At 30.8% G+C, this 72,089-nt stretch overlaps 4 protein-coding genes and 3 pseudogenes across 8 annotated transcripts in view; 3 read left to right on the top strand and 4 right to left on the bottom strand.

Moving 5' to 3' along the window:
- LOC129318874 (uncharacterized) overlaps nt 1-1,417 on the bottom strand; it is a 2,538-nt gene extending 1,121 nt beyond the window's left edge. Inside the window, exon 1 of the mRNA XM_054963852.1 lies at nt 1,260-1,417. The gene's annotated coding sequence lies outside the window, so the exon portion shown is untranslated. The remainder of the gene's footprint in view (nt 1-1,259) is intronic.
- On the bottom strand, nt 173-7,362 carry LOC129317359 (alpha-L-arabinofuranosidase 1-like; annotated as a pseudogene).
- Nucleotides 7,363-14,828: 7,466 nt separating this feature from the next.
- LOC129319023 (beta-galactosidase 15-like) lies at nt 14,829-19,400 on the bottom strand (annotated as a pseudogene).
- Nucleotides 19,401-24,017: 4,617 nt separating this feature from the next.
- LOC129318607 (uncharacterized) lies at nt 24,018-26,476 on the bottom strand. Of its 5 annotated transcripts, none has more exons than XM_054963462.1 (3): nt 26,317-26,476; nt 25,955-26,071; nt 24,018-24,815 (listed from the first exon to the last, which is right to left on the bottom strand). In XM_054963462.1, exon 3 carries the CDS (start codon nt 24,682-24,684, stop codon nt 24,220-24,222), a length of 465 nt encoding a protein of 154 aa, XP_054819437.1. In that variant the 5' UTR covers nt 24,685-24,815; nt 25,955-26,071; nt 26,317-26,476; the 3' UTR covers nt 24,018-24,219. The 5 variants fall into 5 exon arrangements, with proteins under 5 accessions (XP_054819437.1, XP_054819438.1, XP_054819440.1 ...); XM_054963463.1 differs by having other exon boundaries at nt 26,007-26,071; XM_054963465.1 differs by lacking the exon at nt 25,955-26,071 and having other exon boundaries at nt 24,018-24,450; nt 24,564-24,815.
- Nucleotides 26,477-41,056: 14,580 nt separating this feature from the next.
- Nucleotides 41,057-42,557, top strand: LOC129318022 (isoflavone 7-O-methyltransferase-like). The gene is made up of 2 exons (XM_054962519.1): nt 41,057-41,770; nt 42,327-42,557. Exons 1-2 carry the CDS (start codon nt 41,057-41,059, stop codon nt 42,555-42,557), a joined length of 945 nt encoding a protein of 314 aa, XP_054818494.1.
- An 8,107-nt stretch (nt 42,558-50,664) lies between these two features.
- On the top strand, nt 50,665-51,702 carry LOC129318978 (uncharacterized). Its single transcript, XM_054964006.1, has 2 exons — nt 50,665-50,905; nt 51,074-51,702. Exons 1-2 carry the CDS (start codon nt 50,702-50,704, stop codon nt 51,629-51,631), a joined length of 762 nt encoding a protein of 253 aa, XP_054819981.1. The 5' UTR covers nt 50,665-50,701; the 3' UTR covers nt 51,632-51,702.
- Nucleotides 51,703-65,638: 13,936 nt separating this feature from the next.
- LOC129317358 (alpha-L-arabinofuranosidase 1-like) lies at nt 65,639-69,864 on the top strand (annotated as a pseudogene).
- The last annotated feature ends 2,225 nt before the right edge of the window (nt 69,865-72,089 follow it).

The raw sequence follows: 72,089 nt of genomic DNA, 5'->3' as shown, positions 1-72,089 counted from the left end.
ACTAATAGGTTCGAAAGAGAAGCAGAGTCGTCCATCCAGTCACCTTCAACTATATGCATTGCTGGGTGGGGGTTTATGGAAAAAAATGAAAATTGTTACGCAGAAAACTCGTTCTCTGGGAGTCAACTCTCTGTACTCAACAAGAACGTGTGTTGCTTAACTCTATGAATATCTACTTGCTTGGACTGATCATTAGACCCCAAAGGCAAGCAGAACCCAGTAATATGGGCAAACTTGTAGGCAGATTTTCAGGGCAAGAATGATTCCTCCCCTGCTGAACATCAGTTCCCTGGGCATTCTATCGTGCAATCAAACAATTTCTAAGCGTTTTCCATACTTTCAATATTTTAAACTTCTCTCTTCTGACCCCATCTATTTGCTGTGTTTGCACTTTGCATCTTGTAAGTGTTTGGGTGTAGCAGCAACTGCCTTCCTAGGCTCCACCATCATAGAGGTATTTATAACGTTGCTCTCCCTTGTATATCCCTTTAATTGTGTACCTTTTTTCGGTTTCTTCAACTTAAAAGCCTAATACTTAAGTAATTCAACCCAGTCACCTATTCACAAAACCAAAAACAAAAACAAAGAAAGAAAAACAAAAACAAGAAAATAGGGTAAACTGATAGTGCGTATAACGACTTTCCTTGAATCCCCAAAAATGGACCATGAATTCTGCAAAAATTTACCACCCACAAATCAAAATTGTATGACGAGCATTATACATGAAGCCTTAATTAGATTTCACCATTGACGACATGAAATAGAAGCGAACAGCATAAAAATCCAGCGGACATACCCAACCCATGTACGAATCGATCAACATCAATACAATAATCAGATCTGTGTCTAAAAAAAAAAGAGAGATCCGTGTGTTGCGATTACACCTGGTTTCAATCCGAGGAAATGTCGTCATTAAAAATAGACCATAACCCTCTCCCGCATTTTTCACACGCATTCTCAGTGCATTTTATTGGGCTAGAAGAATCGACATCATTCAATAGCCCTGAAGCGAACAGAGGAAAGAACCCGAAATAAACACACTGGAAATTTGAATGCTTCAGCGAACATCAAAGAAAAACAACAAAAAAAAAAAAATTCAGAACCAGCAGCAGCGACCACCAGACATCAACGATCAATTTTTTTTTTTAAGAAAACAAATTTCAGCCACCTACAACAGAATCAGCAAGCATCTTCGACGAAGGGAAAGAACGGAAAATTTCATAACATCAATCACAGATCACAACTATAGCATCGTTTACCTCACACTTTAGGCGAAGGGGAAGTCAATCTGAAGCAGAAAGGAAGAGCTCGGCGGCGGCGTGTCCGACGTCGCGTGAGATGTGAGCAAAAGGGAGGTAAAGGGTGTTGGGGGCAACAGGGGGCAGCATGGGAAAATTGTCTTTAGAAAAAAAAAATTAAAATAAAAGGGAAAAAATCACTGCAACCCAGCTTATAAAAATTAACATGTCAATATAAATTCATGTTTAATTGTTAACCAACCATGTTAATATTTAGGATGTGCTTGGTTTGAGTAGAGAGAAGAGAAATTTTAATGGAAGAGAGAGAAAGGGAAAAGAGTTTTAATGAAAGGGAGGGATGATATTTTATTTAATTCAGAAGGAGAGAAGAGAAAAAATAAATATATATAAATAATTTTACCCTTACATAAGTAAGATTGTTTTTCCTAATAAAATACAGCTATAAATATTTTTAATATATAATTATAAGTAGATAATTATCCATAGTACATATATATATTGCCAATAATATATTTAATAATAATTTATTCAAAGTTTTTAAATCAAAGGTATGAGCAAGCATTAAGTTTATCATATAAAATAAAAGAATAACAAAACATGAAGAAAAAAATAGAAGAACAGCAAAAATTAAATAAAAGGAGGGGAACAAAAATGATAGTGTAAGTTAGGAGAAGGAATGCAATTTGAATACAGGAACACATAATAACAAAAGAGAAAAAATACTTTTGAATTATCATATTATAAAAAAGATATATTAGTCCAATATAATATAATTACACCCCTCCCCTCCTCATCCCCCCTATTTTGGAAGGGAGGGGAAGGCCTTCCATTTTTACAAATTAACCAAATAAAGAGAGGGGAGCAAAATCTCTCTCCTCCTCTCCCTACAAACCAAACATACCTTAAAGAAAAATATAGTATTGATCATTAGAGAGGAATATAAGTTTAATAATTGTCTCTATTGTATACAAGTTCTATTAAAGCCTTCCAAACCTAGCATGATTAATCTCCAATAAAACAAATAGTTAACCATTAATAACACACACAAAACATATATACAAACTTTAGTGTTGCACTACATATTCACCTAAAAAATGCACCAAAAAGATGTTTAGGAATAGGCCTTTCAGAATTATTCAACATCAATGCTTCCATTTCCTTCGATGAGTGCTCACAAATTTATATAACATTGGCTTGGACCAAAATAGACTTGTTATTGTTGACGAGCATGTTATTGGAGCTATCATATGTGTAAAAGGTATGATCTTTCGTGTCCCCCAACTATTTTCAACACATATATCCAACAATCATGTGGGCTTTGACAGTTTAGGCAATGGGGTTCCTAAGTGTAATAGTAGTATTGACAACAAATTTAAAGCAAAAAAAAAAAAAAACTTTGGTTGCCAAACTTGGAATATCCAAATTTCAATAAGTTCTCCAATAACTACAAAAAAGAATTATGGAAGTGAATGTGAACTATATTATTTCAAACTGGTTTTTGATAGAATTCATATGGAATATAAATGACTTCGGAATAATGACAGAGCTTAAATCTATCTTAAGAAACTTCACTGGCTTCTCTTGGACATCTAGAAGTACATTATGTCTCATGATCTTAAAATTTGCAAACATCGTGAGCCTTTTTATTTTTGAGTTCCTATTTTTCTTCAGGGAAGCAAAATTAATTATTCGCATGCTTCATGTTTTAACTTTATTTTTTTTTTGTTAAGCGATTTATTGTACTTTCTTTAAAATCAATTCAGTAATATATGTTTACCATTATTTTCCTCTTTCTTATTTAAAACTATTTGTATAATCACAACATGTTTCACTATGACTCAATCATAGTATGAACATAAAATAGTAAACTAATGTATGAAACAATTGGATAATGAGTTCACTTTTTAATACAACTGTTATTCCTTATCACTTTTCTTCCAATTCTGCTTGGCTTTATAGAATCTGAACACAAACCCGAAGATGGAAAATGCCAATAAGACTACACATGACACGTGTGTAGAATTTTTAAAAGGAAAAAATAACAAGAAAGAAAATTCATCCACCCCTTCCAACAACAACGTTTAGCAAGCCTAAATTGTCTTAATTTGAATTTGGGAAATTGAGTTTTTCAGATTTTAAAATTGTGAACAACCTCAAGAGCATTTACTCTTCTCTAGATTTTTATTTTATAATATATGGGTTGAATTCTTTCTCCTTGCTTTTGATAAAATAATACTTTTTCTTAAAAAAGAAATAAACTTTTAAAAAATTTAAGGATGATTGTTATATCTTTAAAATTTAATAGTATTATTTTAAAAAAGCTCTGCAATATTCTAATTATTTTTTGATGCACTTATCATATGGTCATAAGAGCACTTTTAAGGATAAAACCAAACACAAAGTAACTGCCGGTTTCTATAACATTTATGTCTGACAAATAATTTTTGAGAAAATATATAAAACTTTGAAATCTCATAAAAATGATTTTTTTTTTCAAATAATTAGTCACATAACCTTATTTTCTTTCACGTCATGAAGAATAAAAAGACAAATTATGTTGAATGATGGCATTAGGTTCGAGAAGGCAAAGATTCATGAGTATAAGCTTGAAAGGAGTAATTGTAAAGGTAAAGAGTAAATAACTCTATACATACAAAAAAAGTTTATATAACTCGTACGCTTTACTACTAGATTGATGCTTTACAGTGGATAGTAAATGAAATGAAAAAAAAAAACGTGTGTGTGTGTGTTGTCTTATGATCTTCACATTGACATACTCTAGTTCTGCCCAGCATGTGAACAATTTCATGTACTTTTCAAATTTGTTGATCATTTAGGAAATTCAAATGAAGCCGTTGAATTTGGAGGTAGTACAACAGTCATATTAGGATGAGGATTCTCAAGTAGACCCATTTGAGGCATGAAAACTTGTGTAAGAGTATGACTTTGGAATGAGCATGATTCAAATTCGTGGTCTTGGTTATAGAGTTAATATTCTGCAACCAGGGCCATTGCGTTGCATAAAATTTAAGAAAAGAACCACAATATTCAAGAACTGTGGATAGCGTGGCTTGTTGATTATTGTATCTCTTTATTTTGCATTGTTAAAAGTGTTTTATGATTTACTTATAAATGAAAAGGAAACTATATCTAAAATACCATAAGTTTTACCTTCTTGGGATTATGAAAGGAATTCTCATCCTTAACATTAGTAGATGTGAGCAATGTAAAAGTTGATCCAGAAAGATCTGCATTCAAGTCCAAGCCGTCAATTGTAATGCCAAGAGTCACCATCTTGTCATCAAAGTTCACAACCTATAGCAATATTTGGGATTTGAAATGAATATATGCCCATTTAGTGTTCGATTAACTCAAGCACGATGGATCATCCATGTTACCTTGATTCTCAAATAACTCTTTTGGTTCTCACGATTTTCCCAAACAATTGCCGATGCGACAATGGAAGCTGGGGCTTCAAGTGTTGAGTTAACATATGTAGCTCCACTTGACTGTGAGAAGAGTTGTTGTAACCAATAGCCTGGAATTACATAACTTTGGTATGAATCAAATACAATAGTGTCTGGTATTCACCTGTAAACCCACATAGAATCACACAATCTCAATCTCATACTATACAAATTTATAAATATATTAAAAAAAGAAGCTCAAAAAGAAAAAATTGGATGTGTTACTTTTTGTCATTTATATTTACAAAAAGTGGCGCATAGCAGACCATTCCCACAACATCACTGCATCGCAGCAAGACAGGATATTCGTCAGCAAGTGAGTATTATGTAAGTTGTAAACTGACTAAACAAGATCCTTAAGAAAATTTGACAATCAAGAGAATAATGAACCTGTTCTTTTCCAACCCCATAAGGAATGAAGCTTCACTCAAGGCAGACATGAGGGTTCCAAATCCAGCATCTTCTTGCCAAATAGCATACTCACTTACGAATGCTTTGGGGCTAGCACAATTCAAAGAATCAAATTTGTTATACATTGAGAAGATACCCCTAGAGCTTGTATAAACATGGAAATCAAACAAGTTTGCTGGATAATCTAATGGAGCAACGGTAGCATCACAGTTCAAGATCATTTGAATACCAAGATAGTAATGCTTTATGGCATTATAGAACTTAAGGAAATTTCCTAGGTAGTTAGTTATACATCCCACAATCCTCTTTTCCAATAGCAATGTGTCGTAGCTTGAAAGGTCCAGGGTGTCCCAAAGAAGCCTTACCTTGCCCCCTTTTGGATGTGAGAGGACCTCTTACAAACTCAATCCCTTCTAGAGCTTCCTGTAAACATTAAAGCAAAACAAAATTCTACAATACATTGTTTCAAATAAAACATCATATCATTCAGGAGCTCAACTCCTTCTAGCCAGTAGACAAAATATATAACAAAAAAAGACCATAGTTACAATCTATGTGGAGCACCTAACCATACTTTTCAAAATTAAAATAGTAAGCATTTATAATTACATCAAAAAGAGGAAATTTTAATCAATTCTCCACCCAGCACGTCTGAAAGCCTCTCAAGAGTCAATAGGAGGACCAGCGTCAACTAAGGTATGAGGCCAAAAAAAATTTTCCAATAAATAATGTCCTAACAATAAATAATTGAATATGAATAAAAGGAAAGTTTGAACTAATAATGTAAGTTAAAGAGATAAGGATTTCCATAAAAATTTAATGAACTTCGAAATAAAATGGCTCTATATAACTTTAAATAAAATTTAAACCATTAAACTATCATAACAAATGTTATTATCACTTGAATTCAAGAAAGCACATAAACAAAATAAATACCTATAAATAAATTACTAATTAAAAATCAATGGAATGTAAAATCACCAAACAATCAAATTTAAAATTATAAGGACTTATTAGAATAATTAACAAATGTAGACACACAGTCTATAAGAAAAAATAACCAAACGTGGCTTATGCCACAAAAAAAAACATGGACACACAATTCACGAGGGTAAGTAACCAAACACAATCAAAGCCATGAAGATAAACATGGACACACAATCTATGAGATTAAGTAACCAATCATAGCTCGAAGCCATGAAAACAAATATAGGTATTAAACTTATGTATAACAAACGTGAAAATAAAGCTCATGAAAATCAAACTAGTTAGTCATTAACCACATCATTTTCGTCAACCTCTCTTTCCTCTCCATTTTTAACCATAAAAAATATCTCCCTCCTCTATCCAAGTGATTGTGTGAGTGTTCAAGTTTCTTTTGTAATCTCCCTTCTCTAATCACCATTAATTTCAAAAGACAAGGTAATCAAAGGTCAAACCCAATATGAACTACCAAGTTTTAAGAATTTAAAATGATCCCATATACTTTCAATATTCTCATATCAGAGTTTAAAACACTTACGGAAGCATGGGAATCAAGAAAGAATCAAAACATAGCATATAACATCAAAATAGTGAATTATGTAGAAAACTGCACATGCGCCATGAATAACTATAGACGCGCAGTGTAATGTCCGCTTTGACATTACCAGGACAACACTCTAACACACTATTGTGATAACCAAGATTAATTAAAATCTCGAATAAAAGTTATCATAACTTAAGGGTTAAAAGTAAATAGTTTAAAATATTGGAATCCTAAAAAAAAGCTTTTTAAAAGTCGCTTGAACTCAAATCATAGTTTAAAACAATTTAATCAAAGTAATGGAAGTATGGAAACACAAATCAATACTTAAAAGCATAAAAGGAGAAATCTAGAAAATTCTAGCGAAAATTGCTCGTTCGTCGCAACACATGTCACATCCAAAATAGAAGGTGACTGGCATGGGGTGTGAACCGTGCCACATATTCCCGTAAGCCTCAAAACGTAAGTTAATTTCATTTCTAAAATATAATCAGATCTATCTTGATACTAATCATTATAACAAAGCTTTAATATTTTGTAGAAATTTTAACAAAACCTTCCCTCTAAGTACAAGCTCTTGAAAATTCTACAATACAAAATTTCCACAAAAATCTTATATCAATTGGAAACTCAACTCCTCCCAGCCGGCAAGCAACATACATTTGTGTGTGTGTGTGTGTTAAATAGAAACCCTAGCCATAGTCGTGGAGCACCTGGCCATATTTTCTATAATGAACTACACATAAATTATCATTACATCAAAAGGAGAGACTTCCATCAACTCTCCACTCAGCATGCATAAAAGTTCTCAAGATCAGTATAAGGATCAGCTTCAGCTAAGGCATCTGAGACCAAAAATATTTTTTAGTAAATAATGTCCCAACAATAAAAAATGAATATGATTAAAAAGGAAAGTTTGAAATAATTATGTAAGTCAAATAGACAACAATTTCCATAAAAATTTAATAAACTTTAAAATAAAATGATTCTATAAAATTTTAAAAACAATCTTAAACCATTGAACTATCATAACAAATGTTTTTATCACTTGATTTTCAGAAAACACATAAATGAAATAAATGGTTGTAAATAATTTACTAAATAAAAACCAATGGAATATAAAATCGCAAAATAATCAAATTCACAAATTTTTTTAGGAACTTATTAGAACAATAAACAAACATGGACACAGTCCATGAGGATAAATAACCGAACACGGCTTATTGCCACGAATACAAACATGGACACACAGTCCACGAGGGTAAGTAACCAAACGCAGTCGAAGCCACAAAACAAACGTGGACACACAGTCCACGAGGGTCATGTTAACTAAACGTGGCTTGGAGCCACGAAACAAACGTGAGTGCTAGGCTCACGAATAACCATCCCTCCGTTCCACGTGCATTGGCCATCGCACGGGGCTAGCACCTCCTATGAACACCTTGCTAGCTAGGTGTACCATGGCGCGTTAAGGGCTAACGGAACTGCCGTTAGCAAGAACACTGTATAAAGTCCCTTTTTAAAACCATTTTCAAACATGCGAGAAATTGATCACTATTCAATTAAATTTTGCTTTTCAATATCAAACTCGCATGAATCATTTTTCCGTAACAATTCAATAATTTTCAAAATGAAATCCCACAATTAGAATTCAAACTTGTATTTACTGATTAACTAAAATGATCAATTCTGATAAAATAATTTCACAAAATAAAGTAATTTAATCAACAAAATATCTCATAATCACATTGTTGTCGTAAAAAGAATTTGCATAAAAATATAATATTTGAATAAAGGAGATTTTAATGAAATATCAGTTGGGACGCTATCCACTTTCCTGAGTGTTTCCCAAGGATTCTAAAACTTGCTTCTCTTAACTTTTGACCTCTATTCTAATGAAGCCCTTAATGTCCTTCTTCCGCGATAAACAGAGCAGAAATTGGGAAGAGATTGTCAGCTATTCCACACGACGGAGATGAACAAATCATTGAGAGCACATAATGAAGGAACAGCCGATGATAGGGAAAGAGAAGCAGCAGCTCGGCTTCACTGTGGCGGGAAAACAAGAGTGACGAGAACGACAACAGATAAGCAACAGTAGCAACGCGAATTCACGGTTGACAGTGAGCAAAGAATGTGTGTAAGGTTTAGAGAGATGAATCAACTATATGAGGATATAGAGAGGTGTATGATGGCGGTGAGAAGAAAAATCGAGATGCTCTGTTTTTTTTTCGCGTGAAAAAACTGATTCAGACCAAAAGAAGCAATGGGAAAAATTACAAAAAGAGAACCAAAAAAATCACAATAAGAGGCACAAAAAAATTTACAAGAAAGGGCACAAGATTTTCCTACAATATTAAAACTAAACTTTTGCTCAGAAAAATTTAAACTTTAGATCCTCAGGAAAATTTTTATCATGAGTTCCTCTAAACTACCAATTCTACTTATTATAAAATTTATTTAAATAATATATCTATTGGGAGAATTTTTTTTTAATCTAAAATTGAGGGTCATTACAACACAAGTCTCTTCCCATCACGACACATACCTGCTGTCATGACAACACCTCAGACCAACTTTCAAAGCATGCCATTTTGCCATCCAATGTTTGATTTGAGCTATTCAAATGTGGACTGTTTTTTATATTTATAAAAATAATATTATATTTATAAAATAAAGATTATAAAAAAATTATAATATTACATGTGGGCTGTTTTTTATATTATCAGAGAATAAATATTACAATACTCACCACCTCTGATAAGATCTGAATAGTTCAAATTCAAAATTTTTACTTTTATTTGATATTTTGTTAAAATAAAAATATCTAAAAATATATATAAATATTTAATAAATTTATTCATCACCAATCTATCCAGCACATATTTAATCTAGATGACCTATCTTAATATTTTTTTAATAATTTTTATAAATTGACTATCTAGATATACTCTGAGCAATATAGATATAATTTCAAAAGTTTAATTTAATATTTAATTTTTTTATCATTTTAAATAATTGATCATCTAGATATACTCTGGACAGTTTATATTTAATACATTTTTATTTTGATAAATATAATATAAAAATATTTAAAAAATAATTTTAAATCAACAGTAGAGATCATTTGAGAAAAAACAAAGGAACCAGATCACTCCATAGGGATGATGAGCACGGTGCTCATCAATGCGGTCCCCTGTAATATTTCCAGAATTTTGAACAGCTCCATATCTCCCTCAGCTTCACTTTGCCCTCAGCTTGTGCATGTTGTCTCCCTCACTTCCGCTTCACCGTCAGCCGTTTACTTTGCCCTCAACCATTCATTTCTCATTTCTCCCTTAGCTTCGCATCCACCATTCACATCTCGAGCTTTGTTGCAAGTTCCACCTTCAGCTCACTGCAAGTTTTGCCTCGAGCTCGCACTGCTCCGTCCTTCAACTCATCCCTTCAGCTTGTTGCAAATCCACCTTTAGTGTGTTTAGCTTGAATTACTTGTTGATTAGAGTTCATAATTATTGATAATAGCATTGAGATTTGTTAAAATTAGTCTTTCAATATGAAACAATAGGGTTCAATGGAGGATTTTTAATGCCTGAGGAATCTCTATTTTTAAGTTATTATGTTGTTGATTTTTCTTTAAACTCAACATAACTTATCTATTGGAATAAAATCATTGAGATTTGCTGAAATTAGTGTTTCATTTGAAACCAATAAGATCAGATGCAGGGTGCCCGAAGAATATATATTTATAAGTTGTTATGTTGCCTCTGCCACTAAGAACTTTCATGCATATTTCATTGTTTTGTTTCTATTTATAAGACTGATGTACTTTAATTTTTGGGATATTTTAGTCTTTGGGCCCCATGATTAGGGAATTTTATCAAAGTGCAAGTTGTAAATAGATTTTATTTATTCATCTTGGACTTCCTTTATTCTTGAGAATTGTGCCATGTGTTTTTGTTAGAAATAAAGCAGAGCTCTATAGGTGCTTGTAAGCATGTTTCGGGGCAGGCACAACCTACCTAGGATTTGCATGTTTCACTTGACAAGTTTGTTCTGTGAATTCATGTCTTTGCTATACATTTAATCCTTTTCTTAATTTAAGGCAGGCACTTCAAAGGAGTTCAACCATTGTTTGTATTAGTCAATTTTAGTTGTTACTGCTATGGTAATCCATTACATGACTTCAACTCCTTTTTACCACAGTAGAACTCTTTTGTAGTCAGCTAGCCAATTCTTTATATCCTGGTAGACCTTTAAGGAATGTTTCCCTTTTTCTATCATGACAAACTAGGCATCTGATGCTGACTAGTAGTGAACGCACCACGAGACAGAATGGGTAGGAAACTTTTCATTGGAAACATGAAAAGCACGGGAACTTCTCAGTAAAATGTGCATTATCTTTGATTCATGAGGATCTGACACCACCTTCCCCTTTATGGTCAAAAATCTGAAAACTTGGTGTTCCATAATAGTGTAAATCCTTTCTTTAGTTGATTCTCCATGATCGTTTGCTAACAAACAAATTGAGAGTGAAGAAGAATTTGTGTTTGAATGCAGTTTGTGCCTGGTGTAATTCAGTGGAGGATGATATTTTACACATTCTTCGTGACAGTCATGAAGTGAAGGAGATTTGGCATAGGAGTGTGAAACTTGAATATTTAAAGAATTATTTGCTCTCCAGTTATGGGATTGGTGCAAATTTATTGTCACTACGAACATGGGATTATTTGAGGAGTAGTGGGGTAGATGGTTTGCAGTGGTATGTTGGCTTATCTGGAGGAGAAGAAATGAGTGGATTTTTCGAAACACCACATCCTCTAATGTTGATATTTCGGCTCAGGCACGTGGCATCTTACGATGCATGTCTAAAGCCAGGTTTCGTCGAGGGCTGCTATTGTTCCTAGTGTGAGGAATTTTATCATATCCCAAACATAGAAGGTGTTCGGCGCAAGATATGAATCATATCATACATCTTTTAAGTCTTAAGTCAGGAAATTTTTTCTTGTCTAAAACGTTATTAGATTTATATTGAAAGTATGATATAATTAATTACATATACATTATAACAATAGTTCTAATATTTTGTAAAAATTTCGATAGAACTTCCCTCCTAAATAGAACTTTTCTAAAATGTTATAATACAATGTTTCATACCAAATAACACATCAATCAAAAGCTCAATTTCTTCTAGCCAATAGACAAAATTTATATCAAAATAAAGATACTAATACAAAATATATATTTTACTACCTCAAATTTACATCACTTTTTAAAAAAGTGAAGTTAAAAATAGCACCGGTGGCAATTCCATGACTAAGTTATGAATCAGGAAAGCTATCAATGTCCCTGTTTTGAAAAGTGATGTAGACAATGAACCATCAACGCCACTTTTAAAAAAATCACGTGAAATTTTTTAAAAAATGATTAGTATATTATTATTGAAATCAAACCACGTCGTGTTTTCAGAAGGGGGACAATGAAGTAGCTTTAATGTTTGCTTGGCAAGTTAAAATAATTAAATAAATAAATAAAAATAATAATATTGACCAATTAAAAATCATGAAAGTATGAAATCATCAATTAGTTTTAAATTTATATTTTTGGAGACGTGTTAGAATAATTAACAAATGTGGATAACAATGGAAGATAAATAATCAAATGTGATTTATGTCATGAAGACAAATGTTGACACACAATTCATGAGGCTAACTAACCAAATGTAGTTTGAGGTATGAAACAAACATACATATATAGTCCACGAAAGTAATATTAACTAACCACAGCTCGAAACCACAAAAACAAACTCATCATGAATAACAAATGTAAAAACAAAACTCACAAAAATCAAACTAGCCAGATATTAGCCATGGTGCACCAAGATTAACAAAATAGTTTTTAGCAACTAGTGTCCTGTATAAGATCCCTCTAAATCTATTTTTAAACATATAAGAAAATTATCTCTGTTAAAATATAATTTCCATTCTCAAAATTAAACTTGTATGAATAGTTTTAAACATTAAAACTTACACAAAAAAATGAAATTTCATAATTATTGTCCATACAAGCATTTATTCATTAATCAAAAATTTCCAAAACTAGTTAAATGATTTCATCAACTTGAAAGTACATCTCACAAGGAACAAAACATTCACATGCCACAATTTAATTTTTCTCCACCACCATCTTATAATTTTGAGATAAAATAATTTAATCAACAAAGTATTCAAAACTCAACATAATTGTTATTAAAATAATCTATGTAAAGATATAATGCTTCAATTAAAATACTTTTATTGATAAATTAATTGAGATACTATCAACTTACATGAAAACATAAAATACTTCCAAAATTTAAAAAATCACCTCTCAATTTCAGTTAAATTTCTCTTCTTCTAAATACTCTATAATTATATTAAGATTTGAAATAAACTTTTAATAAATTCAATAATTTCCTTCCAACATTATCACTATCAAAATTTAGCTATAATAACTTGAAATGCTTAAACAAAAACTTTACACATAAAAAGTCTCTCAATAGCCACAGCTAACTACTCATTAAAATACAATATCCTCTTATCCTTTTTGTCAAAACACCAAATATACATCATTTTCAAATCCCATAGTAAAGATTTTTAACAATCAAATTTCTTATCCAACAATTTTCATCAACTCTATAATTCTAAAGAATTTAACTAACTGTACAATACCTTTATAATTGAATTTCTACACAATGCCGATGCCTAACTCAATTAACAAGATAATGGTATTAAGATCAATTATGTCTTCCAAGGAATTTAATAAAATTTTAGTGAATTCAAATTCAAACAAAATTTTCCTAATAGGCATTTTATCAAACACCTTATTATTTTGTTGATAAATTAGTTGGGATGCTATCAATTGACATGAAATACTCCCAAAATTCAAAAATTCACCTCCCAACTTCAATTAAATTTCTCCTCTTTCAAACCTTACAAATCGTTAGTAGATTTCTGTTGCTCAATTTCTTCAGCCGCGGAATCTATTTGGTATAGAAGATGCCTGCCACAAATCATTAAATTAACAGATGAGGTAAAGAATGATTGTATTTAGGTTTACATGTAATGTAACATGCTCACAAAAATAAAATCAAGTGCAGATACCAGCAGACTAGAACACCACAATAGTCACAGGTTGGATGCATATATCAACTCACATTGCTGTGAACAACAGAAAGTTCAGACGCAAACCAATCAGTAAATTAAGCAAGCAAAGTCTCAAATGATCCTCGATAGTGTCAAACTTGAGCTATGAATTAAATCTACAGTCTCCATTTACAACCTACTGCATTATGCGTCCATCCACAGTACCCATTTGCCTTTTTTACCCAAAAAAAAACTTAAAAATTATTATATAGTAAACGAAAATAAAAGATCATGGGGACCCCGCAAATTAAGAAAGGTGAATATGGGCCTGCAGTAGAAAATTGAATGGTAAAGCACTCCTTTTGTTATAGAACTTTTTTTTTTTTTTTGAAAACCCCGCATAGCAATAAATTTTATAGAATGAACTTTACATTCTTTATTTTTTAAAAAAATAAATATAAATTTTTAAAAATATATTTCATTTATCATAATTTTATTCGTGAAACATTAAATAGAGAGAGAGGAAATACAATAAGGGGAACATGTATAATTAGTGAAACAATTTTTTTTAAAATGTCTTACATTTTTAAAATAAATTATTTTTATAACATCTAACTTTTTTTATTTACATACTATATCAAACTTATCTGTTCTGTATGACGGAAAAAATTCGAGTTCTGACAGAGGCGTCAAACTATGTTGACGACCTTTTGGAATTTACTACATCATAGTCTGTTCTTGAACTTGACAATTGCTTGATATGAAATCATACACAGTTTGAGAGTCATTTTCGCTGCTTTCTCTCGGAAAAAAATTATTATAACCACAAATCGTATACCCACAATAGAGAGAGAAAGAAAAATACAATATTTGCATAACAATTATATTATTTGAAAAGTCTTGAAATATTAATTTGGATTGACGTACTAATCTTTAAATAAAAAAAGGAAATTCAAATAAAAATAAAAACAAACCTAAAAATTACTACTAAAACATAATTAATAAGTATAACCTAAATTTTTCTATGAATAAACTAGAAGTTCTAGCAAACTGCCTCCACCGCAAGCCTCTTAGTAATATCTCCACAATTTGTTGTCCCAAATGTCTTCTCTGATACATCAATAGAGCATATCAGCTTGCCCACGCACATCTGCAAAATTTAAAGAAAATGAAGATTAATTAATTAATCAATGAGATCACTGAATATATATATACACGAATGCATGAAATATGTAATATAGAATTTGTGTCAAATAAAGAGATTACTTTTTCTATAATCGCCAAGGAGTCGTTGTTGCTTTCACAAGTTCCTTTATAGAATGAACCACATGCGCCTTGAGGATTTCCAAAACTTGGCAAATTTAATGGCAAAAATTGGACGACTCTGACAAGATAGTTCCAATGTGTGATTCTCATAGGCATTTCCACAAGCAGTTCCAACACTAACTGTTTGGAAATTCACATATGATGGATTTCCACCCATCTCTTCCAACAAAACCAAAGTGTTGTCACCGTCTCTAAGGAACGATCGAGGAACATGGTACCTGAAAGAAATATATTTAATTAGGTAAAATATGATACAGATCGTTCAAATTATATATGGATGGTAAGGAATCCAAATATTTTTAAAAGCCAAAAATAATTAATAATTAACTAACCATTTTTGTGTAGGCTTTCCACAGTTAAAAATACACTTTGTGGCAGAATATTCCCCACGATAGTCACAAAGATCAGTACTGCAACCATCTTCTGCGGCCAAGTAGGCAGGCCAGTAGCGACCAATGTTATGACCATTAACCCAAGCAAACCCTTTTCCAAGTCCTTCCAAATCCACCACTACTGGGTCTTTTCCAAGAGGAGCTTTGAATGTGGTCTAACATTTAATTAATTTCATCAAAGATTATAAATAAGTCAGTTTCTGTATATTTGGATATATTGGGTATATCAAAAGAATAACAAACTTAAAATTATCAAGTACCTTGTACCAAGTGAAGCTTTTGTTTGTGGGTAATGGGTCTGATGCCCATTTAGTATTAGAAAATGACTCTTCGCTAAAGAACTTTTTATCCCAACCATCCAACCCAATTCTATAATGCCACTTGTGAGAAGACAAGTCCTTAATGATAGTCTCGTCACCCCTTCTTCCGATCAACTCAATCGGTCCAACTAGACCGGTATGCCATGTGTCAAAGAATGACCCATAGTTCTGTTCAAGCAAAAGACTTACGTTATTATAAATCAATGAATTATATAATTGGTTCAGTATACAAACTTGCATAAATATAATATGATGATACCTGTAGTCCAGTAGTGACACTGAGCAAACTGATTACATTCTTTCCATGTTTCAACTTAATCTTAAATTCAACTTTGTCATTAAGAATGCCATATGTATTCCAATGGGTTCCTATATCCATCAACAAAGATACACATATGATGTTAATAACTAAAATGATTATATTTAATCTATGAGTAAATAAAGTAGCATAAGATAATGTTCTTTAATTCTTACCAATATGGTGCCCATTGAGATATGCATGAATTACTTCGCCGCTTGTGTTAACTCTTAGAGACATATCATTGCTCCAAACAGGATCATCTTTGTCAAGATGAAGGCTTTATCAAAGAAGGAAAAAAAAATTGTTAGACATTCGCGCTTGGAACAATAAAGAGAGAATAAATCAAGAGAAAGAAAGAATGATCAAGTGAGTATGATTAATTACCTATTGATGTACCAAAGATAGTCACTAACATCATTAGTGACTTCCTTTTGATCAATGAGCTTTTTGGCAGAAAAATGAGATTTGCCTTTAAGAGCAGCGTGAATATTCTCAGGCCTCCAAACCCACTTCAATGATTCTGGTTGCTTCTCAGCTTCATTTGGCCAATGTTCATTCACAGAGGTTTGAACATTAATCTAATTAACCACAAATACACACATTAGATTCATTGTCGATAAGACACATTCATATAAGGCAAGATTGGGGTTTACTTGGGTCTGGTTTTTCGACCAACCCAACAATCTAGTTCATTAATTTGAACCATTGTTTGGGTCTGATTGAACAATAGTCTCCATCGGTTGACCCAAGTTTATCAGGTTAGGTCCGTGGGTAACCAAGATAAATTAAATTGGAATTTCATACAAAAAAAAAATATCTCACCTTTGCGGTGTTATACTCTTCAGTTTCACCATCTGGAAGAATGCTAACAGACCAAGCAGGAACAGTGTATTGCTTTCCATTAAATGTGAAAGTTGCATCATCAGTAGTGTTGCTATTGCTCAAGAAAACACTTGAAGATCTATTTGTAGCATACACAGTGGCCTACAACATTTTCAACATCAAACATTATTAACCGTAATACAATGAATATATATATATATATATATATAAAATTCTCAATTTATTTATTACCTTAACAGAATTGCCGAGATCAATTTCAGTTACATTGCCATAGACCAGGTTTTTCTCAATTGATTTCAAAACTTCATGGAGTTTCTTGAGATGGCCCCATTTTGGTTGAGCAATGTTTCCTGCAAATTTATGAATCAAAAAGTCAGACCGATTTTATCACATTCATCGAAAGTTATGTTGAACGAAAAAATTGTAGAAAAAATAAATTGATGTAATCTTCATTACCAAAGTCATCAAGAGGAGCATCATAGTCATACGAGGTTGTAATGTATGGACCACCAGCAGTTCTACCAAAGTTGGTTCCACCATGATACTGTAACAAACACAATATTTAATGAATCAAAATCTCAGAGGTAGTTTGTTTTAATATATTTAAATGCAAATTTATTTACCATATAGTAGTTTTGTAAGGTTCCACCAGTTTGGTAGAACCTAGCCACACCATAGGCAACATCTTCAGCTGTTCTATGAGGATCTTGACCACCCCAGCTTTTGAACCTTTAATTGTAACCATGGAAATTAAAATTATATAAAATATAAATAATTAATCATTAATTAACAAAAATTAAAGAAAAACAGAGTGATTTTGAACATACCATCCTACCCAATTCTCAGTCCAAACCTTAGGACTATTGGGATTGTTGGGTGTGAACTGGTCACAGTAATAACCATTACACGTGTTGATCTGTTAAAGGAAATCAATTTAAAGTATGATTAGAAAAAGGATCATTGATATGAAAATTTTGGGAAAAAATTCTTACATTTAAGTAACTAATTAATTAATTTTACCATTGGTTGAGGAGCATCGCTTTGTTGGCACATGATCCACGGAATTCCAATATCATAAGACTCTGCCATAGCAGCACACCAATCTAAATACACATTTCCATCATCTCCATAAGGAGCCATCACATTCCCAAACTCGTTTTCTATCTGTTAATTAAAAAATAATAATTTAACAAGTTATATTGGTGTTATAATTTTGTAATTTTTTTAAAAAAAATTAACTCATGAACGACATTGTACCTGCGCGATAATTATGGGACCACCTTGAGAAGCAAGAAGCTTCTCTTCTGTGATCTTATTTATGATCAAGGTAGTGAAATTTTGCATCTCATTCTGTGAAACCAAATAAAAACAATTTACCAATAATTTATTTTTGTAATATATACAAAATCATATAAATTAAAGTAAAAAAGAATAATTAATTTAATTAATTAATAACTTAATTACCATGAACACTTTATTTGCCGTTCTCAACTCAATACCAGGCAAATTATGCAACCATACAGGGAAACCCCTGAAATTGACAGTCCCAAAAGAGACAACAATTAAGAAATATAATGTTGAAAAACTAAGAATAATAATAAGGAAAAAAAGGCAAATTAATTACTAATTAGAAAATTACCCGTAATTCCATTCAGCGCAAACATAAGGACCAATTCGAAGAATAGCGTAAAGTCCAGCCTCATGTACGGTCTTGAGAAATCTGATGAGATCATTATTCTCAGAAAAATCATACTGACGACGAACTGATTCATGAGCATTCCAAAAGACGTACGTCTCAATCGTATTGAGCCCTCCTTCTTTAGCTTTTTCAATCAAATCAGGCCACATCTACAACACAAACATATAAAAAAACTCATTTTAATAATATAAGCAAACACACTAATTATTTAATGATTAACAGATAATAATGATACAAGTTATCAGAAGAATCGATATAGATAAGAGCATTGGATATGATACATGATACAACAATTTTCAAAATTTTAGAGTAGAGTGCATATATAATATTTCAACATTCTATGATATAGGAATAAGCGTATATTAAGTTTTAAATCAAAAGTAATATAAAAAATATTAATTTTTTTTTAGTTTTCAAGTGAATATAAAAAAAAATTGTAATACAAATCTTACATGTGTCATATATCGAATACATACCAAATATACAGGTTTGTTTATTTTTTCAAATATCAGTGCTTCATAGAATACGTATAATATCAGATGGAAAATTCAGAGAGCATTATACGTACCTCAGGTGTGCTCCTCGGATAGTGAATTGAGCCAGAAATAAGGATCTTACGTTGGCCATCAATAAGGAAAGCTCTTCCATCGTGAGAAACATTAACAGCATTAGTGAGAAGGGCAAAAAGACCGAGAAAATAGAGTAGAGAAAAGAAGATTTTCCCAGAAGCCATAGTGACTTGGAGAGAACAGAGAACGAACGAAGAAGAGAAGAGAGAAGAGAATGTGTGTGAAAATAATAATGCAGAGACTGAAGAGTTTATATAGAAGAAGAAACGTACACTTATCCGACTTTGTTTATATTTGTTTCTTTTTCTTTAAAAAAATAGTAATCTGTTTCTTTCTTTTTGGTTTTTTTTAAGTCCAATTTTAGATAATCAGTTTACGATTATCCTTATGCTTTTGATATTTAAATTTAAAGTGAATCAATCTGTCCTTAATAGTACAAGATGTCAAAATTTGTTGATGAAAGTTCAGCAAATCTTGGCGAGGCGGCGTGGAGGTATCCGACAAAGATTCGGATGAGGCAAAAATTTAAATTTTCTTAGGATATTCTTTTTCTTAATAAAAGGATTATTTATTTTGTTTTCCAATAAAAAAATTGTAAATTTCCTAATTAAAGTATACAAATGAAAATAATAAAATCAATAAAATGTTATAAATTTCTGTGTGTATCCCACAATAAATGCCATGAATTAATTTAATATTCATAGGGGATAAAAAAGGAATGTAAATTGGATCAAGACTACCAAATCAAATGCATTTTTGAGAGAAAATCACATAATCATAAATCATAATGACTCTAGCAGTCATGTAAATATTCAATAATACTACATCAGCAGTTTCACTAGAAAAAGAAAAAAGCTAGAATGGACCATCATGATAGGAGCAATATAGACCATCCTCCTGGTACTAATTGCACTAAAACATTTTTTTCCCAAAATATAAGAGATTGACAACATATTTTTTAATAAATAAACTATTATACCCTTATTATACTAAAAAAAAAGTAGTTATAAATTTACTTTAAAAAAAATTCATTTTTTATTTACAATAATTAAAGACAAAACTGAAATATTACTGTACTTTTTAGTAGATAACCAAATTTTATTAGTTTACATGATTTGGTTGAAAATATCTTATATATAGGGATGGAAGGAGTAATATATACCCTAAAATTTAGGAAAAATGATAATTAAGGACCCCATAAAAATATTAATGACAATTACAAATATTAAATTATTGAAATCTTAACAATAGACCATAGTTTTTATTTGTAATAAAAAAAATGAAATACTCAATTGAAAAACCAACAAAATATACTTAAAATTATTTGTAATATCGATTAAAAATTTATGAGAATTAGTTGTGAATCTCAATATTTTTGCAACCAATATACAAATTAACCACTTGAAAAATCAAGAAAATTTACTAGAGATTATTTTGGAAACTTACAAGAGTAATTTATGAATCGCAAACTAATCACTTGTGATTTTTTATTTTTTGCTGTCAATATATAGATAAATAATATAAAAATCTACAAAATACAATCAAGATATTTGTAACGTCAATGAAAAATTTACAAGAGTCAGTTTTATTATAAATCATAAATGAAAAAAGTAATTTATTGTAGGTAATAACTACAGTTTATTATTGAGATTCAATAATTAAAGATGTATAATTATGATTATAATTTGGTTAACTAATGATGTAGTGGCAACAATCATGATGGCCACTGCGATGACTGTTTAGGCAAACAAAATGCTTTGTGTTAATGCCAATATCCTTGTTAATTAATTCGTATTCCGACAAAGAGTTGAAGAAGGCAAATATTTAAATTTTCTTGGGCTTTTTTTTCCTTAATAAACGAATCATTTATTATTTTTCCTTAATAAAAGGACGTTTTGAAATCGCAAAAAGACTATTTTATTAGAGATTGATCTATCATTCTAGCTAGAATTTGATATGTGTGTGTCTGTGTGATTGGATAAAAATTATATACTTAATTTAATATATTTAAAATACTTATTTCTAATTAAGTCGAGAATTTTCCTAGATATTGTTTATCATAAAACTAATAAACTCCTATTACTAATATTATTAACAATCAAAATTCATTTAAACATTTAAAGTTGGATAAAAGTATATTAAACACATAATGTCATGTACCTTTGGCAAGAAAAAAAAAGCATATAATATTAACTATTTACATCTTCCCCCAAATTAGGTGCATTTTTTTATGAGAGATCAATCCACAAATCCTTATATATTGTCGTAGTTTGGAATAAAGTTTCTATAATTTATTTTGTTTGAATGGGACTCTTATAACAATTAAGTTTCTATAATAAAGTCATCCATTCATGAGAGTACAAATCATTATAACACTATTAATTTTGAAGAGTTGTAGCTGACTGGTAAAATACATGGCTACTAAGGTGGTTACATATTCTATTCATTTAAAAATATAAGATATTTTTAAGAGAGTTAAATATTTAAAAATATAAGGTATTTTAATATTTTAAGGTATAGTTAATGTATTTTTTTTAAAATGTCCTAAAAAAAAATATTTCAACTTTTCAGACGGTTCAGTATTCAAGCATGAGAGAGTGAGAGAGAGAGAGTACGAAAGAGATAGAGTATATGCAAGCATGAAGACAAAGTGAATTAATGCTTTCTGCAACCAAGTTGCTAGTACAGTTTTGAAGTTTATTTATTTAAACTATTTGAAATGTAAACTTAAGGATAAAAATGGAAAGGTAGTGGTAGTTGAAAGATTGTTAACTAATTTCTTAAGGATGAGGTTCCCTTAAAATTTCTTTACATTTATTAATGAAAGAAGTAATTGTGAGGTGGATTAAAATTGTGAAATAATATGCTAGGTGGCTTAGCATTTTATTTAGATGCTTGAACTACATTCCTTAAAATTCAGGGACCAAATTTTCTTTAAGAGGGGAGAGAATGTAATAACATATTAAAAATATTAAAAATTTTCCCACCAATTAATCAGAGGTAGAAGAAATCAACAAGAAATTTAAAAGTAATCTAAACAAAATAGGGAAAATATCAATTGGAGCCCTCCAAATGAAATTAATTACATGCAAAGCCCAATAGCTTCTCAAACGTTTTTGAAGGCTTAAAAACCTCAATTCCTATTAAATTTTTTGGTCAAATTAATGAAATATCCTTTTTTTATACTAAAAATATCCTTGATTTATATATTAAAAAGAACGACCTTTGCCAACGAACGGACCACCACCATGCTGGAGGTCAAACCCCGGCACCCCTTGATCACCCCGAAATGTTGAAAAATATTGAACCAACAAATACTTATATTTATATAGTGCAAATACATGTATCATAATTTCATTTTCAAGCATCTCCATCATTTCTTGTAAATTTTGGATAAATTATTGTTAATACGTAAACAATCAATATTTGAACATCACTCGATAATATTTAAAAGAAAAAGTTGTCAATTTTTCAAGGCTTACTTATTTAATTTTTCTTTTTTAACTTGTTCTTTCAATATTGACGAGTGATTAATATTATGTTACATAAAAAATATATATGTTATAAATTTATTTTTTAAATATTTTTAGGGGTTTTCGTTAATTGTAGACAGGTTGTTAATTTCTAAACAATCACTTGTCAATATTAAAATATGACTTGTTAATACTTAAAAAAAAAGTTGTCAATTTTCAAAGACCAAAACTTGTTCCCTTTTTACAACTTGTTCTCTCAGTATTGATAGTGATCAACATTATTTCAAATAAAAAATATATGTTAAATTCTCTTTGTCTTTAATTGGGGGTAGAAGTGAAAACTTAATGATTTTTAAGATAAAGTCAATGAAGTTTAATGTTTTTCTTAATTTCAGTAAAATATGCTAAAAATAACTTATAAATAAAATCAAGAATAATAATTAAAAACACCATTATGATGAATGCCTAAATTTTGTAAGGTGATACCAATCGCCTATGCATAAGGACCTAGGTATTTGTTTTGGCATTGAATAGCTAGTCCACCAAATAATATTTACCTAGCCTTCACTGAAAGTGCTATCAATTATTTTGAGATGAATACAAACGTACATAAATTGTATGACTAGCAAATATACCTAGAAGTAAATGTAAGAAGTTTAAGGGGAGATTTGTGAGGCATTTATCAAATATACTTCCTTTTCATCCTATGAAACAAATAATCCAATTACACACAACCATTATCTTGTGTTGGATATCATTTTCTTCCAATAAATTGGACTATATGCCTAATACCAATTGCTCCTATAATATTTTTTGAAAAATGGCCTATATATCACAAATCATCTTAGTTTTGCTAACCTTAGACGAGCACCAAATACATTACAAAACGTCTATGGACAGTTTCTATTCTCTACCAGCTCCAAGAACCTTTCTTGTATCATCATATTACCCACCCCATGTCCAACCGAGTTTAAAAACATTACAACCATTTCTTGAGCCCCCATTCTTCTACTTGATTTTAGACCATGAAGCACCAATTCCTTGCGAAGTTCATGAAAGACATCCTTAACCATTCAAAATATCTCATAGCAATGAATAAAATGTTCTAGCCAAATTTCTTGCAGCCATGCATGACTTGTTCCCAAACTAATTCTTTACCTAAATATTTCATCGAGTAATTAGCTACTATTGTAGTGACCTCTTCAACCTCATCTTCATCTTAAAAACGATCTATAAAGAGATTCTTAACTTCCATCCAGTCCTCCATCAATATTGATAAAAATAAGCTAGTTAATGCACAAACACAACTGAAACATTAATGCCATAGTTGATAAGCTAGAACATTAGTAGCATAAAATACCATGCAAGACAAAACTTACATAGTTTTTGTCAGCCAGTTCTTAACAAAGTTCACTTACGTCGCATGGAACTAACACAGAACAAGATGGAAAATAAATCATTTCAACCAAGTTGAAACTATCATACATAACTAAGAAAAGGTGGAACTAAGTTATTTTGGTGGGTTGTAAGCCCCCTGCTTCAAGAAGGCCAATAGCACTCCCCGGTCATCTTTAAGTGCTGAATACATTCCCCTTGCATCCATATTCATCATGAGAGTACAGCACCGTCCAAGCCAATCATCATCATTTGCAATCTCCTCAATTTGTCTGATTTCAGCTATAATTTCACGAACAGAGGATTCAGATGCAAGAAGTGACCGAATAAAAGCTGCTTTTGACTCCTGTGCATCCGCAATTCGATTTAATGAATCAGCTATTTCCCTCGTGACAGGACGTTTCTCCTTTTTCTTCTCTTTATTTTTCTCACCATGTTCACCTCTCTTTCGTTTCCTACCTGAATTGGTAACACCATTATGTGCTCCAATATTGCTTAAATTCGTTTGTTCAAGCTCAGAACCTTCACCTCTCATCCCATGAATTTCATCGTTGTCTCCTAATCCTTCTTGTAAATCCATTTCAAGACTGTATGTATCAGCAGCAGCAAGTGTATATATGTGACCTGTGCTATTATATCCTTGAACGATTCGGTTAATTCATGAACAAAGGGAAGTGGCTTATATATGAATTTCTTATACTCTGGATTCTCCTGCATGCAAACAAGAAATCAGCATGAGATATTTAATGAAAATAATACAAAACATAAATCGTGACAATTAAAATTTCATACCTTAATCTTTTGTAAAGCATGTAAAATCACCCGAATGCAAGTATCATTGTACTTTATTCTATAGTTAAGATAAAGTTACTGGTTTGTATCCATCAACCGCGAAGCACCAACAAATGATAGCAAGCCAGAGTCATCTGGCCTCAAATTATAACTATTAACAGCTACTTAAAGTTTGTTTGTTGTATATCAACACACTAATAGGTGCGAAAGAGAAGCAGAGCTATCCATCCAGTAACCTTCTGCTATATGGCTATGCAAAAAATGAATATTTTTGTGCTGGTTCTCTGGGAGTCAACCCTTTGTGCCCAACAAGAACGTGCCTTGCTTAACTCTATGACTATCTGATTGCTTGGACTGATCAGTAGGCCCAAATGCAGGCAGAACCCAGTAACATTCACATTGATAGGTGGATTTTCAGGGCAAGAACGATTCCCCCCCTAGTGAACATTGGTTCCCTGGGCATTCATCAGTGTAGTTAAGCAATTTCTAAGAATTTTCCCTACTTCTAATCTTTTAAATTTCTCTGTTCTGACACATTACCTTGTCTAGTTGCTGTGTTTGCATCATGTAAGTGTTTGGGTGTAACAGCAACTGCCCTCCTAGGCTCCTACATCATAGAGGTATTTATAATATCTCTCTCCTTTGAATCCCCATTTAATTGTATACCTTTCTTTTGCTTCTACAACTTAAATGCCTAATACTCAAGCAATTCAACCCAATCACCGATTCAAAAAGAGAGAGAGAGAGAGAACAAAAAATAGGGTAAACTGATTGTGCGTATAACGACTTTCCTTGTTTCCCCAAAAATGGACCATGAATTCTGCAAAAAATTTACTACCCACAAATCAAGACGAAACATTATAGATGAAGCCTTAGTTAGACTTCACCATTGACGACATGAAACAGAAGCGAACAGCATAAAAGTCCAGCTGACATACCCAACGCAAGTACGAACCGATCAAAATCAATACAATAATTAGATTGTGTCTTGCAAAAAACAAACAAACAAACAAAGAAAAAAAAAAGAAAACCCTGAGATCTGTGTGTTGCAATTACACCTGGTTTCAATCCGAGGGAATGTGGTCATTAAAAATAGACCATAAACCTCACCCATTTTTCCCACGCATTCGTAGCACATTTTATTGGACCAGAAGGATCAACATCATTCATTAGCCCTGAAGAGAACAGAGGAAAGAACCCTATATAAACACACTGGAAATTGGAATGCAGCGAACATCAAAGAAGAACAACAAAATAATCAACAAACTTCATAATCAGCAGCAGCGACCATCAACGATCAAAATTTTGGACGAAAAAAAATTTCAGCTACCTATAACAGATCAGCAAGGACCTACGCCAAAGGGAAAGAATGGAAAATTTCCTAACACCAATTACAGATCACAACTATAGCATCGTTTACCTCACACTTTAGGCTAAAGGCGAAGTCAATCTGAAGCAGAAGGGCGACGCTACTGTGCACATCGTGCTCGTCAAGGAAGAAAGCAGAAGGAAGAGCTTGGCGACGGCGTGTCCGACGTCGCGAGAGATGTGAGGGAGGGTGAGGGCGCGGGCGCAGTATGGGAAAGTGGTGCTCAGGAAAAAATGTGGGACCTCTAAGAATATTAATATTTATCCGTTTTAATTTATAAAATACTTTTAAAACAAAAATTATAAATAAAATAAAATTTATTAAATATATTTTTTGCTAATATTAAACCTATTTTGCAATTTTATTTTTTAAAATAAAAATATAAAATTTTGCATTTGTCCTTTATTTAAGGGCTAATGAATATTTTAAAATTTAAATTATTACTCAAATAATATCATAAATCCTGAATTTTTAAAATGAATATCTTAAATTTCAAATTATTCCTTAAATAACAAATTACCCCCGGCATCTAATTAACATATAATGGTCATTATTTTTTATTTTATAAGCTCAATCAAAGGCTGGTGTGGCACTAATTTTCTTTTCACACATAACATGTTAGTTGGGCTATATAATGATCAACATTACACAAAAAAAATGATGGAGGATAATTTGCTTGGAATTTATAAATTAAAAGGAGTTTTTGTTCATTTCAAGAGTTCATAGTTCAAGATGCTCATTAACCATTTATTTAATATTCAACTTATAAAAGAATATTAAAAGCAGAGAACATATGTGAAGAGTAATATTAAAAAAATATTATTAATGAAATTTTATTTTTATCAAAATTTTTTATGTTTTAAGACACTAAATCTCCTCCAAAAATATTTTATAATTTAAGATAAATAAATAATAATTAAGGATCTTTGTATGTGAATGACAAAAAAGGATCATAAAATGTGATAATTTCTTTGAAGTTTTAAATATTTTTCCGAACATTATATTATATTTTGTAAAATGATTCTAATGCCACTTAATTTAAAATTAAAAAAACATAATTAGCTTGGTCTTCCACTTTTAGACGAAGCCTAAGATCCATTTTTGCTCTTCTTGTTTGTGCTACCTTGCAGAATTACATCGCATGAGCCGATTGGCAAATGCGTGATGCATTGCATGATGAATGCATTGAAGCACTTTGATTAGGCAACATTTATATTGAAATTTTGTAAATATTAATATTTAAATTACTTCTTACACTTTTTTTTTATATTAAAGTTGTGCACGGGATTCAATCTATCTAATTTATATTAGAAAATTTGTGCAATAAAACAGATTATATGAAAGTATTGAGGAAAGGGAAGAAGGATGGCACAAAATGCTAGAGGACATTTGTACCTTTTATCAATATAACAAACAAAATAAAATACTTGTCCCATTTGACATGTTAGAATTCAGAACATAATTGAAAATGGTTATGAAATGGGAAAAACTATTAGTTTGGTATGGATGGATTTGATTTTCATGTGAAATTAAATTCCACCAAAAATGGTTGAATAAAAAAACCCATCGAAATGAAATAAGTTTCATGAAATTGTATCATTAATAAAATTTTAAGACATATTTGTCCCTCAGCCACAGCCAATTTTTAAAATTTTCTCAAGATCTGTTTGGTTCAAGGGAGGCACCCCCCCAATTTGGAGGGGAGGGGCTCTCATTTGGTTAGAAGGAAAAATTTCCCCTCCCCTTCCCTCCGAACCAAACAGGGCTTAAGGCTTCTTTTGAATAGAGCTAGCTTTTGCTACAGTGTTAACTTATATTTCTTTAGTTTTATTTATAAGGTAGAGAAAAAGAAAAAAATTTAATCCTATTTATAAAACACTTGACAATTTTTAATATTAATCTTTATATTTTTACCCTTATTAAATATTTTGAATAAAAATACTAATAATAAGATTTAAAAAATATTTATTAAAAATAAAGATGAAAACTTATTAAATTTAAAAAAATTAATGAAGTTAAATTTTAAAATAAAATTAATGAGATTTAAAATTTTTTTAATTTTAATAAAATATATTAAAAATAAAATAAGAGGGAGTGCATTGTGTTTGACTCACCCTTTGACTTTGCACTACGTGAAGCTCCAATTTTTAAAATTTAATTTTTTTATCATTAATTTTAATATTTATTCTCTTCCAGCCCCCAAGGATCTCTCCCTTACCTAACCTTATTCTATCTATTTATTTTTTATTTGTCGTGTGAGTTTAGAGTTTTTGAGCTCCCTCATTCGCTCCCTGCAAACGTGTGTGCGTGTGTACGTGGAAAGTAAATTTGTGTTGCAAAGTGTGAGGCAGGGGAGATGACGAGTGTACGATCATCTCCATATGACAAAAGACAAAGAAATCATAGCCAGATGCGCCTTTCTAATATCGAATTCCTCCAACTTCATTTCAGATGTGGTATAAGTACCGGCATCAGGTAGAGTTGTCAATATGAGAAAACCCACAAGCTAGCTTACAAGTTATGAATTTAACAAGTCAAGTTGACAAAACTCACATCTTATGGGTTATATTTTTGCCTGTATTAAACATTTTGTTAGGGGTTAAATGTTAAAAAATATAAAATATTTTTAGTTTTTTGAGGTGAATTCATTAGCTTTTTTTCTTCAAAAGTGACTCTATTAAAGAATGACTTTATTTTTATTATAGGGTGTTTAATAAAAGTAAATATGAAAAGATAGGGTTAATTTGAAAGTAAGTAACCACTTAATTTATTAAATAGTGAGATTCGATTAAAAATGTCTTACTTTTTTAAGAGAGGGAGTATTTTTTATACTCCTTTTGTTAAAAAATGTAAAGCATTTTTGAAAGAATTGGATGTTAAAAAATGTAAGGCATTGTTAATATTTTGAAGTGTAATCATAATCTTTTTTTCAAAAGTATCCATACTAATAGTGACTTTATATTTATTATAGGGTATTTAATAAGGGTAAATATGAAAAGATAGTGTTAGTTTGAAAGTAAGTAACTATTTTATTGAGGGTTGAAATTCAGTTAAAAATGCCTTACATTTTTTAATGGAAGGAGTATTTTTTTCTAATTTTGAAAATTACAAATTGACTTCTTGTTTTTTTTTTGTGGTAAAAAATCATATTTTCTCCCTAAAAACTAATCATTCAAATAATGAAAAAAATTCTTTCTAAATCATTACAAAAAATACAAATTGAAAATATATTAATAGTCTAAAATAAATATATATCAATCACAAATAAATATATTAAAAATTTTAATTACAATTCAAAATGAAGATTTTTTCTAATCAATTATAATGTTAGAAGCTTCATCAGAAACTACAATAACATTAATTATGCTAGATCATCTCAATAGATAGTTTTATTGGGGAGATCTAATGAATCTTTAATTTAGCATAGATGTGTTTAGATTAGTAGCAAGACTGAAGTTAAAATAAAATTAATGATTATAACATAATTTTTGTTGTCCAAATGAAAATTTATAGAAGTTAATTAGTATAGCTAGGCAATGAAAATTTATTCTTCATTTCTTTGTTGTCCAGATAAAGGCTTTCTACCCTCAAGTGAAGGTTAATTAGTTTAGTTGTTAAGGATATGTCTCGGTTTTGGACAGTCCAGCTTAACAAATTTTATTTTATATTTTATTATATAATTATTAAAATAAAAATTATAAAAAATTAATAAATTTATTTTATTATCAATTTAGATAATATAGATTTAATTTTATGACCCAATTCAATATTAAAAATTTTTAAAATTTTTATAAATTAACTATCCAAAATTGCTTTGGATAGTTCAATTTTAAAATTTTAATGAATTTAAGAATTTAGATTGATTTTATAATTTCTATCTTTTCTTTTTAAATAATAAGTCAGCTAACTTGTGAGTTCAAAACCCGCCCACATAAAAATAAACCATTTTTTTTTTCCAATCCATATTTTTTTGTGGGTTGGTGGGTTAAGCCTACAAGCTCAACCTATATTACCAGTTATAACATTAAGTGAGGGCTCTGACTGGCATTCAATTATGGGTTTTTTTTTTTTCATGCTCTTTTTTTCCCCCTCTCTTGTCATGTTTCTTTCTTTCCTCTTCTAATTCTTTTCTCACAACATGTATTTCATTTGCTCCATCTTCTGCGACTGTGTTCGCAGAAACAAGGCGCTGGCATCTGAGGACGAGATGAGCTGTGTGCAATACTCCAATTGTCTACTGAAGTGGAAACTGTTTGAAGACCAAGAAGAAACTTAAGTTTGTTTTATTACTAGAAATGAATGAAATGAAATGAATTAAAAAAATAAAAACAAAAATGAGATGACAAAAGAAAAAATGAATCACATTCATAAATGAAAAAGGTAATTTAGTTCATGGGTTGAGAATCATGATTCTTAAAATTTTTAGAGGGTGTAGTGATTCTCACATTTATAGAACATATTAATGAGTTCTATTATACCTACTATGAGGAGAAAGAATGACTTAGTTTATTTTTGCATTGATTTTTTAATTAATTTCATTCCATTTTTTTTAATAACCAAACGTTACCTTAATCACTCACTGCTAAGGAATAACATAATGCTAACGTTGTGAAGTGTTGCTGTCGAAATCAAGATCAAGCCTCTCCTGATAAGTCAGAAAGCCCCAATTTTTTAGTGCCTCTCTTGATGATCTGTCACTGGCCACGGCAATCTATTTATTTTAAGGACATACTTTGGATAATTCCTGATTTTTTTTTTGATGCACTTTTCACATAATGAAAAGAGCACTTTTAAGATTTTTTTTTTTGCCAACAGCACTTTTAAGAATATAACTAGACACAAAATAACTACCGGTTTATTTCTATATGTCTAACAAATCAATTTTTAAGAAAATGTATAAACCTTTGAAATCTTATAAAAATGATTTGTTTTATTTTTTTCAAATAATTAATCACATAACCTGATTTTCTTCCGCATCATGTGGAAAGATAAGACAAATTATGTTGAATGATGCCATCTTGTTTGAGAACGGAATGATTCATGAGTATAAGCTTGCAAAGGAAGAATTGTAAAGGGAAAGAATAAATAACTCATACATACAAGAATGTGTGAAAAACTCATGCACTTCACTATTTAGATTGATGCTTTACATTGGATGGTAACACAAAAGCAAAAAACACAAATGTCGACATCTTACATTTTTGCATTTATATATTTTAGTTCTGTCCAATATGTGAACAATTTCAAATACTTTATTAGTTTATTTTCAAGTTGGTCGATCATTTTGGAAATTCAAATGAAGCCACTGAATTTGGAAGTTTGATAGTCATATTAAAGCGAGGATTCTCAAGTAGACCCATTTGTGGTGCAACCTATGCATTTGAGGCATAAAAACTTAGGGAAGAGGATGACTGTGGAATGAGCATGATCCAAACGCATGTTCTATAAATATTACTAGTAGTTATAGAGTTAATATTTCATAGTTGGGGCCACTGCGTTGCATAAAATTTAATAAAAGGATCATGATGTTCAAGAATTGTAGATGGCTCATGGCTCATTGTCATACATTTCATTTTCCTATGATTCAAATGTTTGTGATTTAATTTACCTATAAATGAAAGATGAAACAAAATTTAAAATTACATAAGTCATACCTTCTTGGAATTATAAAGGAATTCTCATCCTTGATATTGGCATATGTGAGCAATGTAAAAGTTGATCCAAAAAAATTTGCTTTCAAGTCCAAGCTATCAATTGTAATAACAAGAGTCGCAATCTTGTCATCAAATTTGATAGAATCCACTGAGATTAGTGGAGATATAGAGATACGATTGATCAAGATATTCTGTCATTTTCGCTATACAGATTTAAATGATTGCTACATGGTTCATGCATAACCGTAGGGATATTAGCTAATATAGTGGATCTATAGATCCCTCTCTCATATATATATATATATATTGTTGCATTGAGAATATATTTTTTGATCATTTTACTCTACTAAATTCTTTATGGTATCAGAGTAGAGGTGTAATTTTGAATCCCAAAGAATTTTTTTGACATCAAGATCAAACACTAACACGTGAGGAGATGGTAGGTGAGGCCCAAAGTAAGGTCCCTGATTTGAACTCCCCATACTTTCTTATGCTTTGGATAACTTGAGGCAAGTCTTTGTTAGTGAATTGCTAAGCAAAAACAACTATATGGAATGGCTCACCGACATAACAAATGCATTAGTGGCCAAGAACAAGGTGGGGTTTGTGGACAGTTCTATCAAACAATTTGCATCAAACTTCGACGTTCTATCCTTTTAGATGTAATGTGACGTGATGGTGAAGGGGTGGCTCAAGAGTAGTATGTCTAAAGAGCGCTGCACAAGTATTAGATTTGTTAAAACTACTCAATAAATCTGGGTCGACTTGGCAGAACATTTCGAAAAGGGAAACACACCACGGGCATATGAACTAAGGCATGATATTGCATGTTTGAAGCAACAAAAACAATCAGTGGCTGCTTATTATATGAGACTCAAGGCACTATGGGATGAAATGAGAACCATTGCACCCATGCCACAGTGCATTTGTAGTGGCTACAGTTGTGAAACAGCTAAAGAAATTGAAGCTTTAAGAGACAACAAGCAGGTATACAATTTCCTTATGGGTTTAAATGAAGAGTTTGCAATTGTGAAAATGCATATTTTGAGCACAAAGCCTCTCATGAACCTAAGTATAGCATATCATCTAGTGACGGAAGATGAAAAACAACAACAAGTGTCAGCCACATAAAGAGTTGGAACTGAAGCAATGGCTTTCCAAGTTTAGGCACGATTAGACAAGGAAGATAGAGAATTCTAATGTGATCGAGTACAATATGGACATTGCCACAAAAAAGGACATACTGAAGACAAATGCTTTGAACTTCACGGATAGCCATCGAATTGGAAGAAGCCCAATAAAGAAAGTGAAACGATAGAAGGGGTGGACCAAAAGCAGCCTTTATTAACTCCGATGAGAGTCTCACACCTGGTATTAACTTGGCACAATATGATAGACTACTAAAAGTAATACAGTGTACAGGTGAAGCAAGTCTGAATTGATAATGGGATAAAGTTCAAGTCTTTTGAACTCAAATGTTTTTGTGAAGAATGGGGCATTATTTTTTAGACATCTTGCCCTTACACACCCTAATAGAATGGTGTAGTTGAGCGCACAGGTATATCATCGAGATGGCTCGTACTTTATGTCTTTATGCAAACTTGCCTAAGAACTTTTGGGGCGAGTGTGTCCTAACAGCTATTCACATTTATAATTGATTACCAACTAAAGCCATAGAAAACAAGGTTCCTTATGAAGTCTTAACTGGGAAATAAGCCACCTATGGATATCTTCGAGCTTTGGCATGTTTGGCTTATGTGCATGACCCTACAAGTTTAGATAAATTTAAGGCAAGGGGGCGATGATATGTCTTTGTAGGCTACCCTATCGATCAAAAGGGTTACAAAGTCTTTGACTTAGAGAAAAGGCAAATATGCGCATCTCGAGATGTGATATTTTTTGAGCGAGAATTTCCTTTCAGAACGAGAGGCCTTACCTCTTCTGTCTAACTTAATGATGACCCAATACCTTCTTCAACTGATGATGAATAGGTCTTCAAACAAATGAGCTTTACTCTTGAAAATTCTGTTGGGCCCCTCATCATACAACCTCTCACACAATCAGGCTCTTCTGTCTCAACTTATCCTCAACTACCTGCAACAGTTGATGCATTAAGGGAAGTAAGGCAAAATCAATAGGTGAGAACCATTCCTGAGCATCTAAAGGACTATGAAGTGAATCTGCCACCTTCTTTACTGCACCAGCCAACCATTTCTAATGATATCACTAATAGTAATAGTACAATTCATCCTATTGCACAATACGTCAGTTACAATGGTTTTTCTAATACACACATGGCTTTTCTTGCTACTATAGACCACATTAAAGAGCCATGACATTATCGTGAAGCTATAGAATATGAGGAATGGCATAAGGCCATAAGGAAAGAGATAGAAGCTCTTGAAAGGAATAGAACATGGACGCTAGAGACACCACCAAAAGGCAAAAATATTGTTGACTCAAAATGGGTGTTTAAAATGAAGTACAAACCAATTGGTAAGTATATTGCCAAGGCACGAGTTGTTACACATAGATTCACACAAGAAGAGGGAGTTGACTATCATGAAACCTTTACACCTATAGCAAAGCTTGTCATCGTAAGGACCTTACTGGCTGTAGCAGCAAAGAAAGGATGGTTTGTGCATCAACTTGACATGAATAATGCTTTCTTGTATGGGGAGCTTGATGAGGAGATATATATGAAAGTTCTGGAGCAGTTTAGTCGTAAAGGTGATGATAGGGTTTACTGTTTGAGGAAATCACTGTATGGATTAAAGCGGGTGTCAAGGAACTGGTATACAAAATTTACTCATGCTTTAAAGACTATCGGCTTTGTACAATCATGTGTAGATCATTTTTTGATGATATACAACAAGGACGATGTGTTCCTAATTGCTTTGATATACGTAGATGATGTCCTTTTGGCAGGAACACATGCTGAGAAGATAGAGCAAATCAAGAAGTACCTTGATCAGTAGTTCACAATTAAGGATCTTGGTCTCATCAAATATTTTCTGGGCATAGAAGTGACAAGAGCTCCTTATGGTTTTGTTCCTACTCAAAGAAAATATGCTTTATATTTATTAAGGGAGTTGGGATAGAAGGTTGTCAACTTTGTGATTTTTCAATGGAAGAGAACTATAGGTTGGTTGTTTGTAAAAAGGATGAAGATGTAGCTATTGCAAATTGAAGTGTAGATAGTAGTCGGTACAGGAAATTGATTGGCAAGCTGATGTATCTCATGATCACACATCCCGATATTGTGTACACTGTTAATATCCTTAGTCAGTTCTCTTTAGACCAACGATAGATCTATTTAGATGCTGTTGAGCATATCTTGAGGTACCTAAAGACAATGCCCAGTCAAGGCATCCTTCTACGCAATGATGGTGACCTTGAGCTAGAGGCTTTTTGCGACACTAATTAGGGAAGGTGTCCCATTAAGAGACGCTCTCATACTGGATATATGGCGAAGATTGGTGGCTCTCCTATCTCATGGAATATAAAGAAGCATTCTGTGGTTTCTCATTCTTCAGTAGAATCTGAGCACAGAGCCATGGTAAATACAGTTAGTGAGTTGATCTGCCTTTGATGATTAATGATGGAGTTAGGAGTGACGCAACAATATGCAAGACGTCTTTATTATGATAATCAGCCTACTCTTCACATTATGTGAAATCCAGTATATCATGAGCTAACTAAGCATGTAGAGATGGATTGTTACTACATTCGGGAAAGATATGACTCCAAAGAAGTTTAGCTACTAAAAACTAGACGAGGGAGTAGCTCACAGACATTTTTTACTAAGCCACTAGGCAAAGAAAGTTTTGACTATCTCAAGGGCAAGTTGGGCATTGTCAACCTTCATGCACCAACTTGAGGGGGCATGATAGAATCCATCGAGATTAGTGGAGATATAGAGATACAATTGATCAAGATATTCCGTCATTCTTGCTGTACAAATTTTACGTGATTTCTGTAAGGTTCATGCTTAACTGTAGGGATATTAACTGATATAGTGGATCTACCGATCCCTCTTTCATGTATATATATTGTTGCATTGAGAATATATTTTTTGAGCGTTTTACTCCACTGAATTCTTCAAAATTGTTCACAACCTAAAGAAATATTTGGGCCTATATATCCGCATAGAATCATAGAATCTCAATCTTGTATTACACAAATACAAAAATATATAAAAAAGCTCTAAAAGAAAAAAATTGAACATATTACTTTTTGCACTTATATTTACAAAAAAGTGGTGCATCTATGGTAGACTACTTCCACAACATTACTGCATTGTGGCAAGAAAGGATATTCATCAACATATGAGTATTATATAAATTGTGAACCGAATAAATAATATAATTAAGAAAATTTGACAATCAAGAGAACAATGAACTTGTTCTTTTCTAATCCATAAGAAACCCAACTTCACCCAAGGCAGGCAAGAGGGTTCTAAATCCAGCATTTTCTTGCCAAACAGTGTACTCACTTATGAATGCTTTTGGACTAGTATGGTTGAAAGAATCGAATTTATTATACATCGAGAAGATACCAGTAAAGCTTGTATAAACATGGAAATCAAACAAATCTGTTGGATGATGTAATGGAGTAGTGGCAATCACATAACCTTATTTTCTTCCACATCCTGTGGAATAAAAAAGACAAATTATGTTGAATAATGCCATTTTATTTGAGAACACAGTGATTTATGAGTAGCAGTGGAGCCAAGACCCTAGGTTAGCATGCAATTTTCTTTTTAAAAAATTAATTTTAAAAATAATTTAATAATTGAAAAAACAATTATATATATTATGGGACTTTGAGTTAAAAAGTTGAAAATTTTGGATTCAAGCTTAGATAAAAAATCAAAATGAATTTAATATTCAAAATATTAAAAGACTAGGTGCAAAATATAAAGAGGAGGAGTGCGCAATTTAAAATTCTATACTCATTATATATAATGTTTTCCAGCAAGTAAGGGCATTTGCCCACTCTCACTTGTATGTGGCTTTGCCACTATTTATGAATATAAGCTTGAAAAGAAAGAATTGTAAAGATAAAGAATAAATAACTCAAACAAACAAAAAAAAAAGTGTAAATAACTCATATGCTTTACATTGTTGTATTAGTATATTTTAGTTCTATCAAATATGTGAAGAATTTTATATATTTTTCAAGTTGGTCGATCATTTCAGAAATTCAAATGGAGCTACTGAATTTGGAGGAAGTACGATAGTCACGTTGGGGTGAGGATTCTCAAGTAGACACACTTGCGATACGATCTACTCATTTGAAACATGAAAACTTGTGTAAAAGGATGAGTTTGGAATGAGCATGATTTCAATGCATGGTCTATAAGTATTACTTGTCGCTTTAGAGTTGATATTTTACATAGGGGCCATTAATTGCATGAGAAGCAAAAGTGAAATTGATCCTTACTCATAGCTTGTTCCTTAAAGTTCAATCAAAAATCAATTTCTTTTATTTTTTTAATCGTGTCCTTTTTTTTTATATGTGAACAAAAATTTAGTTGAGTTGGGTTTTAAAGGCCCAACAAGAGCAAGGCATGTGTCCAGGTTTAATGAGTGCAAACACTCACTAACAAGATTTTCATATTGGTAGCATGATTTAAACTAACAATACTATAGATTATAGACTAAATCCTTGTAAATGACCAACTTTTGTTAGCTATTAATAGTATCTTTTAACATCCTTTTATTTTAGGGAGACTATCAATGAAAGACCTCTAAAAAGTTCAATATCAGACGTTACCTGTAATAAATAAACATTAACTATCAACAAGTGAAAGTTTAAGTTTTGACAAGTATTCAATCTATCTAAATCTTTATCTAATATTAACTCATTTCAGCAATCCCTCATTGATATTCCCCCTTTATTTTACCCAGTCAAGTACAATTTCATTCAATTTTTTGTTAAAAAAAACTTAATGACAAACAGTCAAACTGTTCTAAAAATTAAAAAAGGAGTTAGACTGTTCTTGAACTCCTTCTGACCTTGTTCTTACTGCTTCATGCACGAGATGTTTTAAACTTGGAATAGTAATGCAGCTCCATGTTTGTTTGATGTTGGCTACCAAAATACTCCATTCCTCCTTATATATAAAATGTTTTAAATCAAATTATGCAAACTAATAAAAGTTAGTCATCTGCTTAAAAGGATACCAATATTCCAATTTTACCCCTAATTATTGTAAATAAAAATGAATATCTTCTTTTGAAGTAAATTTATGAGCACCTTTCTTTTTCCCCTTCTAATTTATTAAGAGTATACAACCGTCCATTTATTATAAAATACTCATTCCATGTCTATACATAAGATATTTTCTATAAATTTATTTTATTCCTAAATATAAGGGTTGTCATAATAATTTTGAGTAATCAAACAACTTTACTCATCTTCAAAAGGAAAGTATACTGACAACCTCTTATATATTTAGAGATTAAAAAAGTTTTAAAAAACTTCTTATATATAAGGATAGAGGGAGTATATATGCTATCAAATATTAGTTAGTTTTGCTTTTGGTGATAGCTAGATATATATATATATATATATATGTATGTATGTATATGTGCATGTCGGTCAAATATGTAGAGGTTTAGGGAATTAGGATGTTGTTTATTGGTAAAAGCCAAGTTTCATTATCCATAACTTTTATCATGTGTACATTTCCTTTCATAATTAAATAATTTATTAAATGAGTACTGAAAAATAGTTAAGTGTTTGTTTTACTATAATTAAGGATTCCATAATATTTTAAGGCTATCATAACAACAAAAATTAGGCATTTTCCCCAGTTAAAATTTGTTCATTTCCATGGTTCTAACATTGAGAACAAAAGTTGCCAAGGTGTTCTCATAGCTTGTAAAAACGGTGATAAAAGTCTAAAACCGTGGTGGTTGCCACATCATTGTTAAAGGAAGCGTGGCAGCCACCATTTATGCATTCATTAAGAAGAGTTGCCACAATTGCCATTATTTTTTTAAAAATAATATTTTTAACCATAATTATTAATTCACTTTAAATTATTAATTTTTACGTCCTAAATTATTTGTAATTGGTTAAAAATATTATTAATAATAATTTTTTTAAATTAATGTGGAAAATATTTATTTAAAACTCCTTCAAGTTTTATATTTATACATTGTTTAAAATATACTTCCTCTGTTAAAAAATGTAAAATATCTTTAATCGAATCTTACATTTCAATAAAATAGTTATCTACTTTTTAACTAACCCTATCTTTTTATATTTATCCCTATTAACACCCTACAATAAATATAAAGTTATTATCAATAGGGACACTTTTGAAAAAAAATAATAATTACACCTTGAAAGATTAAAAATGCCTTACATTTTTTAACATTCATCTCTTCAAAAAATATTTACATTTTAGAATGGAGAAAGTATTTAAATTTAAAATTTATATTAACTATATAATAAAATTTTAATATCAATTTTATTTTAATTAGTTTAGTGAAATTTTATGCAATGATATATTAACGAATTAAAGGATAAATTTACCCTTAAACTATAGGTCTAGTTATGTTTGGGACCTTAAACTTGTTTTGAGTGCACCATTCTCCTTCAAGATTTGAAAATAATGCAATATTGTTTTTATCATTAATCAAAATTAATTTTGATTATTAGTTAACTAAAAAATTACAAAAAAAAAACATAAAAAATTACAGATAAGTACTATATAAGAAAATTAATATAAATTAAGTTATCTAAATTCTAAATAAATACAAAAGACAAATGAATGTTATTTCTTTTAGATGTAAAAAAGTAAAGTTCAATTTTGACCAAGCAATTTAACCAACTACAGTTTAATCAAATCACCAGTATTGATATTGGTAAGTAATTAAAAAATATGTTTGTTTTAATAATATCTTATTAAGATATTAATATTTTAATATTTAATATTATTTAATATTTAATAGTTTAAACATTATTTTTATTATTTATAAATATATCTCTAAAATAGCAGTTGAATTTTTCATAACCCATGTTTTGAAAAAATGGAAAAACTTAAAAAAACAAAGATAGAAGGACAATCGATTAGATATAAGGGCAAATTGATCATTTAATTTTTGTACTTTTAATTCAGTTGTAAGTCATCAATCTTTAAACTTTAACTTAGTGTATCTTATTTCTTATAATTTTAGTAATTTAAAATATTGCTTCCTATATTTTATAAAATAAAATTATAAAGATTAAAATTATTTTAAAATTTGATCATTATAATATTTATAAATATTATTTATTAATTAAAAATATTAGCCCCTAAATTTGAAAATAATTTTAATCTTTATAATTTTATTTTTAAAATACAGGGACTAATATTTTAAATGGTTAAAACTATAGGGGTTGAGTTGCATTAAGTCAAAGTTTAAGGACTAAATTATATTCGAGTCAAAATTATAAGGACCGTATTATAATAAAATAAAATTTAGGAACTTAGTTACAATTAAGTCAAAATTATATAGGGTCAAATGATTAATTTTTTCATTATATGGATAACATACAGCAATGGTATATTTCCCCACTTTCAAAAAGACTTTATTACTGTTTTAATGAAAAAGCACTTATATTTAATGACATGAATACTTTTTTTTTTTATACTGTGGACAAAAGTTTAGATTCATCTTTTATAACTGGTAAGAGCACAATTCAACAATAAAGTGAACCAATTGCATGATGGAATACTCATCAGCAGTTCATTTAACAATTAATGACATGAACACCTCTTTTAATTTATAAAAGGTGAAGAAGCTAATGTATAATTCCAAGAACAAAAGCTTAGATGCATGTTTTACACTTGGCAAAAACACAATTCCCAACAAGAAGTAGCAAATTGGTTGTATATATGAAGGAAATCTGAACAATTCACTTAAAATTAATTACATGAATAAGTATTTACACTTGGCAAAAGCACAATTCCTAATAAATTAAAGAACTGAATCCTCTGTATATAAACACTTCCACAAGTTGGATACGAAGAACCGAAACACTTAACAATTCATTTGGCAATTCCAACCTCTCCATCCATGGATGAAATTGGAAACAAAATCACTGAGTTGTTTAATGGCCAAGCCCTATTGTACAAGGTCATGTATCTTTGGATACCTTCTTTATCTCTCAAGTGTGCCATTGATCTTGAAATACCAGACATAATCCACAAGCATGGCCAACCCCTCCCTCTTTCTCAGTTGGTGTCAGCTCTCAATATTCCACCCTCTAAAGCCACCTTTGTGAAAGGGCTCATGCGCTTGCTGGCTCTCAATGGCATCTTCACTATCATCAAAAGCAGCAACAATGAAGAAGAAGAGAGTGATGAAGCATATGATCTCACTTCTGCATCACAGCTTCTTGTGAATGACACAGACCATTGTTTATCTCCAATGGTTGGGCTGGCAGTAAAGCCACCAATGATTGAATTGTATCATCACTTGAAGAAATGGGCTCGTCGAGAGGAAAACACACTGGACGAGGCAATATTTGGTGTAAGGCCTTATGACTTGATGAAGCAAAAGCCAGAAGATTTTGCATTTATGCAAGAAGCAATGGCTAGTGATTCTAGATTCATGAAACTGGCACTGACCAAAAACTTAGAATCTGTTTTTGATGGATTGGGTTCTATTGTTGATGTTGGTGGTGGAGATGGGACCACTGCTAAGACTATTTGTGAAGCGTTCCCAAAGTTGAAATGCATAGTACTTGATCTTCCTGAGGTTGTTTCAAACTTATCTGGAACCACCAATTTAAGTTTTGTTGGTGGAAACATGCTCAATTTCATTCCCCATGCTGATGCAGTTTTGATTAAGGTATATATGGGACCAATTCAATGGATGTTAATTACTTATTTTCTATCATTTGTCCGCCAAACTGTTTATATTTGGATTAATAAAAATTTAAGGATTTGGATTAATCCATATCCAAATCCATATTTTATTACAAGTCTTATATATATATATATATAAAATTTCAAATCTCTTACATCCTGATTATTTGAAATTATAGCAACTTTAACGATTTCATCTCTTTCAATTTTCATTTCCCATATCCTCTTTTCATTGTTTTGAATTTAAAATTTTTTATACTTCATAGATAAAGGATTTTAAATGTGAGATTTAAATATAAAATCCAAATTAAAATCTACTAATCTAAATGCTACCTGAAAATATTTTAAAAATGTCAAAGTCTGAGTTTTAATATGTCAAATTTTAATTTTTGAGGTCATCAAAGTTGGCTTTATCATACTCTCCGCACCGTCAAGTTAGCTGAACACTATCAATTTGCATATTGTTATAATTCAAAAATGAAGTACTATAAGGATGTTAAATTTATTGTCCATTTTTCTTACTATTTTGATTTATACAGTGGGTCTTACTTGACTGGGGTGATGATGATATCATAAAGATACTTAAAAATGCCAAGGACGCTATCTCAAGCAAAGGAAATGAAGGAAAAGTGATCGTCATAGATATGGTGTTGGATGAAAAGCATGACCAGCATGAATGGCTAGAAACAAAGCTCTTGCTCAATCTAATTTTGACGGCTCAGCTTAATTCAAAAGCAAGATCTGAAAAGAATGGAAGCAACTATTCCTGAGGGCAGGCTTCAAGGATTACAAGATATTTCCTATATTTGGCCTTAGGTCTCTTATTATGCTTTATCCTTAACTATATTTGCTCGGAATGATCTAATGATGTCTAGTCTTATAAGACTAGTTACTTGTTTAAACAAAATAAATTTGCAGTAGAAATAAGAGGAGCTATGAAATTATTCTGCAAAGTTCATTATATTGTCTACCCATTAGCACCGTAAAGAAATTGGTGCCCAGCTTATAAAAATTGCGACAGAATCATTTAACTATAAGCATTAATGTCTACATCAAGTTATTGCGAAGTTGAGTAAAGAACCATTAAGTAGAGCTAGAAAACGGGTGGGCTTGGCCTATAAAGGCCTGAGCCTTTAAGCCTGATTTCCTATTTTTCATTCATTTTTTGAGATCCAACCTTTATTTGAGGGGCTCAGGGCTGAGCTCATAAGTATTTTCTTAAAAAAATTAAAATTAAATTAAACACTATAAATTAAGTAAAATATTCTAAAATTTAAAAAATCAAAATCTTCATAATTTTTTAGAAATTAAACAACACACATTTAGAAGTCTAGTAAGAAAATTCAAATTTTGGTTTAAAAAACAATTCATTTTTTATAAATACACAAACATTATAATTATAGAAAAATAAAAAATATTAGATATTTTTTTATTGCACATTGATATTTATTAAATTATATTAAATTAATTTTAGAATAAATTAAAATTAATAATAATGTAATGCGTTTAGGGTTAGAGTTTCAAGCGAGTAGGTCCTTCTTGGTTGCAAATGCATATTCCACCAAAGAAAAAAATTAATAATAATATAATAGGGCTTGAAGGGATGCTCGGGCTCGAGTCTTTTTCTATAGGGCTTATCAGGCCAGGTTCTCAAGTCTGATTACTTTAAAAATATTTAATTTTCAAAACTCAAACCTTATTTAAACAGGGCCTCTAAGTCCAGCCCTTCAGGCCCGACCCTTATTTCTGACTTTATCACTAAGCCGCGATTCTTTCTTATTAAATCTACTCCACAATTTAATAAAAATGAAATCAAAATAATTAATTATCAATTTTAATCTTATTTAAATTCCTGAGTTGTTACAAATTGATATTTTGATTTCCCTGCTTGTTAAAGACACTAGCATCGTCTTATCGAAGTTGCTCATGGATTGGGTAATTTCTAAACAATTTTAGACTTCCAAAGCCAAGCACTTTGTTATATAGTTGTAATAAAATTGCATTAAGTACAAAAGGCTTGCTTTTGATGATTCTATAGCTGTTAATTGCAAATAAAAGCGAGGAAACAGAACATAGTAGACATTAGAATGTCTAGCTCGACTAGGATTTACATAGTAGACAACTAAGGGAAGTGTCACCAAGTAAAGGCTAAAGCATCTTAAAGTGAAGCCATTAGAATGTCAACCCTTAACCAACTATAAAGCAAAGGAACTACAGAAAAATATTCTTATTTAATTAATCAAACATTTCCCTTAAATAAAAGTTGGTTTTTGCGTTTGCTATACAAGCTTTCCACTATCTTATCACATATTTCTGTAATCACATTTGAACAAACTACCAAAATTCGCAAAAGGATAAGCTCTACATTAAATAAAAGAAACAGGGAACAACTGACCAATATATAGTACAGAAATATGACTTCCATTGAACATGTATAAAACTTGATAAAACATGAAAAATAATTACCACCGGCATAAATTTTTGTTTCTTTACACTGATGAAGTGGAAAATATAATGGCACGCAAGTTTACAAAACCAAGGGTAAGTAAAGAAGTTGACACAAACCTTTGACTGTTGAGGCTCCATGCACATTGATTTCTGCAAGAAATGAAGATATCATATCTTAAAATACAAGTATTTATAAAATTTATGCTCAAATTGGAAACATGCTTATAGTAACTTTATATACTATAAAAAAAATAACTTTTAGTGATAACTCTAAAAAGTCGCTGTTGAAAATGAACAATCTACGATGATAAAAAAAGTCGCCGCTAAAAGGGTGACTTTCTACGGTGATAATATATAGTCGCTACTGATTGTTAGACTTTCAGTGGCGACCAGTGTACGTCGTCGCCCGAAGGTCTAGGTTTTAGCGGTGACGTAGAAGTCACCGCTAAAAGCTGACAATCATCATATTTTAAAATGTATTATAATTTCTTAAAAATTAATGTTATAATAAATATGTTATAAGTTTTGGCGATGACATAAAAGTCACCACTGAAAGTTTAATTTTATATTTTTAACATTTATTTTTTATTTTTTTAATATAATATTTAAATTTTTAAGACATTAATTTTATTGTATTATTGTACTTTTATAATGAATATATAAAATAACATAATGAGCTTTCATTTAATATATTTTATGGTTAAATTGTAATTTTAAAATAATAAAATTATTTTAAGATAAGGTTAAGGTATTATTTAATATTAATGAATTAGAGTAAAAAATTAAGCCAAGCCATATTATTTTACATCAATTTTTGTTATCAAGTAATGTTTGGTTTGATTCAATACAATTATTTAGGTTAGTTTAGTTAATTGGTTTTGAGAAGAGAAAGCATTTTTAATGGTGTTATTTTCTCTTTCCTTCATTTTCATATGTTTAACTTTTTCTACCCATACCCATCAAGGGCTAGCTTACAACATGCGGATGGCTTCTTTTTGCAATTCTAAATATAATCTCAACATTTTTAATAAGGATTCAAACAATGAAAAAAATTGTATTTTTTTTATGAAAAATGACAATTGAGGATCCGTAAGATCATTAATTATAATTAGGGACCATGAATTATTAAAATATCAATAATGGTCATGATTTTTACTTGGAATTAAAAATATATGTGAGTTTACAAAATTAACCTGACTTGGAAAATAAAAAAAATGACACTACTGAAATTATTATGATGGGACTATTGTTAATTTTAGTTGAAAAAATAGGATCCACACTTGGGAGTAGATTGTTTCCTAGTATAAAACTAAAATTTACTATTGTGAAACTTTCAAGTTAGTGAAACTTTCGAAAGGAACTTATGAATATATGATAGTCACTTAAAAATTTACCAAAAGTGAAGCAAACCACTTAAAAAATCAAGAAAGAACAATACTAAAATTATTATTCTCAACTTTCAGCGGTGACTATCTTTTTGCGACAATAAATTTTCTTTTCTATGGCGACATTTGTCACCACCAATTTTTAACTTTCAGCAGAGACTTTTATTGTTACTGCAGATAGAATCAGCGACAAGAGCTTCTTCAGTGACATTGTGGCGACATTTTGTCACTGCCGAAAGTCAATTTTTTTGTAGTGTAAATATGAAGATAAAATATAAGTTATCCACCACAATTGAGCTTAACACTTACTTCCTTTATAGAATGTAAGCATAGATGCAACAAAAAAAAAAGCATCGATATATATTATTGGTTGCAACATAAATTGGGAATGTTTCATAGGCCCGCCTGGGATTAAAGAAAGCCAGTGGAATCATCAGTTTCCAGCCATTAACAGACATCCTGCCAAACATAACGAGATTGTGATTATGAGCTTCTCAAATTGATAACACTCCCTTTTTAGAAAAATAAAAAATAACAACAACGAACAACTATATTGGCTCTGGAACAAGCTTGAAGTTAATAACGAGATTGTAATCGTTTGACTGCTGCACTTAAAAAAAAAATTGAGACATTTAGGAAGTTTGAAGTCATACTTCAACATATTTGTTTAAGGAGCTAGGTTATGTACCCGATGGAAAGAACATCTAGAGTTAGCTTTGCGTTCTTCAAAGTTTCAGCTATGAGGATCAAAATTCTGTTGTACCAAGTCTCCAAGCTGTTTAACAAAGGCACGAAAATGAATATAGATAAGAACATATGAACAAATCTCGTACCATTCGATGAAGTCAAAGAGAGGGAAGGAATTAAACACACGTTCAAATTCAATGAAATATCGTGCCTGCCAAACAGTGGATCTGGACCTTCCATAAATCTTGTACCATTCGATGTCTCAACGCAAGACAGTTTGAGGATGGTGCTAGGGTCACACCTCAGAAATAGAGGATGATTGGTGTAGTGTGTGATTCCTCTAAGTCTTAAAGTAAAAAATCTTTTCATTTCTAAAACATATTTGAATTTATACTAAAATTGTGATATACTTAATGCATAATATATGTGTTACAACAAAAGTTTCAAGTTTTTTGTAAAAATTTCAGTATAACCTTCCTTATAAATAGAACCTCCCAAAAATTTTAAATTCAATATTTTAACAAAATACTAGATCAATCAAGATTTTAACTCTTTCTAGCCAGTAGACAAAATATGTAACAAAATAAAAATCTTAGGTATAGCCTATGTGAAACACCTAACAAATTTTCATCATATAACACATAAATGTAATCAATACATCAAAAAAGGGTATTATCAAAATAATTATCTGCCCAACTTAGCAATAGTAAGCCCTCAATGATCAGCAGGAGGTTTAGCATTGATCAAGGTATCTAAAACCAAAAATAATTTTTCAGTAAATAACATTCCAACAATAAATAAATATACAAGAATAAAAGAAAAAAATTTGAAATGATTATGTAAACTAAAGAAATAACAATCTTCATATAAAATGTTTAATAAACTTTGGAATTAAGGGGCTTTATATAATCTTAAATAAAATATTGAACTATTAAATTATCATATAAAATATTATTATCACTTGGTCTCAAGAAAACAAATAAACATAATAACTAAGTATAATATAACATCACTAATCGAAATCAATGAAATATATAAAATCACCAAATACTCAAAGCTCATGTTTCTTGGGACATACTAGGATAATAAACAAACGTGAATATATAGTTCACTAGTATAAGTAATAAAAAATGACTTATGCCACGAAAACAAATATGGACATACAATCCACAATAATAAGTAACTAATTGTAGTTTGAGCTATAAAATAAATATGGACACATAGTTCACAAGGTAATACTAACCAAATGTGGTTCGAAGCTGCAAAAAAGAAAAAACAAGCCCAAGTGTTAGACCCATGAATAACAAATGTGAAAATAAAACTCATAAAAATAAACTAGTATGTCATTGATCATGACATGCCAAGGGCTAATGAAATTGTTGTTAGCAACTAGTGTTATATATAAAGTCTCCTCCAAATTCATTTTAAAAATGTGAGAAAATCATCGCTATTAAAATATAGTTTTAAGTATCAAAATTTTCTAGAATAAAATTTCATTAAAATAAAGTAATTTAATTAACAAAGTATTTAATAATCAGCATTGTTGTTATTAAATGATCTATATAAAAATTTAATATTTTAGTAAAAATAATTTTATTGAAAAATCAATTAGAATGCAATCCACTTACCCAAACTATTCCCAAAATTCAAAAATCACATCTCAACTTCAATTAAATTTCTCCTCCCCAAAACACCATATAAATTATATTAAGATTTTAAATAAAATTTCAATAAATTCAATAATTTCCTTCCAACAATACCACTATAAAAATTTAGCTATAATAAATTTAAAATTTTAAAATCAAAACTTTACACATAAAAATCCCTCACAAGCCATAGCTCAATATTCCATTAAAATACAATCTCTTATTAAACTTTTTGTCAAAACACCAAATTTACATTATTTCTAAATCCCACAATAAAGCTTTTTAACATTTAATTGTCTTGCCTAACAATTTCTCAACAATTGCATAACTCCGAAGAATTCAACTAGCTACATTATCTTTATAATCAAATTTCCATACAATGCCTATCTCAATTCACAAGATAATAGCACCCAAACCATTTTTGCCTTCCAAGGAATTTAATGAATTTAGGAAATACAAAATCAAGCAACTCCCTCTGACAAGCATTTTAACAAACATCTAATAGACACCTATCTCCAAATTTCATGTCCAAGTTCTTATATCCCAATCTCATCCTAATCAATTCTCTTTTACATCAACCAATTCAAACTAAAATCAATTTAACTCAAAAATTCTGACTCACGTGTATCATCATCAAGCTTAAGTACAAATATTTCAACTTAAATTTCTTCCTCCCTCCATAGCCACGGGCAGCAGCAGAACTCGAGGGGAAAAAAAATTGCTACTTCAACTCTATTACATCACACACTCACACACACATTTTTCAAGGAAAAGGAGAAGAGTTCACAGCTTCTCACTTGAGATGGCCGACGACACAGAAGCCGGGGTGAAGAAATCAGAACCTGCAACTCAACAGGGGATCATGATAAATCTGGCATGACACACAAAAGAGGAAAAGGAGCAAAGCCAACAGAACCATATCAAGAAGCAAAAGTCTCATGAGTAGTACCCCAGTTCCGTGATTCAGCTCCCACTCATGAGTTCCCACACATAAGCTCCCTTACACCAACAGCAACGCCACCAAAAATAAAGGAGGCAGAACAACTAATGAGGAAGGTGACTTTGTGACGTCGACGGTGAGCATGCCACTGTCACCGGCGATGAGATAGTTGATGGAGGGCAAGACTGTGAACAAGTATATTCGAAGCTACTGGAACAGGAAAATTTCAATCTCTCTCTTCCTCTGGTGCAAAACGCAGAAAAAGGAAGATGAAAAAAACTTATTAAAGTGGAGGGTATAACGGTAATTTTAGCCAAGCAGATGGAAAAATAAAAAATCTTCTGTTACACAGTAGGGGTTCGAACAGTAGGACCTAATAAGCAAGTGTTTTCCTGCTAACCAACAGACTCAGCACTCTTGGGCTAAATCTGTTCCAAAATTAATAGAAAATATAGTTAAAATACATTATATTTTAATTATACTTTAAAACTTTGGGTTATTACGGCTGTGAAGCTTCCATGGAACTGGAATTTTGATTGATATATCTGGAACGGTGAATCCACGTGATGGGGCGACGGACGGCGACTCAGCTTCTTGGCTTCTTGGCAGAAGATGACTCTTGCTCGACGAACGATGCTTTATGCTCCATAGTACCCATATCGGGCTTTATAAATCAAGGAAAAGAGAAGCATCATAGGGGGAGTTGAACAAATCTGGAGATCAGGTTTGTTTTTTTTTTTTTTTTTTTTGGAGGTTCTAGAGTGCTCCCACGTGGAAGTTCTCTGAAGCTTCACACCTTTTTGAGTGCTCCGGTAGGCGTCGGCTTCGGCCCTTAAGGAGCGCTCAAATTGGAGCACTCCGAATGAGATATGAAATATTTAAAAATAAATAAATTATAAATCATGTTTAATAATATCTACAATAATTATAATACTTTAAGTAATAATATTAAAAATAAAAATTAAATAATAATAAAATAACTAAAAATTTAAATTTTTAAAAAATTATTATAACATATTTTAAAAGATAAGACTAGACTTTCTGGAGCACTTTTACTAGAAGCACTCTGAAAGAGTGTAAAATATTTTAAAATTATTTATTTTCTCAGTCTTTCAGATTGCTTCTAAAGGAAAGTAATTTGAAATATCTAACATTATGGAGCGCTTTTTTTATAGGCGCTTCGGTATGTTCCATCTTAATTTTTTAAAGTGTTTCTTTTATAAGCACTCTAATATGAGAGCTCCTATAGGCTTTTTTTTTTATAGTAGGCTTTTTTTTTTATGGAACAGAAACTTAAAATGTACTCTCATGAAACCGTCCTTTAACAATCACCATTTCACTAAGACTGAATTTTCAAGCGTTAATAAAATCATGCGACTGCCATATAGAAACTCACCCCTCAGTAGGTGGGAGGACTTGATACACAGAGAATCTAGATCTATTTTTTACCGTAACCTTCTTCCTCTTGCATGTATAATTTTAATAAAACAACCTAAGTTCTTTGGGCACGTTGCTCATTTCAATGAAAACAATTTTACTATAATTTTAGGAAATTTGTGTGGGCAATTAATTATTTTTCTTTTTGCTACAATTGTTAGTGTAATTAGTCACAAAAACGGTATAACTGACTCGTCTTGAGATGGACCAAGTGGCCTGAACGGTATATTATTTCTTGATACAAAATAAAGATTCTTAAGAACTGAACGATCTCTATCTCCTTTATATAAACCTCACTGGTCAATCACTCGCTCACTTCCCTTCTTCTCGAGTTCCTCTATTTTTCTCTTATTTTATCGATTTTCGTTTCAATGGAGAGCACATCATCATCATTATCATACACAGAAAAAGACAAAAAGAGCGAAAAGATCTCAGGAGACGAGGTTGCTAATACGAGTGAGGATTCCAACAACATGCCAGTTCCTGTTCCTGATGAAAAAGAAGCAGAAAGAACGAAACAACTTGATGATGATGACGAAAAAGAAGCAGCAGAAAGAACCAGAGGTCCTGATGTGGTAGATTACCTTCACCTTCTTCAGCTACTGTGTTGGATTATTGTTCTTAATTATCGTATATTATTAGGACTTTATTCGGGAGGCTTATTAATAACCAGTTAACTAGGGTTTATCTCTTTTCTTTTATTTCCTGAAGAAACTGTCTCAACGTCGAAAAACTCTGTGAAGCTTGAAGGACAGCACACCAGTGATGACAACGAGACTGTGGGAGAAGAAGCAGAAGCAAAAAGAACAAAAGGGCTTAATGATGAGCCTGTGAAAAAACAAGAAGCAGAAAGAACAAGAGGGATAACTACTACTGATGAGCCTGTGAAAGAAGATCAAAAAGAAGCAGAAAGAAAAATAGAGCTTACTGATGAGCCTGTGAAAGAACATGAAACCGAAAGAACAAGAGGGATTATTACTACTGATGAGCCTGTGAAAGAACAAGAAACAGAAAGAACAAGAGGGATTGTTACTACCGATGAGACTGTGAAACAAGAAGCAGCAGCAGAAAGAACGAGAGTGATTATTGGTGCTGATGAAGAAGAACGCAAGAAGAAAAAGATCATGAAGAAGGCGAAGAAGAAGAGTGAAGAGATTGAATCGTTTAGTAATGTAGTTATTGATGTAATAGCGTTGCTTCTGCTTCTTCAGATATGGTGCGGTGTGCTTCTTTTGCACTTCTGTTATAATGTTGTTCATCGTATTCTTGAGATTTTCTGGTGGCTATTTGATTGGCTATAAGATTCATCTCATGGGACTACTTTACTACTACTTTCTTTTTCCTTATTTCTTTCTAACTTGTAGAAATTAAGCCTCCCAAATCTTGATATGACAAAGAATGCTTCAGTACGTAATTCATTTGATCTCCATTCCATTAATTTTGCTTTTATATTTATCTTTCTTCATTCATCCAAGGAAAATCAGTAGTTGATCTGAATAATGTCATATATACTGTACGTGTATGATTACTTGGACATAAATGATTTTCTCTATATAAATTAATGATTCTCTGTATAGAGAATGAAGTTTAATATATTGTACTTTCTCAATAGTTTCTACTTAATTTGATACATGCTTGGCTTGATAACGATGAAAAAAAAACTAAACACTCACCTCAGATTGATTAAAGATTAAAAGATTCTACCCGTCTATATGAAGATTCTAAATATGCATTTTCCAAATCAGCTTTAGAATCAAAATGCACGCAGCAGCAAACACAAAAAGAATATAATATATAGTCTTGTTTTGATCAATTTACCGGTTTCTGATATAGGCTATGGCTAGAAACAGTTATGGAAACAAGTTTTAAATCAAAGTGAAATCACTCTCTCATCCATATATATATATATATATATTTGAATGATCTTGAATTTTAATCAATTTACCAGCGGGATCTAATTATCCTTTAACATCCTTGTATTTTACTCAGTTAAATACGATTTCATTCCGTTTTGTCCTTATTGCTTCACGCATTACTAGGAAGTTTCGAACTTGTGAAACCATGCAGGTCCAAGTTAATTTGTTTGATGTTGGCTACCAAAATATGCTATCCAATACTAATTATTAGTTTAATTATTAAATGTCAGTTTTACTTTTAGTGATATGTAGCAGACGTTTAGGGAGTTACGACATTTTTTATTGGTAAATTTCAAGGGTAATAAAACTTTTACTCCTTGAAATTTTCTTAATTATCGATTTGGTTCTTCAAGTTTAATTTTATTTATTTGATCTTTTTTTTTTCTTAAATTATTATGTTAGTCCTTTAAGTTGAAAAAAAAGTATTCTCAAACTTATCTAATGTATAAAATATTTTAATCTTTTGGCATACATACATAACTAAATGAGAATAAATTAACTATCAATTCAGTTTACTTTTTATTAACCTTGTCATTTATGCTGCATTTTGTTCCTTTATTTTAAAATTTTCTGAATATACTTTTTCCTATTCAAAAAGCTACCATATTTTCATTAATCTATGTAGTTACAATCATTATTATGTTATGTATGTCAGCAAATTTTCACTATGCTACATCTTATTCAAACAATAATGATAAAATGGATAATTGAGGCAAAATAAAGGGACCAAATTGATAAAAATTAAACTTAAGAGAACAAATTAATAATTGAGATTTGAGATAAACTTCAGTGGCTAAAAGTTTCATTAATCCTAAATTTCATCATGTGTTCATTTCCTTTCCTGCATAATTAAAGAATTTATTAAATGAGTACCAAAAAATAATTAATTGTTTGTTTTATTATAATTAAGAATTTCATAATATTTTAAGGCGGTATTACAATAAAAAAAAGGCATTTTCCACAGTTAAATTTTGTTAATTTCCTCCACTGTGCTAACCGTGAGAATAAAAAGTTGCCACGGTTTGCTGAAATTGTGGCAATTTTAAATGTGAGAAATAGCATTCTCACAGTTTTCGTGAAAACCATTATAAAAGTTACCCGGAATGACACTTAAATTAAAACAGAATCATGTTATTCTAGCAAAGGCTCAATAAATGTTAAAATGTAAAATAAACCTCTTATACCCTTAGTTGATATTTTCATATAGTACAATCTATTCTCAATTTCAAAACTGAAAAAATGAGATGCAAATCCAACAAACAAAATTGTAAATTTGGGAGACAAAGTTACAAATTCCTAAAACTGTTTAAATAATAACATGTTAATTTTTAGATTTAAGCATTAAGATTTGTATTCCCTATTAAAATAGGAAAAACAAGTTACAAATTCAAGATAACAAAATTATAAATTTGTGTCCCGAAATTGATATTTTAATATTTTATAACTTTATCTCTCAAATTTGCAATTTCATATTGTTAAATTTTCAATTAATATTCCTAATTTTAATGGCAATCACACAAATCTCAATGACTAAATTTAAAAAGAATCAAGTCATTATTTGAATATATTAAAAAATTTGCAATTTCATCATCTTAAATTTACAACACTGTTTCTATAGTAGTGATTTTATTTATTTTTTGTTTGAGTGCTTCTAAACATTTGCAACTTTATCTCTCAAACATTTTTGTCATCTTAAATTTATAACCCTCTTTTTCAATTTTAATAAGAAATACAAGTCTTGATGATTAAATTTAAAAAAAGTAACATGTTATTATTTGAACACTTTTAAAATTTTACAACTTTTTATCTCTTAAATTTACAACTTTATCTATTTGAGAACAGATTGTATTATATGAAAATAATAGTCTATTATTTTAAGAAATTACTTTACATTTTAAAATTTATTAAAATATTATTTAAATAAAATGATCCATTTGAGACTTAGTGTGCGTTTGGTTTTCAGTTTGTCAAAAGTTCATTTGGTGAAAGTCAGTTTCATGAAAGTCAGTTGTTGTAACGAAATTTGTGCTTGGATATATTTTTTCAAAAATCAGTTTGATACATTAAAAGTTGTTTGGTTTGTGATAGTGAAATGTGCTTTTGAATGTACAATTACCAAAAAAGACATTGATTTATAATAATTTATAATTTTTATTATACAAATGTAATATATTTAAAATATTTAAAAAATGTAATAAAGATTATAAATAACATAAATTTTGATCTATAATGCTAAAAATTTGATCTCTAATTATTTGTATTTTTTAATTTGTAATTTTAAAAGATGTAATAAAGATTTGTAATTTTTATTATACATTAATGCTAAAAGTTAACATGATTAATTACTCAATTTATAATACTAAAAAATTGATACCTAATTATTATTATTATTAAAATAATAATTATATTTCTAATGAATTAACTATTTTTGAAATAAAAAATAAGAGATTAAACTTAGGGTAGTATGGTCAAATAACATTCTACTTTTCAAATCCACTTTTCAAAAGCTTCAAATAGTTACGTTTCAGAAATTCACTTTCAGCTACTGTTTGAATGTACTTTCAGGATATGCTTTCCTGTAAATATTCTACCCAAATAACTTTTAACTTTTTGAAAGTGAAATTTTGCTTTCTGAACGTGAAACAGAAGAAAACCAAACGCATCCTTAGATGTCATTTCTCTAAAAGTTATGGTTTTGTGAGGAGGTGGCAGAAGGCAAGGATCTTTTCCACTTTACCAGAAGGAGCCAAGTTTCTAAAACCGTGGCATTTGCCACATTTATGTTAGAGGAAGCATGGCAACCATGGTTCATGAAGATGAATTGTGCCATTGCCATTATTTTTTAAAAAATAATCATTATTAGTTCATTTTAAATTATTAATTTTTAAATCATAAATTATTTTTAATTAGTTAAAATATTATCAATAATAAATGGTTTATTTAAAATTAATGTAGGAACTATTTATTTAAAACTCATTCAAGTTTTATACTTTATATATTGTTTAAAATATAATTAAATTTAAAAATTATATTAAATATATAAGATTATTTTAATATCATTTTTATTTTAATTAGTTTAATGATATTTTATGGTGTGATATATTAATTGGTTAAAAGGTAAATTTATCCTTAAACTATAGGTCTATGAACATTAAGGAACCTAAATTTGATTTTAATGAAATGTTCTCCTTTAATATTTGAAAACCGTGCAATATTATCTCTATTATTAATAAAACTTAGCTTTGACAATTAGTGGATCAAAAAAATTATAGAAAAAAACCTCAAAAATTATAAAAAAGAACTCAAAAATTACAAATAAGTAATAATTTCATCCTAAATTATAAAAAACTTTTGAGGAAGATTCAGTATTCCAAAATATAAAATATTTTGACAGTAATAGGTTTAATTAATAATGCTTTTTAGTATTACTTTTTTCATTATATTCTCTCTCTATAATATTTTCTCACAAATGTAAGTATTAAATGAAGGGCGCATTTTTTGGAACTTTCTAGTTTTCTTTTGAAACAAAAATTGTAAGTACACTTTCCATACCAAATTATAAGACAATGTTAGAGGAAATTTTTGTCCCAAAATATAAGACAATTTAAATAACTAAGGTTTCATTAAGTATATTTTTTCAATGTTACTCTTCAAATAGAGAGAGAATTGGAATGGTATTATAGTGTAATAATTAAGTGTATAGGAGCATTTTTGAAAGTTTATAGTTTTGTTTTAAAAAAGTAGGTTTGTAACATGTTATTATTGTGTTTTATTAGTATGCATAATCTTATATCAAATTGTCTTATAATTTGGGAAACAAAGATTACATTTAGTGAGCTTTATTAGTATGTGAAATTTTTTCTAAAAATGTCTTATAAATGAGGATGGAGAGAATACCATATAATAGAATTACTATCAATTAACTTATATTAATTACAAATAAACACCAACATATACAATTTTTCTTTCTTTTTACATGTAAAAGACTAAAATTCAGTTAATAATAATGTAATTAACAATTAATATGTTTGTTTGAATAATATGTTATTAAAATATTGATACTTTAATATTTAATAGTTTAAATATTATTTTTATTTTCTATAAATATTTGTCGAAAGTAGTAGCTGACTTGAGGGGGGAGGGGCATAGAAGGACAATCTATTGCATAATGATACAAATTTTATGGCACTATATATGGATGCTTCCTCTGTGTTGTATTTAAGTGAAACACATTATTAAACAAGAATAAATATAAAAAGATGGTATTAGTTTAAAAATAGTTTGATATTCGATTAAAATACATTCCTCACATTTTTTAAAGAGAGTAACATCTATCAACCGTCTTTCCGCTACTTTCAAAGAGGCTTTATTACTGTGTTAATTAAAAGCACTAATATTTAATGACATGTACACTTTTTTTAACTTGTGAACAAAAGTTTAGATTCATCTTTTAATTTATAAAAATAAAAGAAGCTAATGTGTAATTTTAAAAACAAACGCTTAGATGCATGTTTTGCATTTGGCGAAAAAACAATTCCCAGCAACATATAGCGAACTGATTGTATTGTATATAAATCTGAGCAATTCATTTAAATTAATTACATGAATATTTTCCAACAAATATCTATACTAGGCAAAAGCACAATTCTCCATGAAGAACGGAAACTTCTGTATATAAATAGTTTCACAAATTGGATATGAAGAACCAAAACCTAACAATTCAATTGGCAATTCCAAATTCTCCATCATATCCATGGATTATAAAATTGGAAACAAAATCTCTTTAAGCTTTTTCATGGCCAAGTCCAATTGCACAAGGTCATGTATCTTTGGATACCTTCTTTATCTCTCAAGTGTGCCATTGAACTTGAAATAGAACACATAAGCCACAAGCATGGCCAATCCCTTCCTCTTTCTCAGTTGGCGTCAGCTCTCAATATTCCACCCTCGAAAGCTACCTTTGTGAAAGGGCTCATGCACTTGCTGGCTCTCAATGGCATCTTCACTATCTCATCAAAAGCAACAACGCTGAAGAAGAAGAAGAAGAAAGTGATGAAGCATATTATCTCACTTTTTTGTCACAACTTCTTGTGAGTGGCACATACCATTTGTAATTATCCATAATTTTTAAGAAAATTTAAAATCATTAATAATATATTTTAAGAGTATTTTTATTAGTTTTGGGAACAAATTTACCAAGAACAAGAGCTGGTCTAGGGGAGATTATGCAACTATTTACTTAATTGGTCCTGCGTTCAAGCCTTCAGGAGTCAAAAGTGAAATTTTGTATCATTTTGCTTCAGCGTTATCAAATTACCCTTTTGCCCTATTTAAAAAAAAATAATAAATAAATAAAATGGGCAGGCGCATTTACGCATGTCTTTGTTCATTTTTCATCCTCTGCTTCTTCATTCTCTCGATCATTCCAGACCAAGTGAGAGTGCTCGTCCTTCCTCCTGAGACCTCTTCGTCCTCTTCCCGTTTTCGATCAGCTGTCGGCATGCTTGAGAGTGTTCGCTGCGGTTCTTCGTTTCTCTCCTCCCTGGTTGCTGTAACAGATCAAAATCTTCTTCCTCCTGTCATCGCCGGCGTCATCTGCGAGAGAAGGAGGTCGCTGGAGAGGAGGTCGAGGACGAGCGTCTTGTAACCGCTGCTATTGGAGGTTGCTGTCAGTCTCTTCTTTTCCCTTCCTCCATTGCCGCTTTATCCAGAAAGTAGGAATTTCTCTCCCCTGTTCAGCTGTAAGTCCGCCTCCTCTGCTTCTAGCTTTAACTGTGTGAGTTATTTACCGGTGAGTGTGTGTAGAGGAGCTTCGTTTGATGCTGCTAAGAGAGACGTTCAGTGTGCCGGAGCTTCCCCTGTTCGTGGAGTGATGCGAGTGCACCAGGTTCTTCATCAGATCTTCTCCTTCTTCCTTTTCGGTGCTGTCCTGATCTGGTGTGAGGAAGCTCTAATTTCTTCCCCTCATTCCTTCCCCATACTTTGTGGGTGTGTATTACTCCATTCTCCTTCTCTTTCTTGTCCGACTTGGCTGTGTGTGGTGATTAAATGATTGAAGTTGTGATCTTTCTTTTGTTTAGCTATGGTGCATGAATGGGTAGAAAGGAAATCTGAACGTGCTGGAACTTTTATTTTAAGAGCATAATTTTGATTGATAATTTCACTTGAATGTTTTGGTTGCCGTAAGAGGTAGATTATAGGTTGAGATTGTGAATTTTTCCTCCATTTTTTCTGCAAATCCGTGAGTAATGCAAAGTTGGAAATTTAATTTTCTTAAATATTAAAAATTTAAATATGCTGAAGGATTTAAATGGGAGAGCTGGATTATTTCAATTATTGATATTACAAAATTTGGGAAATGAAATTTGAGAAAAAGGAAGTTTGGTATTAGTTAAAAGATTTTATGTTTATAAGGTGTTTGATAAAATGCCCCTTAGCAGAGTTTTGCTTGATTTTATATGTTCTGAAATTTTATTAATAATTGTGAGAAGTATATTAGTTTGGGTGTTTTGATCTATAAATTTAACTTGTATAGTGGAAATAATGCACCAAAAAGTGTTTGATGTAAGGCCTAAGAGAAGTAAATAAGTTGGTATGACTAAAGCATTATGGAGGAAATTAGTGACATGAATGATAATGCTTGGACATTATTATTTGTAAATTTTAATTTGATTTTTGTAAAGGAGTTTATTTAAGAAGTTATTGAGAGTTTATATGAGCTCTGGATTGTTGAGAGTTAGAAAGTTGAAACTTTATAAAGTATATATTTTTTTTAAAAGTCATACTTGGGTCATTTGAGATGGTCGGGCAAGAGAAAATAAAAGGTTACATATTTTATTGAATGAGTTGGTATGTTGCACATTAGATGTTTGGTAAATTTTTGTTGCTAAAACTTCAAAGTTTTTATTGTTAATTGTGGTTAAGTGGATTTTCTTAAAGAGGTACTTGTTGGTTTAAAAGTAAAGTTCATTAAGATCTTATAATATTTTATAAGGTGATTGTAAGAAGGGTAGTTCGATTGGAGTTGTAAGAAGTGAGTTTTGAGCATTTGAAGGTACTAAAAGTAAGTGAATAACGTCTCAACTGATTTACTTATAAAATTATCTTTCTGAAATATGATATTTTATGTGGACGATTTTAATAAATGCTATGTTAAGTATCGGATAATTTGTTATTTAAATTTCTTTATCCAGTGAAATTATTTCATCAGCTTTGGAAATTTTGGTTTTCAATAAATGCAAGTACAAATATTAGTTATGAAATTTTATTTGATAAGTTTTGATTCTTAAAAATTATTCATGTGAGTTTGACTTAAGAATGGGAACCGTACTTTTCATGGTGATGATTTTCTCACATGTTTGAAAACAGATTTGGAGGAAAATTTATATAGGACACTGGTTACTAATGACAGTCCCATTAGCTCTTGGCGTGCCCTAGTTAATGACTAGTTAGTTTAACTTTCATGAGCTCTGTTCTCACGTTTGTTATTCGTGGGTCTTGTACTCGTATTTATTTTCTTGGTTTCAAGCCATGTTTAGTTAGTATTACCCTCATGGACTATGTGTCCATATTTGTTTCATAGCTCCAGCAACATTTGGTTACCTACTCTCATGAACTGTGTGTCCACATTTCTGAATTGTTCTGATAAATTCTCCAAAATTTGTGAATTTTTAATTCATTGGCAATTTCATACATAATGGTTTTTAATTTAGTAATTATTGTTACTTTATTTATTTAATCATTTTGACTCATCAATATCAAATGTTAAAATTGCTTTGTCATTATAAATTTAAATGTTCTTGTTATTAAAGTTATATGGAAATTTTATTCCAATTTTACAAATTTGTTTACATTGAGTTGTTTTTCATTTAATTATATAAATATTATATTTTATTTATTTTAATTCTACAAAATGTTATGGTTGTGACGTTATTCACTAGAAAGTTATCTTGATTTAAGGTAGTATAGCTGATGCTGTATGTATGACTATCCACTAAGGGACTTTTGGCTGAGCTGAGTGGAGATTTATTGTGTAAATATACCCTATTGGTGTAAATATGAAATTTATGTTTGTGTCATGAGAAATATGATTAGATGCTCCATATAGATTATAGTTAGAGTCCTTAATTTTTTGTTATGCTTTTTTTGTTAACTGGAAGGAGCTGAGCTCTTAATTGTTGAAATTTTCTGTTTGAAAATTATGTTGGAAAATTTTGGGATCCTATTTATGAAAGGAGGTTTTTTTGAAATTTTCACAAAAATATTAAAGATCATTTAAACAAACAGTGCTTTTAAAAATGAAAAATTTCATAAATTAGACTTAAGGGATGTGCGCTTGGGTGCATATCCTCTGTCAATCACTCTCATATTTTTGGAGCATGACACCATTGTTTTTCTCCAATGGTTGGGGTGGCAATAAGATCATTCATTATTGACTTTTATCATCACAGTGGTAGAGACGATATTTGGTGTAAGGCCTTATGACTTGATGAAGCAAAAGCCAGAAGATATGGCATTTATGCAAGAAGCCAAGGCTGGTGATTCTGTATTCATGAAACTGGCAATGACTAAAAACTTGGAATCTGTTTTTGATGGATTGGGTCTATTGTTGATGTTGGTAATGGAGATGGGACCACTGCTAAGACTATTTGAGAAGCATTCCCAAAGTTGAAATGCATAGTGCTTGATCATCCTGAGGTTTTGTTGGCAGAGACATGCTCAATTTCATCCCTCATGCTGATGTAATTTTGATGAAGGTATATATGGGACTAATTCAATGGATGTTAATTACTTAGTTTCTATCATTTGTCTCCCCAACTTTAATTTACATAAATTTATTTGAAGATATTAATGTTATGTTTCGATGTAAGGGGATAAAGATTTGAGTTTAAATATATACTATTTGGATCCATAAAAAATTATGGATTTGGATTAATCCATATTTTATTACAAGTCATCTATAATTTCAAATCTCTTACGTGCATCATGGTTATTTGAGATTCTAGCTACATTAACCCTTTCATCTCTTTCTATTTTCATTTCTCATATCCCTTTTTCATTGTTTTTGAATTTAAAATTTTTTATACTATCCAGATAAAGAATTTTAAATGTGAGATTTTAAATATAATATCCAAATTAAAATCTATTAATCTAAATGCTACCTAGAATTTTTTTAGAATTGTCATAGTCCGAGTTTTAATATGATGTCAAGATTTTAATTTTTTAGGTCATCAAAGTTGGCTTTTATTATAATCTCCAACATTGTCAAGTTAGCTGATGAACACTATCAACTTGCATATTGTTATAGTTCAAAAATGAAGTACTATAGCGATGTTAAATTTACTGTCTAATTTTCTCACTATTTTGATTTTTACAGTGGCTCTTACATGACTGGGGTGATGATGATATCATAAAGATACTTAAAAATGCCAAGGAAGCTATCTCAAGCGAAGGAAATGAAGGAAAAGTGATCCTCAAATATATGGTGTTGGATGAAAAGCATGACCAGCATGAATGGCTAGAAACCAAGCTCTTAATATAATTTTGACAGCTCAGCTTAATTCGAAAACAAGATCTGAAGAAGAATGGAAGCAACTATTCCTGAAGGCAGGCTTCAAGGATTATAAGATATTTCCTATATTTGGCCTTAGGTCTCTTATTGTACTTCATCCTTAATTGGATTTGCTTGGAATAATCTAATGATGTCTAGTCTCATAAGACTAGTTATATGTTTAAACTAAATACATTTGCAGTGGAAATAAGAGGAGCTATGACATTATTCTGCGATGTTAATTGTCCACCCATTAGCATTGTAAAGAAATTGGTGCCCAGCTTATATAAATTGCGACATAATCATTTAACTATAGGAAGCATTGATGTCTACGTCTAGTTATTGTGGAGTTGAGTAAAGAAATTAAGTAACCAAAGTTACTAGTAATGAATGAGTTAAAAAACAAAAAGTACAAATTAATTATTTAGTCCTGATAATATATTTTGACTTGCTTACAACTTAATTAAATTAACTTGCCATCCAAGGTTAGTCCTTCAAGTGTTAGTTATTTGATTCAGTGTGGTCTCTAAACTTCAAAAAACTCATTTAAGCTTTTAAAAATTGAGTTATAACTGAATTATAAAGTTCATAGACTAACATATTAAATGACTAAAACTTGAGCAACTAAGTTGCACCAGAGTTCAATTTTAGGAACTAAGTTGTAACCAAGCTAAAGCTGTACTGTATGGACAAAATGATTAGTTTTTTTAGAAAAATAATGTGTAATGAGCACTGGATCGATGTTTTTCGAGAATGAAATTAGAATACCACAATATCATGCATGGTATAGTTATAGTCATGTAGATGATGATTTTCTTTTGGAGGAAAAATTAAGGCTTCTACTAATTGCTATAAGAGATTATCAATCCTTGATAATTACAACTCTCTCCAAGTCACTTTCTAGAAGCATTTCTTGATCCAAAATATAAGGCACTGGTTGTAGTTTTTGTTTTTACCATTTATATCTTAGTTTTTTTTTTGTTTTTCTTGTCTTTAAATGCTCTATATTTAAAGACCATAAACGTATTACGAGGAAAACTCATTGGCATAAATACAACGATGTGGATAATTTTAAGAAACTAAGTTTCAACTAAGATTTTTTATAAAACGTGAATTAGTTACCAATAACATATATTATGGTCTGAAGGGAGCACTTAATTATTTTATTTGCATGCTTTTTTTTTTAACAGCCTATAAGCCACAGCGTCAAGTTTTATTAACCTCAGTTTTCATTAATCCCAAGGATAGTACTATAAAAAACCAAATTTCTCCTTTTAGAATAATAATGTCAAGGTAATCTCTTATTACTACTCCTATTGTATATTTTCCTAGTTTCTCATCTTGTCTCAACATATCATTTTTTGTTCATTATTCATCTCTCTATGATGATAAAAGATATGGTAGTTAAATAGAAATATTACAAGTTTGTGAATATATATATATATATATTTGGTGGAGCTTATGAATGGCTAGCGGTCACCTTTTTCTCAACTAATAATGCCAACGTCCCAAGAGGGATCATTACTATCTAAAGAAAAATGAGTAATGAAAGATTTGTTCTTGAGCTTAATTAACCTAAACGATCGTTGCGCAAATTTTCTCACTTAAGGCCTGGAGTGGAGACGTAGAAATGTAGTTGAAAGGATAAGTAGTTCTAATATCAGTACTAATAAGTCTATTTTTATATGTCTTAATCCCATATTATGTTGCGTGTTTTTAATGATGATTTTATATTAATTTGATTTTTATTGAATAATATTATTTGTTGACAATTTTGTACTCTTAAGAAAGTTATTTCCACAATTTTGGATTTTATTTTTATTTTTGTAATAATTATTGAACTAATTTTTCCCACAAGGTTTTTTTTTTATTTGAGTTTGAATTTGGTTGGAAAACAAGATTTTTTTGCCCATACTATGCACAAGGATATTAGCTCTCTTAGTGACCTTATTCAAAATTGGATATTGAAAGTATTGAAACTAAAAAAATTTCCTTTAAATTTGTCATCAATACTAAATATAGATTGAGAAGCCTCATTGCTTAAAATACCAAAGTTGATATGATTGTTGGAAATAATTGGGGGACACGTAACATCATATCCCTCAGGCATGCACGTAAAGTATATATATCTCAGGTAACCTGTCTCAATACAAATAAGTCTATACTCAATTTATGAGAAGAAACAGGTCGACCCACATATTATAAAAAGAACATCTACAAAAAATGTAGACATGAAAATGCTCTTGAAGTTGTTCGTGAATAATTTTAATGAATTGTTCTTTAAATTTTTAAATTAAATTTATAACAAAAATAGAGGAAGACCAAGAATAAGCCAAGCATGATGATATAAAAATTTAAAAATATATAAATTATAATATTAAAAAATTCAAAGATAAATACAATATCCATTTATAAATAAATTCAAAATTGTATTTTAATTTAGCAATTTAAGATGATAGTTACGGTGAAAAGTTTTCTCACATCTATATTTATCTTCTCTAAATAGATAATTTTGATGAAGGAAAAGTATACTTGAAACATGACAAAAAAAAATTCTAGAAATTCTAAAAAGTCATATACATGAAAAATCAGAACTAGTCCTAATCAAAATGACCTATGAGCTGCATATCCAAAAAAAAAAATTAGAATCATTCAAAATTTCATGTGCATATTTAAAAAATAATACTAATGAGGAATATTATTCACAACCAGATTTAATTTAAATAAAAATTAAATATAATAAATAAATGATAACAATATTTGAGATTAATGTCTATCAAAAAGAGAAATACTTAGGTAGACTAGGTGCACAATGTCATTCATGGTCTGTTCAATTAAAATGCTCCAAGCAATTTAAATAAAATATTGTGTAACTTTTTTTAATTAATTTTATTCTTATAAAAGATGCGAATTTAATTTCTTACCTTTTTTTTCTTTACTATAATTAATATCAAAAGTAATTTATATTTAATACCATCTAAATATCATGTTTTTGTTGGATAAATCACAAATAACATGGTGGAATCTAATCAACCTAAGAATTTCTCCTATCAAAAGAAGTTTCTGTCAATATTATATTTGTCACACGGGTACCATGAAAGTATGTTAATGATGCAATAAACACGTTAAAGTGGAGTTGCAAGTTTGGAATTTTCTATTCAGCCAAATATAACGGGAAGAACAATGCTAAGGAGACAAATTAAATGTATTAAAGAAGGGACTGATTTCAATTAATGTACTTTTGATTTCTTAGTCAAATAAAGTAAATAAAGATGCATATATAATTGTTTTTACGTCCCTAAAAAAAATAGGAGCTCACAATATCAAAAGACCCGCAAGGTTATAATTCATTTCTAGATGTCCGAGGGATGCCAAAGAAGTTTCTTAAGATAGATTTAAGCTCCTTAGTTACTCCGAAGTCATCTATATTCAGACTTCGGTATGAATTGTAACAAAAAAAAGTTTCAAGCAATATGGTTCACACTTCCCATGTAATTCCATAATCCTTTTTGGTAGGTATTCGTGACATCATTGAAATTTGGATATTGCAAGCTAAGAACTGCAACAACAAAAATTTGCTTTGAATTTGTTTTGAATACTAAAATTAGATCTAGGAGCCCCGTTGTCTAAAATGCCAAAGCTAACATTGTTGCTGGCATTGTGTCGGAAATAGTTGGGGGGCACGAAAGATCATATCTGTTTAGGCATACATGTAAACGATATCTCGGATAACCTGTCTCTCAACAAAAATAAGCCTATACTTAGTTCCGGGCCAAGGTTATATAAACTTGCAAGCACGTGTCGAAAGAAATAGAAACGTTGGTGTTGGACAATTCATAAAAATGTCACCGCACAAAGCTTGTGCTCTTTTGCTCGTGCTATTAGCCATTTCTTCTCAATGCAATGCCCTCAATGCGACGCTGCATGTGGATGTTCGATCCGGAAGGCCTATTCCTGAACATTTTTTTGGTGCATTTTTTGAGGTGAATATGCAGCGCGATACTAAAGTTTGTATGTTTTTGTGTGCAACTGTGTATCACTCTGGTAGTTAACCATTTGTTTTATAGGAGATTAATCATGCTGGGTCTGGAGGGCTATGGGCAGAACTTGTGAACAATAGAGGTGATTATAAATCTTATGTTCCTCTCCGACACTACGTACTTTTCTTTAAATATCATATTCAGATAATTAAACATGAATTTATATTAATGTGTTAAGGTTTTGGAGCCGGGCTTTCTTTTAATATCATATTCAGATAATTAAACGTGAATTTTGCATTAATTTGTTAAGGTTTTGAAGCTGGGGGTGCAATGGTTCCTTCAAGTATTTCTCCATGGACAATTATTGGAGATGGGTCAAATATACACGTGACTACTGAACTTGCTTCTTGCTTTCCTCGCAATAAGGTTGCTGTGAAACTGCATGTCCTTTGTCATTCTCCCAATAAATGCCCTCAAGGAGTCGGTCTCTCTAACCCTGGTTTCTGGGGCATGGTAAGAGGCTATAAATTTTAAACCTTTGGTTATATGCTGTTACATGATTGCAGTATTTTAAATCCAAAGTGATTAATCTTATTCCTTTATAGAATATTGAGCAAGGGGAGAAATACAGAGTGGTCTTCTTTGTCCGTTCGTCGAGGTCAGTTGATCTGAAAGTTTCATTCACAGGAGCAAATGGTCAAGAATTAGCATCATCTAACATCAGGTTATATATTGATCTGAGACACTTTCTCCTAGATTAATTGCCATGCTTCTCATATTTAGCATACATAAAGTAGCATGCATACAAAGTATAATGGATGATTTATGTATGTAGGGCTTCTGCAAAGCGTGTTGCGAAGTGGAGAAGGATGGAGACGGTTCTTGAAGCCACAAGATCAGACTATAATTCAAGCCTCCAGATTACGACGACTCGAAAAGGAGACATTTGGCTAGACCAAGTCTCAGCTATGCCCATGGACACATACAATGTATGTCATGTTTGAAATGATATCTTCGACCATATAAGAGGAAAAGGTATGCCCCACCCCTGCGGGACACACATCGGTAGAGGTGGGGCTACCTTCCTTTCTTTCGTCCTCTTAACCTAAAGTGCACGCTTGAAGAGATTTTTTTTCTATTTGGTGTTTCCTCTTACCTAGTTTGACAAGGCTTATTTTTCATTTGTTATCCCCATTAGGGACATGGATTTCGGAAGGACCTTTATCAGATGGTTGCGGACTTAAAACCAAAATTTCTTCGATTTCCAGGTAGGCATATGTAGTGTAGTGTATATTAAGGAACTTCTTTAAAATGATTGTTCAATGTGACGTCCTTAAAATTCACTAGTCCTTTCAATTGTATTAGGTGGTACTTATGTTGAAGGAGATCATTTGAGAAATGCATATAGGTGGAAGGATACCGTCGGACCATGGGAGAAGAGACCAGGTCACTTTAATGATATATGGGGCTATTGGACTGATGATGGCTTTGGCTTTTTGGAGTTTCTTCAAGTATGTGCTTTTCAATTGTTTGTCTCTTCATTGAGTTGGCCTTGCTCATACACACACATATTAGTCCACATGTTGTTACATTTTTTTTTCTATTTGAGCAGCTCGCAGAAGACCTTGGTGCCTTACCACTATGGGTATTTAACGCCGGCATTAGTCGTCATGAAGAAATCAATACAACTGACATATGGCCTTTCGTACAAGTATAATTTAGCCTTCTCAACTTCATATGATGTTCTTAAATCAATCGTTATTCCTTTTCTTGTTGGATTGAACTTGTTTGGCATTGGTGTTTGTAGGAAGCTCTAGATGGGATTGAGTTTGCAAGAGGTCCTCTCACATCAAGATGGGGCAGGATAAGGGCTTCTCTGAGACACCCCGAACCCTTTGATCTACGATACGTTGCTATTGGAAATGAGGACTGTGGGATGTATAACTACCTAGGAAACTACCTTAAGTTCTATAATGCCATAAAGCATCATTATCCAGATATTCAAATAATCTCAAACTGTGATGCTACCACTGCTCCATTAGATCATCCAGCGGATCTGTTTGATTTCCATGTTTATACAAGCTCTAGGGGTATCTTCTCAATGTATAACAAATTCGATTCTTTGAGTCGTGCTGGTCCAAAAGCATTCGTAAGCGAGTATGCTGTTTGGCAACAAGATGCTGGTTTTGGAACCCTCTTGTCTGCCTTGGGTGAAGCCGCGTTCCTTATGGGATTGGAAAAGAACAGGTTCATCGTTCTCTTGATTGTCAAATTTTCTTAATGATATCATTTAGTTGGTTTACAACTTACGCAATACTCATGTGCTGACGAATATCCTTTCTTGCTCCAATGCAGTGATGTTGTTGGGATGGTCTGCTATGCGCCACTTTTTGTAAATATAAATGACAAGAAGTAATATGCTTAATTATTTTCTTTTTGGGCTTTTTCCATGTTTACGCACTTGTATAACACAAGATTGAGATTGTGCGATCTTGTGTGGATGTATAGGTGGATACCAGACGCTATTGTATTCGACTCATATCGGAGTTATGGAATTCCAAGCTATTGGTTACAACAACTCTTCTCACAATCAAGCGGAGCTACATACATTAACTCAACACTTGAAGCCCCGGCTTCAATTGTCGCGTCGGCAATTGTTTGGGAAAATCAGGAGAGCAAAAGGAGTTATCTGAGAATCAAGGTAATGCATGGATGATCCATCACATATGCTCGAGTTGATCGAACACTAAAGAGGTTATACTCATTTGAAATCCCATCTATCTCCTTAGGTTGTGAACTTTGATGACCAGATGGCGACCCTTGGCATTACCATTGACGGCATGGACTCGAGTGCGAATCTTTCAGGATCAACTTTTACATTGCTCACATCTACCAATGTCAAGGATGAGAATTCCTTTGATAATCCCAAGAAGGTATAACTTTATGTTGTTTTAGATATTGTTTCATCTTTCACTTATAATTAAATCATGGACATTTTAAACAATGTAAAATAATTAGGAAATGAAATCATCAACCAGCCACACTATCGACAGTTCTTGAACACCGTGTTTCTTAAATTTTGTGCAACACAGCGGCCCCGACTGTAAGATGTTAACTCTATAACCACTAGTGATATGTATAGAACATGCATTTGAAACACGTTTTAGATTTCACGTAATAAAGAAGGACCACCTAGCTAGTAGTTGTGAAATGGGAGAATGACAATTAAGGACCTTTTAAGAACATTAATCCTAATTACAGACCATGAAATTTTGAAATCCCAGTTAAGGACCATGGTCTTTAATTGTGATTAAAAAAATGTAGTTTGTAAGGTGAAATTTACTATTGTCACTTGGGAATTCACTAACCCAACTTGAGAAAATTTGTAATGTATATTGTAAAAACATGAAACCCCACTTGGAAATCAATTGTTTAACAAAAAGTATCACTTGAGAATTCACTAACTCGACTTGAAAAAATTTCAAACGTATATTATGAAAATATGAAACTCCACTTGAGAATCGATTATTTAACAAAAAACACCAATTTAGAGAAGTCACTTTTTATTAAATAATTGATTCTCAAGTAGGGTTTCATTTTTTCACAATATACGTCAGAAATTTTTTTAAGTCTAGTTAGTGAATTTTCATGGAGCACTTTTTGTTAAACATTTCATTCCCAAGTAGGGTTTCATGTTTTCACAATATACGTTAATAATTTTCTCAAGTTGGGTTGGTGAATTTTCAAATCGTGTTAGTAAATCCCACCTCACAAATTACATTTTTTTATCACAATTAAGGACTATGGTCCTTAACTGAGATTTTAAAATTTCATGGTCTGTAATTATGATTAATGTTCTTAGAAGGTCCTTAATTGTCATTCTCCCTTGTGAAATGCTCATTCAAAAGTCAACATGTTATGCGAGTTTTTGCGCCTCGAATGTGCAGGTTGTACCGCAAGTGGGTCTACTTGAGAATGCTGGCCCCACTATGACCGTCGTGCTTCCTGCAAATTCAGTGGCTTCATTTGAATTTCCAAAGTGATCAACCAACTTGAGTATACATATAAACGTGTGCGTGTGCGTGTGAAATTGTTCACATATTGGATAGAACTAGAATATGTAAGTGCAAAAATGTAAGAGCAAATTTAGTATTTGTTTCCCCCTTGTTGTCAATATTCAATGTAAAGCATCAATTAAGCAGTAAAGTGTATGAGTTATTAACACTTTTTTTATCCCTTTCGTACGAGTTATTTTATTATTTATCTTTACAATTCTTCCTCTTGAAGCTTATACTCAAAAATCATTGCGTTTTCGATCAAGACGGAATCATTAAACACAATTTGTCTTTTTATTCCAATGACGTGGAAGAAAATAAAGTTAAGTGATTAATTATTTCAATAAATGAAATAAAACATTGGCTTTCCAAAAAAAAAATATTTATATGAGATTTCAAAATTTTATAAACTGTCTCAGAAAATGGTTCGTTAGACACATAAATGTGATTGAAACCGGTAGTTATTGTGTGTCTGGTTTTAACCTTAAGAGCGCTCTTCATATCATATGGAAAGTGCATCGAAAAATAATGTGAGCTACTCAATGTATCTTCTTAAAAACAACATTAGGTGATTTTTTTTTTCTTGAAAGAACTATATTAATTTTAAAAGATAAAATAATCATCCTTAACTTTTTCAAAACTTCATTTCTTTTTTTACAAAATTTATTTCTTTTATCATAAGACATGGACAGATATTCTTTCTTGTTCTTTCTTCTCTTAGAAATTCTATACATCCGATTTACGTAGTATTCTTATGAATTGTTCTTCAAATTTTTAAATTAAATTTAAAACATAAAATAATTGAAGGCAGAGAGGAAGCCAAGCACGAATATATGAGAATGGTCGCCCCACTAAGAGCCTCGTACTTCCTCCAAATTTAGTGGCTTCATGTGAACTTCCAAAGTAATTGACGAACTTGAATATTTATATATATATATATATATATAAACATGTAAATGCAAAAATGTAACAGAGCAATTTTAGTTTTTTTTTTGCTTGTTTCTATTCAATGTAAAGCATTAATCAAGCAGTGAAACGTATGATTTATTAAAACCTTTTTCTTTCGTACCAGTAATGTTATTTTTACACTTCTTCCTTTTCTAGCCTATACTAAAAAATCATTGTATTTTCAGACGAAACGGAATCATTTAATAAAATAAGGTTAAGTGATTGAGTATTTCAATAAATAAAATAAAATATTGTCTTTGCAAAAAAGATATAACATTTATGTGAGATTTCAAAATTTTATAAACTTTCTTTGAAAATGGTTTGCTAGACTTGAATGTGATTGAAAGCGGTAATTTTTTGGTGTCTGATTATATCCTTAAGGTTAAAACAAGTAGAAAGTGGAGTTTTATAAAAGAACTATATTAATTTTAAAAGATAAAATAATTAGAAAATCACAACCAGCCCCTTCCCAAAAGAATTAATCATAAATAAAGATCAATACAAAATAAATTGTTGTTAAAATGAGAACATGATTTTTTTTTTTAATAGGACTTGTTGTTAGTCGTTATCTTTGATGAATTTTCTTAAAGGGAGTTGAATGTGATTCTCCCTAAAATCATCTTCCTTAAAATTTTTAAAACTTCCTTTCTTTTTAAGAAAGGTTATTTTTTTTCACGATAAGACATGGAGAAACAAGTTGACCAACGGATTATAAAAAAATCTAATAGATAGATGTAGACAAAAAATGCTCTTGAGGAAGTTCATGAATAATATTTAAGACCTAATTAAATACTCAAATTGTCAATATTAAATGTAAAATTTTATGTCTGTTAAACATTACAAGCGGAAGGGGTGGACGGATATTCTTTCTTGTTCTTCTTTTAGAAATTCTATATATCTCGTATATGTATAGTATTCTTATGTATTGTTCTTCAAATTTTTAACTTAAATTTATAATCTATCTATCTATCTATATATCTAAAAGTAGAACCGCAAGCTTATGTCTGGTGATGCCACATGTCTTTTGTTATATTTTTATGTTTTATTTTTTATTTCAAAAGTAAATAAAACAACATCACTCCCAGATATCTCATGCCACATGTCCTTTATATTTTTTATATTTCATTGTTTATTTCAAAAATAAATAAAATTACCTCACTTCCACATATCTCCCATTATCCCACATATCTTTCCACTATCTCTTCAATTATTTCTAAAAATATTTTTTAAAAGATAATAACTACAATAATTTTAAAACTAACCAAAACTACTTCCCTTTATCTCTTATTTTTCTCTCTTTTATTTTCATT

This window comes from Prosopis cineraria, unplaced genomic scaffold, assembly GCF_029017545.1.
Source record: "Prosopis cineraria cultivar Desert tree isolate PC_DT_omini unplaced genomic scaffold, ASM2901754v1 PC8, whole genome shotgun sequence".
Taxonomy (NCBI): Eukaryota; Viridiplantae; Streptophyta; class Magnoliopsida; order Fabales; family Fabaceae; genus Prosopis; species Prosopis cineraria.
The sequence above is the reverse complement of the archived record's forward strand: the minus strand, read 5'-3'. Positions and strand labels throughout refer to the sequence as shown.

Coding starts and splice junctions, on each gene's coding strand:
- LOC129318978 (XM_054964006.1), top strand. CDS start 50,702: ATGGAGAGCACATCATCATCATTATCATACACAGAAAAAGACAAAAAG. Junction 50,906..51,073: donor GAACCAGAGGTCCTGATGTG/GTAGATTACCTT, acceptor AACTCTGTGAAG/CTTGAAGGACAGCACACCAG.
- LOC129318022 (XM_054962519.1), top strand. CDS start 41,057: ATGTATCTTTGGATACCTTCTTTATCTCTCAAGTGTGCCATTGATCTT. Junction 41,771..42,326: donor CTGATGCAGTTTTGATTAAG/GTATATATGGGA, acceptor TGATTTATACAG/TGGGTCTTACTTGACTGGGG.
- LOC129318607 (XM_054963462.1), bottom strand. CDS start 24,684: ATGGATTTACAAGAAGGATTAGGAGACAACGATGAAATTCATGGGATG.